This window comes from Trifolium pratense, linkage group LG2, assembly GCF_020283565.1.
Source record: "Trifolium pratense cultivar HEN17-A07 linkage group LG2, ARS_RC_1.1, whole genome shotgun sequence".
NCBI lineage: Eukaryota > Viridiplantae > Streptophyta > Magnoliopsida > Fabales > Fabaceae > Trifolium > Trifolium pratense.
Genome location: NC_060060.1, coordinates 20,477,841 through 20,549,003, shown reverse-complemented (window position 1 = coordinate 20,549,003; position 71,163 = coordinate 20,477,841). Strand labels below are relative to the sequence as shown.

The window sequence follows — 71,163 nt, the reverse complement described above, 5'->3', positions numbered from 1 at the left end:
ATGCTTAAAGAGTGTTTCGGATGCACTCGTTAACAAAACCCTTGTTTTATTTGATAATTTAATAGTAGATATTGGTAGTAAGGGGAAAAAAATGATGTTTTGACTGGAATTTTTTTGTCTTGCTAATGAGTATCTCTGTTGTCAGTATTACAATGTTATGTTAGTTTTTTTTTTTGTCGGGACTTGAACCCTGAACCTCCCGCTCCTTAACTTTTAGCTCAATTAGCTTAACCGGTTGAGCTACCCATTCCACCCGTTTTTATGTAATGGTTATGAAAATGCGTGAAGTTAACACATTAAAAATTTAACTTTTTGAACGAACATTTCTTTAAATAGAATGTTTAAAGAGTGCCCCAGGGACACTCATTAGCATTTTTTACGAGATTTTTTACTTTGTTATTTATCTTAATTATTGGTGTCTTTTAATTGTCATAAATATAAAGTAGAGAATAATAAAATTGAGGTATAATTGAAAAAATATCGTTATTGTGAACTTAGTTCATTTTGTAGGAACATCACATTATATATTTTGGCGTCAAAATTTGAACTTCGGACACTCTCTTATTCACTTTTAAAGTGAAATTTCTAGTCATTAGACTACTTAAATATAATCAACTAAAATTTATTTTGATTGGCCTAAAATACAAGTAAATGTTGCCAATTTATATAATTTTTTTTTGGGTTTTTAATTTATATAATATTTATTGCTATTGTTTTTAAATTACACTTCATTAATGTATATTATAATTTTGTAGAAAATTGAATATTAATTCAAGTTTTTGTATTTGGCCAACAAATAAAGTGGCACCAAGAAGATTCAAACATGATATTTTGATGGGAACATACTACCAAAGTTTAAAGGTTTTTCCACCAGACAATACATGTGGGTTTCAATTTTAAATAGCTTATTCAAAATGACTTATACAAATAAATAAAAAAATGGGTTATGCTAACCGGTGCCTTGGGGCACTGGTTACTGAAACTAAAAAAAAAAAAATTTAAATTGAAAATAATACTTTTTAAACTTTCGAAATGTTGATTGTACAAAGTTTAATGTCATATTACTATATTTACTTTCTTAAACGGTGCCCAATATTTTTCTAAAAAAATATATCCTATTTTTCATGCAAGTAATGTTAGTAGGCGTGTGATCCTTTGGTGACGGTGCTTTCGGCTATTGTGGGTGCCCAGAAAAGGAAAATATTTGAAAAGTAGCAATGAAAATGATAGGACTTTCAATTAGGGTTTCGTTGGGATTAGGGTTTTTATTATCAACCACTTGATGTTTTGCTTGCTTTTGCCACTTTCAATGAGTGTGACAGTACTAGTACTTGATTAACATTAACATGGCAAATGCAGTTTCACACAATAATAGTCTTCGTGTCGTCAATTGCACGAGCTACCATTGTCCTTTATGCTGCTCATTATTTCATTTTTTTAGGGGTACATTATTTAACTTATCTGTCCATAAAAATAGATTGTGATTATTTTTAAGAAAATAATAAGTTGTGTTAATTTTTTTTTTTTTGAATGGCAAAATCTTAAACGGTCTTTGAGCTCGTGCCAAACACAGAGTAAAAATATAATGATAAATGTTTAATAAATAATATTTTTTTCGGTGTCTTAATAAATAAAATTTTAATTATATAAAACTGAATATAAATTTGTATAAATATAAAACACAAAGTGTGTGCCTTTTGACATATAAATTAGTAGTTATAAATTAGTGAAGGAGTAATGTGATAATAATAATGATGTATATTTTTTTTATGGAAGAAAATTTATGGTGAAAAGGATGATATGTCTCATTTTAAAGTAGAAAAGACATGGTTGTACAATCACATATATACGCACCACAATTCAGAAAATCCTCCATGATGTTGAAAAGTAGTATGATAGAGACTAAATTATTGTTTGGTGATGGTTGAAGGTCAAGAAAAAAGAATTTAGCTACGATTTCAATAGTGGTCTAATCATTTATTATGTTTGGAGATTAGGACTACGTGATTTGTTTGGGGATGAGGGGAGTAACATGAGCTGGAGTCCCCCATTAATGCATGTTCTAAAACTTAATGTGGAGGCTCACTCTATGAGTGATCGCCATTGGGGGTTAGGGTTAATCCTACGAAGGGTGGACAGGAGTTGCGTTGGAGCTTCGACTCGGGTGATCGAAAGGGAATGAGGGAAGCTATACGTATGGTGAAGGTCTTGGTATCAATGAAACTATGGACATGGCAATCAAGTTTCAGTTGTAGAAAGTTAATTTCGAGATGGATGCTCATGTCATAATAACGATGATACAATACAAATTAAGTAGACAATTCCCTATATTCAATTGGGGACAAATTGTTGTGTTCCTGGAAAAAAAATCCTAGCTCTTCCATTTTCTGGGTAAGAAGAAACCTGGCCATAAAAGAGCATATGAGTTAGCAAAGTGGACTGCATTAGACCCCCAAAAATTTCCTTTTTGTGCAGTAAACTATATACAAAACGAAAACTTATACATGATCAAACATTAATTTACTTGTGTACCTCTTTTTTTTTTTTTTTGTCAAAGGTCCTTATTATGGGCTATGTATGGGCAATGACCCATTCAAAAGAACATGTCAAGCAGCAGCCCCTTGCCAACACAAAATAGTTCAATACTTTTTTTTTGTGATAATAAACTAGTAGATCAATAATACAGCACCGGAACTAGGGGTGGCTGAGGTGTACCACGGCCCACCCTCATCCCAAAAAAATAATATTTTTATAAGTATAAAGTATTAGTTTAAGTGTATTATTAATGATTTTAATTTATTCGGTATATATATTAGTACAAATATTAATGAAAATAGTTTAAAGTTTATTATTGATGATTGTAAGTCACTCGGTACGCATATTAGTTCAAGTGCAAGTAAAAATATTAGTTCATATACTATATATAAACTAGCTAGCAAGCATAAGCTCAAGAAAAAATGTTACCAATTTTTTATTTTTCAATACAAACTTATAAATTATAAGCCATAAATTTTTTAGTGGTCCATCCAATAAATTTTTCCCGGTTCCGCCACTATTAATACTCCTATTGACTTTAAGACCAAAAGATAATCACCAAGCAAAATTGACCTAATTAAATAATCTAAACCCACATTTAAAAAAAATAAATAAAAAATCTAAAACCCAAATAATTGGCCAACCCAAAGCCACAATTTTCTCCAATCTGAACTCTGAATCTTAATAATTCCACGTTGTCATCATCAATGCATGTCGACTGCCTCTCTCTCTCCAACTCCAAGCAACTTCAAAAGCACCTTCCCTTTCCATTTTAATTAAATCCCACAACACGCGTCACTTCCTCAGAACCCTCCTTTTCACTAGATCCAAAATATCCACGTGTACCAATCTCAAAATCGCAAATACTAAACCACCACCAAATCATATCCCAACACGTGTCCCTCCCTTTCCCTTCCTATATATATCCGAAACCTACGTTCACAGAACCAAACAAAGAAAAAAGCAAACACTCGTAGTACGTTTCGAAACACAAAAATCCAAACACTTTTATTATTTTTTTGTCGTTTTTCTCACTTTCCATGATCCGAACAGAAAACGGGTCGGGTCGTCGGATATTGAATTTTCCGGCGGTTCATCCATGTGTGAACATTGCTTCTTCTACCCTTTTATCTTCTCTCATCAATCTCTCTAACGAGATTTCAAAATTTCAACACAAATTCTTCTCTTCAAACAAACGAAATGCAAAAAACGCTATTCGTTTGATTCATCTTCTTCAACCGTTTCTTCATGAGATTCGAGAGAATCATTCAAATCTTCCGGCTCCGGTGACCATTTGTTTTTCTGAGCTTCATGTCATCTTCCAGAAGCTTTTTTTCTTGATGGAAGATTTGACCCGTGAAGGTGTTCAGTTGTTTATGTTAATGGAGTCGGGACGGGTTGCAAATATGTTTCGGGTTTTGTTCAGATCCATTGCAACTGAACTTGATGTTTTTGCTTTTGATTCTGTTTATGTGTGTGTGGAAGGTAAAGAGGATGTTTTGTTGTTGATGAAGCAAGCGAGGGAGGGAAGGTTTGATTTTGAGGTTGATGATGAAGAGACAGTGATGTGTGTTATGAATGTCTTGAACCTGTTTGAGAAAAGGATTGTTCCAAATAAGTTTGATTTGAAGAAGGTTCTTGATTATATTGGGGTTTGTGAGTGGAGTGAGATTAATAAAGAGGTGAAGTTTTTGGATAGTGAAATTGGGTTTGAGTGGTTGAATGATGAAAAGAGAAAGGTGGAGTTTTTAAGTAGTTTGATGGGGTTGATGAGTTATTGTAGATGTGTGATGGTGGAAGTATTGGATTGTGAAGAAGAGGGAAAAAGTAGTAAGAAATTTGATTCAAGAAAGGAAAGTCAGATGATTTTGAGTTGTTTGAACTCAGATGATTTTCGATGTCCGATCTCTTTGGAAATGATGAGTGATCCTGTGACTATCGAAACAGGTCATACTTATGATCGTTCTTCGATTCTCAAATGGTTTAGAAGTGGAAATACAACATGTCCAAAGACAGGTAAAAGTGTTAGCAGCATTGAAATGGTACCGAATTTAGTGCTGAGGAAGTTGATTCAGCAATACTGCAATGTCAACGGAATTCCTAGTGGCGATTCGGGTCGTCGGAGTCGTGATATTACTAGGACGGCTGAGCCCGGAAGTGAGGCAGCAGGGGGAGCAATGAAACTCTTGGCTGATTTTCTTTGTGAAAGTCTTGACAATGGAAATGTGGAGCAGAAGAACCATGCTGCATTTGAGATAAGGGTTCTTACCAAAACAAGCATTTTTAGTAGGTCTTGTTTGGTAGAAGCTGGTTCAGTTCCTCTTTTGTTGTTGTTGTTGGCATCAAGCGATTCATCAGCACAAGAGAATTCTATTGCAGCCCTTTTGAACCTCTCAAAATACACCAAAAGTAGAAGTGAAATGGTTGAAAATTGGGGGTTAGAAATGATTGTTGGTGTCTTAAACAAAGGGATAAAGATTGAAGCAAAGCAACATGCTGCAGCAGTGTTGTTTTACCTTGCTTCAAATCCTGATCATGGAAACTTAATAGGTGAAGAGCCTGAAGCAATTCCCTCATTGATCAGACTCATCAAAGACGGCACCGACCGAAGCGTAAAAAACAGTTTGGTTGCAATCTTTGGCCTCCTCAAACACCATGAAAATCACAAAAGGATACTTGCTGCTCAAGCAATCCCTTTGTTGGTTAACATCTTGAAAGCATCTCAAAAAGAACACCTTGTCACAGACACACTAGCAATTCTAGCAACACTTGCAGAGAAAAGTGACGGAACATCGGAAATCCTACGTTTCGGAGCTTTGCATGTAGCAGTTGAAGTTATGAGTTCTTCTTCCACAACTTCAAGATTAGGGAAAGAGCATTGTGTGTCATTGTTGCTTTCTCTATCAATAAATGGAGGAGAAAATGTGGTTGCTCATTTAGTGAAGAGTTCTTCACTTATGGAATCATTATATTCACAACTGAGTGAAGGAACTTGTAGAGCAAGCAAGAAAGCAAGTTCTCTCATAAGGGTCCTCCATGATTTTTATGAAAGGAGTTCCTCTAACTACAAAGCATCAGTTATTCCACGAGAACAGTTTATTCATGTATGGTAAATTTATTAAACCCCCAGCATTTTTTTTCAACCTGGGTGGGTATTCTTTGATTAGTTTTAGTGTTACTGTGAATTGTAGATGTATAGTATATTGTATAAATGTGTTTGATCTTTTGATATTTGTACTTGATATTAGCTCATGTTTTAAAGAGCTAATATTATTATTATCAGCTTCTGGTTTTAATTATGAAGCTTGTACAAATTATTGTAATTCAATTTTAATTTGTATTAATCAAATAAGATTGTATGGTCACTATTGAGTTGAATATAAATCAAAGGTTGATATTCTTATTCTTGTTCTCTTCTTTTCTCGTATACATGGCATGGCAAAAGCTTTGAATACAAAGATATTATATAAATCTTTTTTAATATTCTTTCTCCTCCCAAAACCGAAGTAGGAAACAAAAAATGACCAGATATGTGCACTCTACCAGATAACAACCAATCATGCATAGCACTTCATCCCTCCCCAAAATATCTCTTTTGCTCTTAAGTTATATCTTTAGTGATTGAATGTTATGTACAATTTGTCTTTTCAATATGATTTACTATGAATTTGTTTTGTAAAGATGTTAAATCATTTAACTATGTCAGCGTACTTTTACCAATCGAAGGTAAAGAAATGGAGATGCTCACCTGCTCCCTCAGCAAAACCTTCACCATAGTTTCTGCCAAGAAAGAGAAAACTATCCTGTAACATCGAGATTTCCCCCACTTCTATAAATCTCAAAATTAAACAGTTCAAAACACAATTTTCTTCTTTTTATTCTAAATTCTCTCGATAAATAAAAAAGCAACTTGGTTAGTTGAGCTTCTGAAAAGAAGTTGAAGTCGAATAGACATGACAGCCAAATTATGGTAGCTAGCATAGGATAAGTTTTTTTAGAACAGATTGTTAGTTCAATTGTAGCTAATTAATTATGATAGCAATATCATAAAAATGATTATTTTCAGGTAGATTTTTCACTTAAGATTAACTAATTGATTCTAGTTTCATGATTAGTACTGTACTAAGGTGTAGATTGAATTGCAGGAGCTGAAATACTATTTTGAGTACAGATACTGCAGACGGATAAGTGAAACCAGACCATAAATTCACAAGAAAACAAAATGGTTTTAGTTTATATGTATAAAAATAGTTTTCCATTTAGAACTGCATCTTGCTTGACTTCACCGGTTATCTTCAAAACCAAACAAAACAGAAAGTCATCAACAGATCAAAGTTCTGAATATTCACATGACAAAAATTACCACCGGATTCCCATTAATAAAGAAGGCGGGGTTTTTATCAAAGTTATAACTACTTGAATGTCGAAGCAATACAGACTGAAAATGGTCCTATATGATTGTGCAGCCATCTTGTATTTTAAGGCAGCCACATACAAAGTATAAACATAATATCCAGCACAAAAGGAAAAGGATGGAACATACAACAATGAACAATTCATGATTTGGACTTCACAGCAAGCCCTGTCTCTACCTTCTTTATTTCAAAGATAAGCATCCTCCACATCTTGAGTACGAACATTTCAGCCTCGTCATCTAAAATGATCTGAAGACGCTCTAGCATTTGAGATGCTTTCACATGTTCTTGTGTACTTGAAACAATATAGTCTATCAATGTATTTTCTTCTTCCCCCAAAAAATCTTTGATTTTCTTTGAAATCCACGGTCTCAGTCTGTCATGTAATTGATGCTGAAAAAAATAACATAATATGATCAAAAGGTTAAAAAATAAAACTGCATTCTTTACTCTGTAGTGCCACTGTAGCATGCTATTGACTACACTGCCAAGACCAAATTATTACTCAATTCAAAATTCACAGATAAAAAAACAAGTACCTTGTCATACACTGCCCAGTCTATTTCATATGAGAACAATTCCTCCTTGGTCTTTGGTATCATATCAATTAACTGTTTTGCTTTTGCATCCAAAAGTCGTCTGTTATCATGAGTCTTGTGTTTCTCCGACACATGATCTCGATCCCTGTCACGTTCAGAATTTTTATCCCTGTGTTCATCTCTGTGATGATTGCCGTCTTCACTCCTATCCCTGTCCCGGTGGTTAGACTTCTCATCTGAATGCCTACTTCTATCTCGTTCTCCATCCAGCCGCTCTTCCTTGAAATTGGAATTAGATATACGCTTTGCAAACTCTGCAGCTGCAGCCAAATTGGGCGGTGTTGGCCCAGAAGCAGTAGGTTCAACAGCCTGCAATTCCTCTGTTGAGTAATCAATTGGAACCAAAGGCCTCAACTTTTTATCCTTGTGCGCTTCGTCGTCTTCATCTTCATGGAAAACAGAAGGGACAGTTGTTCTTTTTCCAGAGCCAACCAGACCAAATCCCAATTTCTTCATAGGAGCATTTCCACTTGACTGTGTATCAGTTGTGGCTACAGATGCCACGGCTGATTCATCTTTGATAGTATATAGTACATTACCATCACCTGTAACATAAAGCATGAACCCCATTAATAATGAGAAAGAGAGACAAAGAAAGGGGAAAACACAAATTTGGAGTAATTACCAATATGACCATGACTATAATCAGCTACAGTGTCTTGTTCAGCAACCTCGTTCTTTATTTCATTAGCAATCTCTTTGGTAGCCGTAGTTTCATCACTGCCATTTACAATATGCTCTGTCAACAGCTTCAATGCATCTCTCTGCCTCATAAGTTGTTTATCCTCCTCAGTCCTCTTCTTGGCCTCAGCAATTTCATCCTCTTCTTTTTGTCTATCAGCCAGGTCATCTTCCTTTTCTCGCAGCCTCTTCTTTCTCTTCTCCTCCATCGCATTTCTACGCCATCTCTTCCTAGAATCCCCATCATCCTCCTCTTCATCATAAAGTATTTCCTTTCTCCTTTTGCGTTCCCTGTCCTTCTCCTTCTCCTTTTCATACTGACGTTCTTTCTCTTTCTCTCTTTCTCTATACTCCCATTCCTTCAAATGTGCTTCAAACTGACGCTCAACCTCCTCAATCCTCCGTTTTTGTTCCCTCTCTTTTCGAATACGTTCCCGCTCAGCTTCTCTTTCATATCTTTCAAGTTCTCTTTCCTTTTCTCGTTTCAGTTCCCTTTCTCGGTCTCTCTCCCTGCTTTTCCTGTCGTGCCTTCTGTCAGGGGTTTCGGGTCTATCGTGTTCACCAGTTGGTTTGTTATCACTGTTTGACTCTCTTTCATTTTTATCTTCAGCTGGTTCTATAAAATTTGAAAACCAAAATAGAAGAATATCAATTTCAAAAATAATAAAGGAGAAACAGTAACCTGATGATAGAATATTGCCCTGCTGTGAACCACTGAACAGATAATAGATGTAGCAACCAAAGTGTTTTTCCCTTACCAATCTTCTTTGTATCCACATCTGAGTCTCCTCTTGTTTTAGTAGGTTGTTCGGAAGTTGAATCAACAGAACCATCACCAATTGGCGGTGGAGGTGGTGGAGGCAAAGGTCTTGTCTTCAACCTCTCCTCAATCATCATCTTGATCTTATCTAAAGCATCCCGGTCAACTTCCCTATCTTCATCTGTAACAATCCCAAAAGTTGCCACGTCATGGGATTTCTTGTTTCCCGAATCATTACCCTCCTCCTTATTTGAGTTCTCCACATCAGGCTTTGCATCCTCATTTACATCAGAAGGTTTTGCAACTTTATCATCCTTTTCAATTTCTGTTGCCCGAGTTTCCTTTTCTTTTGAGTCCTCAGTTTTTTTTTGTACATACTGCTCCAGATAGTTTCTCATCGCTTCATCTACATTGATCTGTCAGCAAAATATTGAAGTTAAAAAACTAAAGGCTTCATATAGAACAAAATTCTTGACAGCGTCTTAATGTTTTTTACCATCTTAGATTATCTTATAGAATTAATTTAAGGGTCATGCTAAACAGTGCCCCCGGGGCACTAGTTAAGCATACTAGTGCCCCGGGGGCACAGTTTAGCATTCTCCTCAATTTAATTATCTTAGAATATCTAAGACCATCTCTTAAGATTGGTTTCAATATTTCTTTGTGACTATCATGATTTGTTTCCCTACTTAATTAGGTTTTGGAATCTTGTATTAGTATAAAAATATAGGTTAGTTTTATAGTCTTTCCGTATAATAAAACTAGTCACTAGTCATTAATCTTTGTTCTTTCTTTTCGCTCGAGATAAATCCCTAGAAGGCATGCAAACTTATATGCAAAACACGCAGAAACGCCAGTAAGAAAATAATGAATTTAATCCAAATGTGAAAAAATAATGATGACTGCTAGTTTATACCAAAATTTAATGCTCGAATGACTTGGATTTATGACAAATGAAGATTTATATATCTTCCATATACAAATTCTCACCTCTTTGAAAATGAGGGGGAGAGAGAGGGATGGGGAATTGGGCCGGACAGTGTGAAACATATACTATAATGTCAAATGGATGTCAACAAAAAAGGACACGAACACAGATGAGGAGTAACCTTTTTGTTTCCACATCAGTGGCAAACTTAATTATCAAGAAATTCAATCACACTAATTTTCAAATTCATTAGAATAACTCAGACCTTGACTACAATTATAGTTGTTTCCAAAAGAAAAACATCTTGTTCAAACAATTAACCTCGCAATATGATAAAAAGGTAGTAGACTTATATGTCTCTATATCATTAAATACAAAGAAAAACTAGTCGGAGATCAAGACATACCATTAGTTCTTGTCCATCAATATTCAATTTGGTAAGGAGACGTAAAGCACGGAGAACACCTTCGGCAGTCTCAAACTCATAAAACCCAAAACTTTTAGGAGTCCCACTTGATAAATCCTGAGGCCTTTTCCAGCTCTTGATATTCCCGCATAACTTAAAAGAAAATAAGAACACTATAAATACCGAAACATCCAAAGATACCAATTGCCTAGCTGTTATGATAAGAGGCTAAAAATACAATAAAGAACAGAACCCAGCTCCCTCCCCAGAGAATATATCAAACTTAGAAATTTACTTTAAGGAGAGAAAGCATGAACTCATTTTCCACAGTTGGTGAAATCTTGCCAATGTAAACAGTGGTATGTTGCTTCTCAGCCGGAGTAACACTAGGAGGAACCACAGGTCTGACAACAGGAGGAATAATAGGGCGAAGTGGTGGGATCCCTGCAACAGGCGGGCGTGATACTGGAAGTACATTGATTGCTCCAGGCAGGCGTGGAGGATATACAGGACGAACCATAGTTCCATAAGGAGGTGCATAACGAGGAATTCCTGTACATGGCAGAAAACATCTATGCAAATATATTAGAGCAGATCATGAGTATACACAGTAAGCAAAATATATATATACGACACTAAAGATGTATACAGAAAAAGTGTGATGAACAATGGAATGCTGTTACCACACATCAAAAGCATAATAGAGATGGCAGCACAGCTAATAATCACCAGCTGAAATGACAACCTGAAGAAAACAATAAAAAAATACTATCGAGTTTGAAATTCACGGATGTCCAGAAAGTGCTTACCTTTGTCTGACAACTTGTAATATAGCAGGCTTCTCAAACCATCCACCAATGGAAAAGGGTAAACTTTCAAAATCTCATGTATACATTACATAGTTTACTAAGAAGGAAATTCTAGTTGAATTAAATGTTCTGTTTTATATATAGGAGCCCATGTTGCAGCATAAAAAATGGAATTAAACTGCAATTGAGAAAAAAGAGAATTGAAAAGATTGCAATACCTCATGACCAAAAGGCCAACGTGCATTCAGTTGCAAACATGGTCGGCTTCTTGAATTCATAAAGCCATTCAAGGGAAAGTAGTACCCTTATAACTAGCAGAAAGTGGCCTACTAAAATGAGCATGACACAACCATACATTATGTAGATCGACAATAGAACAATCTGTCTTTATTTATTTGAATTAACTTTCGATTATCAAGATCACTCTGTGTAAGCTTTGTTTCCAAATCATAATTTTAGTAAAAGACAATCAATAAACTAGGCAAATATATGCATACCAAAAAATGAGTTGTAGAAGGGTGGGGTGTGTCTTTAACCAATATGAAGCCCTCCAACCTTTTGGCATCGAATTCAATAAGACACTGTAGGAGAATTGAGAAACAATCCCGTCATCGATACCCCTTGTCTAACCATCAATAACTATTTTTCTAAATCTCTCCTAACTTATCCAAATTGAAACCCCTCACCGTTTCAAATACAAAACAAACTAGCTAACAATTGGCGCGCAACTAAACACACTAAACAACAAATCTTCACAAAATTCACAGCACCAATATAAATATATCATCAACAATATCATCAATAATCAAAGGAAAAACATTAATTTAAATCCAACTCATAATAATAGCATTCAAACACACACCCACACAAAAACAATGAAATAAAATATGATTAAACGAATGACCCACCCGCAGGGTTTAGAGTTCCTTGAGGATGCATGGCGTAACCGTTTGGGATCGGAGCATAAGGACGCATTGCAGGATTACTCCCCGGAATTTGATACGACATCATCGGTTGCATCTGCGGCATCGGAACAGGCACCGGCACCGTTGATCCACCTACTCCAGGAGGTTGATTAGGGTTTTGGTAACCACCAGCGGGATTTGGCAAAGGAGTGAACTGCGGAACTTGAGCACCAAGCGGCCGGAACGACGGCGCCGATGGAGGAAGAACACCGGGAATTTGCGGCGGAGCATATAATACGGCAGGCGGAGGAGGCAGTGACGGTACAGTAGCTAACGGTGGATTGGAATTAGGGTTTGTAGGAAGAGGCGTTGATGACGGTGTTGAAGATTGCGATTGGGATTGAGATTGGGATTGCGGTTGTGATAATTGGGGAATTGGATCGGGTTGATTAGGGGTGGAATTGGGAGGTGGTGGTTCGGAATTGGGCTGAGGATTGGGTTCTAGGGTTGCGGGAGAAGGGGATGAATCCGCCATTGAAGAGGAATGAGTGAGTTTTGCGGAAGGTTCAGAAATTTGAGAGTGAAAGATGAATTGGTTCGTTTTTTGTTTTTGTGTACCCTAGATTGAGTTTGATTGGGTGTGTAAATTTAAATGCGTACGTACTGTACAGGGTTCGCAATTAGTACTTGATACTTGAATGTTTATGTTTAGATTTGCACGTAGATTATCCATTTTTGTTGACAAAGTTTAACCGAGAGATGAGTAAATTTGATGGGACACGATTCACAAAACATCGAATTAGTCTTCAATGAAGGATTTGTGTTTGCTAAAATATTTGTACATTAATTTGTTTTACGATTTAATGAAGTACTTCAACCTTTCAATCTAATTTCAGCAACGACGATGTTTTTAACCAGCACGCAACCGTTAGGACCAAAAATCATTATGGTCTTAATCACTTGAACAATACTCGAGAAATCTATCTTGAATTCAATTTGACCAAGCTATAATTTTATTACATAATTTAATCCTTCGAATACCTCCCGTCACTCTGCTACATAGGGCTACACTACAATGCTCAACATTTTTAGCAAATTGACGGATCCAAGTATCGTTACTATCTCGAAAAACACCCCTACACCCAACTCTCCTACCATCTTTGCACACCTCGTTCTTATCTGTATTCAGCTTCACCCAACCTTCCGAAGAAGGCTTCCACCTCACCAAATTCCCCATTCTCGACATATATCAGAAAAACGTGTATTTCTTTTCCAAGCTTGATAATAATCATGAGTGAATTCACATAACATGTGTGAGCCAGTTGTGAATGTCTATGATAATTTATCTTCATAAAACTTTTTATTTTTCCTGTTCACACAATAACTCCAAGTAACATCATGATTCCAAATAACATCATGATTCCAAACAAATATAGCACCGATGTTGTAATTTATCCTCGATTTTAGATCCCTATTAAAAAATAACTCGCTAGCCTCCAACATAACCATATTTACCTTTTATCGATAAGTAAAAACAAGAACTTTACTTTTGTTAGTCAAACTAGTCTTTTATGTTAAAATTTAGCAATTTTCTATTGATTATACCTATGCAACATTAATGTAGTCATTTCCTCTTTTTTTAGGGTTTTACTGGTCATCATCTTCTTCGTTTAATTCTTCTTCATCTTAGAATATTTCTTTTCATTTCTTAATTATTAATTAATTCGCTAAACCCAAATGCAAAAAAAAAAAAAAAAAAAAATGTTTTTCCTTTATGCTGACACCGGACGATGGCATTGAATTGAGTGGTACTGGTACATCCTGTAGTAAAATGAAATAAAAATAGTTATGAGACCAAAGTAAAACCACAAAATAATGACAAAATGTGTAATTTAACATTGATAATATTTATTATCATAGGGTAATAGGATCACTATATAAAGTGATCATACTTTTTTAGTCTCGTAAGTAGTAATACAACTATTCCCCTTCCATATCCAAATATTCAACTTTAGAGCATCCACAATGGAGCTACTCATTTTTTAGTACTTAAGTGGACCCCACATGTACACATCACTCATTTATAATTTTTTTAATAATAGTACACAATAAGTACTAAATCCCTCCAACCCAAAACCTCTTCAAAAGTTCTAAATTGGTCCCACTAGTAGCACATCTATCCAATAACTCAACATCATTTTAAATGGGTCCCACAAAAATTATTTAGGTACTATGTCTTATTGTAGAACTAGTACCTATTAGGTACAATTTTGTTTTTGCTCCAATGGGAGTACCTATTAAGTACTAGTACTTAAAAATATAAATACCACCATTGGAGATGGTCTTAAAACTTTCTCTGTACCACCCATTCATTGTATTGGGTTGTTTTCAAGCGCAACTCCTCTGACAGTTGTTGGTTCCATCATGATTTGGTTTCATGTTGGTATTTATGGGTTTCATCTGGTTCAATAGATTGTTGGATTCATATGTGTTATTTTATTGTTTGTAATTTTTTGTTCTGGTTGACTTATACTTTGAGTTAGGTACTATGCCCCGCAATTTTTTTTTTGTATTTTTTTCTTTTTAGTATACTATTATGAGCATACATGCAATTGATTCTTGTTTTATATGGATGTCAATTGTCAACATAGTTATTCAACATTTTTGTATATGCATGCAATTGATTTTTGTTTCAACTACAACTTATCTAAAATATCAAAATAATATCTCATTCGCCAAACATTTTAAAAAAGAACAATTTATACAACATCTTAAAAATTTGTCTTGAACTATTATGTTCAATATTTATTTTGTAGATCGAACACGAACACAATATGAATATATATAGTGTATAAGTTATCCGACTTAAAAAAGGCGGTGATGCTTTTATAATATAAAAAGGCCACACTTTCATTTTTTAAGTGTTTTTTCATTTTACCACCAATATTCACCGGACTGCTTAATCTGGTTCAGAGGCTAGTTCTGCATCAAGTGATTACAGACCTCTTTCGATCGCAGTTATCGAATAGTAATTCTTCATAATAAGTCCAATGTCAATCACCACTTGACTAAATAACGATTGATTTTTTTAAGTGTATTTTTATTGCAATTATATCTTTTATTCTATCGATTCTAAGGTTAATAAATCTTTTAATTTATTTTTTATTTGTTGGGAGACTAACATGTTTCTCAACAACGATATCATATACTTTCGTTGGATACGGTATGAATTATTTTTTATTTTTTCATTTAATTATTTTCATGTAAAATTTAAATTTTTAATTAATTTTTCTTTCAAAGTGCCACAAAGGTTTCCTGATTTTAATCTAAAAATATTTTTCTAAGAACATTTCCAATAAAAATATCTGAGTCAGTTTCATAGTAGAAGGATGATCCGTCTTTTTTTTCTCTATTGAAGAAACTTGATATGACAAAGTGAGTATTTTAATTTTTTTTTTTTGAAGATGATATAGCACTTAAGGGGCCACTTACAGTTCTATATGAAACTCAAATAGGAGGTTCCACAAAAAAAACCATTATTTGTGTGGCTTTTAAAATTTGCAAGATCCAATAAAAATTAATTTATGATCAAACGAGTGATCGGTAGACAATTTAAAAAGAATTGAGAAAAAAAATATGCACGGATAAAATAATTTTACACTGTCATGTGACTTTAACTTAATTGACAAGACATTAATTGTATTATATATGCAAAGGATCGAAGTTCAAACTTTTGTCATCTCACTTATCCATTTTAAGAGTGAAATTTTTAGCAACTAAACTACTTGACAAAAAAAATTACATCGTCAACTAATACCAATCATATTTTTCGCATGTCACCCTACTTCACTGGAAAAAATGACAGTGTTTTATTGAATTGCATCTCCATTAAATTCAAGAATTTACACCGGTGAATATGAATTAAATTCTTTAAAAAAAAAGAAGGCTTATTACAAGAGAAAACTTACCAAGTATGATTGATCGTGTAAGATTATATTTTACGGTTACAACCGGTCACAATTTATCAATATAATAAAAAATTTCAAATTTCACTCTTAAGAGTAAGATGAATTACTTTAAGGTGAATTTTCTAGTTACTAGATTATTTTTTTTTAAAAAAAAAAAATCAAATTTTGCATATCCGTTAAACTCTTCTTATTAAAATCTCAATTTTCTTTTTGCATGTATATTATATGAGTCAGGATCCGTTGACACCAACTAGTTTGACACCAAATGTTACACCTCTCAATAACGTTTTAACCGATATAAATTTTATAAAATCCACCGTTGGATTGAAAGTTTACATCATATAGATCATTTGTGTAAAATTTCAAATAAATCCAAAATCATTTGATATGTTATTGAGATACATCAAAATTAACGGTTTTTGTATTTTTTTAAATACCGTTAATCTTTATGTGTCTCAATAGCATATCAAATGATTTTGGATTTGTCTGAAATTTTACACAAATGATCTATATGATGTAAACTTTCAATCCAACGGTGGATTTTATAAAATTTATATCGGTTAAAACGTTATTGAGAGGTGTAACATTTGGTGTCAAACTAGTTGGTGTCAACGGATCCTGACTCATATTATATATCTGTATAAATAAACCCCCAACGAAATAACACCACGACAAAAATAACGCATCGCAGACGCGACCCTTGGGTAGTTTCAAGAAAAATAAGTACCTCCAAATCTGACAATACATTTTCCCCACTTAATATTTCCCTTATGTTCATACCACTTCCCTCTTCATTTCTCTATATGACCACCGTGTGACAAATACGACCAACCGTGTGACAAATAGTAGGTTTTAGATTAAGCAGATGACAAACAAGGCGTTAAAGAGGGCTTCACGGTTTCGGCCTCGGACGCAATGATAAAATGATGAGTGGAGTGCATTGTTTGGTCTCAAATGCCTATCGTGAAATCTCTTTGCTATTCACATGAAAATACATGAGAAATACCACAAGAATTACGAGTGACCTGCACGCAAAACTCACTAGCAAATCAACTAAAGAGCACAAAACCTTCACGAGTTTCAACCCTTGTTGAAACTCTGTTGACTGTTATGCCATTGAGCCTCGCACCTACAAAGTCACAATTCAAAATTTGGCTCACTAGAACAGAACCTTTGAGACTTTTCTTCTGCATTAGTAAGTAGTAAGAACATCATCTATTTTATATGAGTCATGTCGCTCAAAAATTTATCAACAAACTAATAAAAGCACAATTTGGTCACTGGTAAGTAGTAATACCATCATTCATCTTATATATTCATATACTACATATTTTCTCCTAAATATACCCATCATTTGACTATATAGCAAGAATTTAGAAACCAGTAGCTTTTGTACCAAAAGCAAAAAACAAGCAACTACATGGGTTCTGACGTGTGAGAGCCATCCACTGAGATATTACATATCGTAAAGATTATCTGGGACCTGCTAGTAGACTAGTAGATATCTACAGGTTCAAAGTCAGTAGTAGTGTGGGTCTTATACTCAACTCCTCTTCTTAGGAGTTTCGTGCAGTAGTGGTTTGCTTCCAAATGTCTTGAGCTGATAATTTTCAAAGGCAGCAGAAACAGCTTCCACCTTTGATTATGCACAAAAAAAAATAAAAAAAAATCAGTACATGGCATAAAGTGCAAATATTCAAACATTTCCAAATTGTGAAAATACTTTTTTCGCCTCTTGTTTCTTTGTTACTAACCAGTTCAGGCTTCTTGCTGTATACTCTCACTATCATGTCTTCGTAGAATTTTGGCAACAAATGACTGACTCGCTGGTCTTCGATGAGAAATTTTACTTTATCATCATAGTCCTGCCATAATAATAGTACACAGTTGAGTCCTCTGCCATGTAAACTTTATGCAATAAACCCAATAGTTCTGGGAAATATTATTTGAATAATTATAAACAGTAGTAACCATACAAGGTGTATTTGACTAATTTGGAATATGGTGATTTCGTGACAGTTATTTCAAGGAAGGCAAAATTGTCCATAATTGGAGTCGAAAATACACAAAATTCCATAGGCATTTTAAAATTTGGATTCAACAAGGACAAGTAGTCAGCACTTGCAATAATATCCTAATCACTTATTGGCCAAAACAAACTACTTATTTCTTCCAAATTTTTACCACTCTCATCAGCTTTTTGCACAATATGATACTTTATAGTAACACAACATCTGCGGTTCGTTTTCATGTTCATACACTAACTTGCAATATAACTTCTCGAACCGTCACAATTTCAAGCAACAATTCTTAGTTAAGAAATATAATTGGTAGTCATGGATAAAGTAATTAACAAACAAAGGAAACAACTGAAACTATAAGTAAATTCAGTACCTTGAAAAAATTAATCCTGGATCAGGAAATGCATGCAAAAAAGAATAAAGATCGAGTGTCAGGCTACTGTTGGCAGTTAAAAAATGATTAGGAACAGTTAAGTTCTACAGCATGTACCTTTTAAGAGGGTTTTCCTTTCCACGTGTTAAATCAATTTTAACATTGCTCACAGCAACATCATCTTCTTTCAAATTGGTGCCACTTTTCTGTTTGGAAAAAAAATGGCAATGAGATAGAGTAAGCACCACAATCTATCCCCAGAAAAGAAGATAAGAAAATATGTACATATACTGAAGGAAAATGGACATTTAATCTTATCACTATAATTTTTTCAACCTGGGAACAGACAATGTCTTGGGGTGTGATGTTTTTGAATTTCTCTAGTTTGTCGTTTGGAACAGAAAATTCATTGCAGAACTACAAAAAAGGAGTAAATGGTTGAGTCAATTTGTCAGCATACGCTATTTGTATTATGGTTACTATCATCACAAAATATTAAAGTCTCTCCACCTATCAGAATAGCTAAGGACCTATCCTCAAAAATTTATCAGGTACTTTACGGCGGTACCTGGTACAGATCCCTTCTGTGAATACGTAGAATCAAGTCTCTGGATTCCTTCAGCTCTTGCTCGGAAGAAGATTCAATTCTTTTAACAATTGAGTCATCTAACTGAAATGTAAGAGTGTCAGCTCCAAATTGACAAATAAAAATCCCCAACATCAATAGCTTGCAATATACTCAAGACCTTCCAAAACTCAGATGGTTGATGAATTGAGGATGCAATATGAAGATATGGATCTGCTTTCACCAGTGCATCGAGAACCATCAACTCTATTGCCTGACAAAGGAAACAACAGTAAAAATTAGTGGTTTCTCTCTGAACACAAATATAATTTGTTTTGGCAATGCTAAATTTGGTGAAACCACTCACCTTTACTTTTGCATGTGTATAGACTGTTCGATGCAAATCAGCACGGGTTGCAAATAACTTGTGAATTGTCAGATCTGATCAACATGTCAAACAACAATAATATACTATAATTTACAGTCTTCCGCACTAACAATGATAGCAAAGTTTTTAGTAAGCACTAACAATCATTAGCACGATAACAGATTTCATCATCAATAACTTGCATGGTCTCCATCAATCTGAAAAGTCAAAAAAAATTTAAAATCCAGTTATAATTAATTTCCAACCTCATATTGAAAAAATAGTCAAGGAATGAGCATGTGTTATATTTCAATAAGAAGTCAAATATTGCTGCACTGGTGTACAATTGTGTTGTCAACTCACAAACTGTAGAACATCCAATCCAACAAAATAAAGCCACCTATATGATAAAAATAAACACCTCTCAGGCTGAAAGTTGCACCCTAGGCCACAAGCACGTGAATCCCGAACAATGTAGTCAAACCTGCAAATTCTTGAATTTGTTATGGTTCTACGATCAAGAGATTGCGTATCAATAACAGATGTACATCAGGAGCAATAAAAGTGAAAAGTATCAACTTACTTGTCAACATCAATTCCATTGCGACCATTTGCAACAATATCATATAAGAACTTCTTTTCCTATTTTGTAGGGGGAAATTTTGAGGCAAAACAGTATAATAATATTGTTAAAGAAAGTGATATGGCATAAATTAAGTTATTAAAAGAAAATAAAATTTTGGACAATAAGATGACAGACACTTTGTGGAGGATGGTCAGAGCTAGAAGTGATCATTTCCTGCAAAAAGGAAATGAAATTTATCAAAGTTCTGTCTACAAACTGAAATCAGGAACTCAGTCACCAGTTCATTTTATTAAGAAATATAAAAATAAAAATATTTAGGAATGGAATATGGATATGTATCAGAAATAAAAGTAGCAGCCAAACTAAAAAAACACAGAAAAATCGAAGATTCAATTGATCATTTGAGTCTAACCTTCACTTTTAGGAGGAGTTGAGGATCCAAATCAATATGGTGTTCATCAACAATGTGATCTATCATTTTCTTAGACATTTCCTCATGAGACCTGAGAGTATAAATAAATAAATAAATAAATAAATAAGCTCAAGTCAAAACAACGGATTCTCCAGAATGAAATGATTGGAGTTTAGCACAAAATTCTAATCAATTTCAAAAATCATAACAGCGTAATATATTGTTGTGAGTCTTATAGTTTTATCTATCTAGGAAGTAAAATATGAAACACAATAGGCAAGATTTGACATTCTAATTGTTATCAGACTTCATTTGAAAGTTTCAGAAAAAACATTAATGAATAATTAATGAAGAAGACAATATTTGGGCACAGCACACCAGTAAATTTTGTATTCCATCATGAAAGTTATCTTTCTTCAGTTTAATTACTAATGAATAATTAATGAAGAAGAGCGAAGCATCCAATATTATATCATGTGGTGCACCAATGTGACATTCTAAGAAGTGTAAAGTTTGAAACTATACTCAGTTTTGTTATTAAATACATTTTAAGGAAAATAATGAGAAACATAAATATTTGTTTCATTTTAAACTAAAATGAAGCAAGTATAATCAAAAGCATAAAATCAACATGTACTTTTTTTATACAAATGACCAAAATTACCATGTGGCGCCATTAAGAACCAGGGGAAGGAACCCGTGCTCAAAAGTGTGGCTGAATGGCCCATGACCAACATCATGCAGTAATCCTAGACACAGATGATTAATTATAAAGTAGTGGAATTAGAACAGTTAAAGCATAGAACTAATTTGGTAGAAGATGTCAGTTACCAGCAAGTTTTACTGCCAACACATCAATTTTTTCAATACCAAGCTCAGCTCCCTGAAAGGATGGCATGACCGCATGTGTGCTTAGCTCTATAATATCCCAACTGATAAGAAGTATTTAGAAATTAGATAAGGCAATTTAAAAAAAGGATATACCTGGAATTTTTTAATGATATCAGTAGCTTTGCCAGCCAGACAATAAACACCCAGTGAATGCTCAAAACGAGAGTGCACAGCCCCAGGGAAAACCATATGAGTTAGGCCTGATCACATAAGTGAGAAGGTAACGGGAATTAAAAATGAGTTTGATTATATTATTTCAAAAAATCTAACAAATATCTCTACTTTTCACCTTGCTTATTTGGATATAAACCGACAGAATTTAACATCAACTCACATTCCAAATAGACAGTTATAACAAGTTAATATTCAAAAAAAGAATAAAAGAAGCCTGCTTGACTGACATTCAACTAGGGAAAAGTAATATCGTTACAATATCTATCTTAATGTTTATTACTTTATGCTTGTCGCAGGCATACAGAAAAAGTTGACGTTGGACAAAAAGAAAAGCTTAGTTTTACAAATTAAATTAAGAGACCCGAAACTCATTACAAATCTTTTGTAAGAAGCCTGCTTTAGCAAGAGGCTGATTCTACAATTCGAATCTGTGACCATCAAGCCACAAGAGTCAAGAAAACTCGAATCCATGTCCTTTTGATTACATGCAAGATCAGCTTAATTGACAACACGGCCAGTTATTTTTACAATCTTATATTCCCTAATTAGGTTTGATTTCTAATCAGCGAGTATTAATTGTTTACTCACCAAGCTGCTTCAAATCTCGAAGTCTGCATAATAAACAAAGTCACATAAAGAGGGGGAAAATGTTAGTGTTCATTAATTGCAATTATTCGCTTCTACTTTTTGCATTGAAACTATTTTTGATAAGGCATACTTGCCTTTGAAATTGTTCTGTGTCAACAAACTTCAAGAAGATCTGCAACAAACAAGAGATTTCCAAGTTACATAAAAAACAACAAATGGACAGCTACAAAAGAAAGTACATGCTTATTTGATAAAAATACCATACAAATGGACCGCTACAAGCCAAATAAAATATATTACATGTTTCTAATAATCACATTACATTATGTTATAAATAAAAGAATCATATAACGGTGTTTTATATTCATAAAACACATCCCTAAGTCCTAACTGATTGAAGGAGTATATATATTAAATTCAAAACCGAATCGGACAGTTCAACAGTTGAACCATGAACAGGCATAATCTATGTTTCAGTTATTTGAGAAAATCTATCACAATTTCATTTCAGTTCGAGCGGTTCAAAACAGTTACATGACTCAGAGATCTAGCAGATTTGAAGTCCAATTCCGTTTTAATAACATTGATCAGAATAGAATGTTTATGTATTCTACACTACTTTTTCTTCTAAATTCTCTCACTAACACTAGTAAATAACACTAGTAAATGATTTGAAACTAACGCTAGTAAATGATTTGATCGAATTGACCTATGCAGTTACATACACAATAATTTCCGCGTAAATCATATTCAACTATACTAAGTCGATAAAAAACAATCCAAATCAGATCTACATTTTCCATCACTGATTATAACAGTAACAAAAAGCAAAAACCACGAACACTAAGCAGAATCTACTTCAATCTACAATCGATCAACAATCTAAAAATTTCATGCAACAATTTACTACTGTAGATCCTATACATACACGATAACATAAAAGGAATAAAAGTATAAATGCATAAAACGGAAAAAAACGGTTACAGGTTCGAGAAAGATGTTGCTGTGAACGTTATCACGGATGTGCTTGAGTAATCTCCGTTCGCTAGAGAGGGAATCGTTCGGTGAAACAGGAACCGCCATGGATGAATCGGTCATGATCGAGTGAAGTAGAAGAGTGGTGAAGAATGGAGAGAAATTTGGTAACCGTTAGGTAGGGTTTGAATGAGAAAGGAAGAGAAACTGAAAAGAAGTTGAAAACAGAGAGAAATGAAAAGGTGGAGTAGGAGAGTTGGTTTTTATAGTGTTTCGGAGTTGGGAAACTTTTTGAAGTGACTAGTGGTGGAAAGTGGAATGATACCGCGAAAATGGAATTCTTTCACACGAATATTAGGCGCGTGCACATGCGATTGATAAGTTGGAGATGTGTGTGTGTGCCGTGTGGTCTTGGTTGTTTGGATTACGTTACGCTATAGAAGTGGTTTAGTTGTCCTAAAGAATAGAATAGAATAACATAAAAGGGTGAATTATTCACTTATGGTTAAGTGGATGTAAATCGAAATATTTGTATATTTGTTGAGGTGAATAATTTTGATTGATTTATAAATGATATTTATTAATTTTTTTATATTAAATATTAATTTTAATGAATGTTGATAATATTTTTTAAGATAAAAAATGACAACTCTTTTAGTCTTTATGGTTAAAACAATGACTTGATTGAAGTTGGTTCAATACAAGTTACATTTTTATCTTTTGTTTTTTAGTCAAATCGGTATTAATTAAGTCATTATTTTAGTCGTAAAAATAAAAATAAAAATGATCATTAACTTATACTTTCAAACAACAATATAATTGGTCGTCAAAATTTTAAATATTTTTAAAAAATTGGTCCATGATGGACCACTTATAGCCGTCAAAATTTTAAATATTTTTAAAAAATTGGTCATGAAGGACCACTTATAGCACTGGTCCATGTTAGAATTTTTTTGCTTATATGTAGATGTTAAGTTTGAATTTGGGATCTCCTATTTATTTTAAGAGGGGAACTTTTAGCTAAGATTATTCGACAAAAATAAAAATAAAAGACTACTACTTGGTCTTATTTTTTCTCTTTTTAAATACTAATAGGCGTTAAAGAATCAAATATATTAGTTCTTTTTTCGAAAATGGTGTAGTCAATTTGTAAAAAATTTAAAGATCAATTATTTAATACAAAAATATATTTTTTATAACAAGTGTATATAGAACACAAGACATTTCCTGGCATAACCTTTTTTTTATTAGTACGAAGGAAGTGGTTTTACTCACTCAACTTAAGCGAAGAAGTATTTTTTTTATCTTGCATTAGCTTTTAATCTCGTCTTAGTGTGAAGTTGTTGTTTTGATTTCTCGTCTTAGTGTAGTGTTTGTCTCATCTTAGTACGGTGTTTGTTTATTCAGATTTGTAGATTTGTTTCGATCCAAATTTAGTGCAGATTCAATAATTTTAGCATCATCAACGTTGCAGATCCGGATACATGATTATTTTGAAAATTTAAATATTGTCATATCAATTGTAGGCTTTGTCATAGACATTAGACCGTTTTATGCTATTAACTCGGATGTTGTGAGTCCGTTTAGAGATTCATCCTTATTAGTTTTTTGCGAAATTGAATATGTAATGATTTCGATTGATGTATTCCTATGAATTTGAATAAATAAATATTATTGTTTTGAGTAAAAAAAAAAAAAGTAAAGTAAGTAAAGATAAATTTGAAACATAAGTATAGTAGTTTTACTTATTGGTATCATATAGTGAATATATTAAAATTATAATGACCAACCATATTTATGAAGTACTGATCGTGATACCAAATATACACATACTCAATATGGAAGAGTATAAAAAAACTTTGGAATGAAGTGGAGTTGCAACTTGCAACCTCTTATTTATGTAATAGATTGCATGAGATTGCTTATTGCGGTGCAGTAGGTATGAGAGCGGGTACGTAGTAGCAGGGTTGAATTGGAGCAAGCCAGTTGCAGGTACTCAAATGCAATGTTTGTGGATGCAACGATATTTACAGATCATGGATGCTTTGGTGTCAATATGAGTTTGAGATGAGACAAAGGTGAATTTATAGTGGCAAAAACATTTTAGTTTCATTGAGTTCCACAACTTCACGAAGCCGAAGCCTGGGGCCTAAAATAAGCGATAAATTGACTTGATTGCAAGCAAGTGGTAGAAGACATCTTCGATGCATCCAATCCTCAATCCAAATTTGGAGCAATTTACATCTATTTATAATGCTTATTTACAATTATTACCAAAATTTGAGATAACTTCCCAAATTTATGATCATATTTCATCCAACAAAGGGGGTCTTTCTTGCTAATCCCCAAATTTATGATCATATTTTATCTTGTATTTAACATGTTATTATTAATGAAATGAGTTGATTTGGTTTATGTAATAAGACAAAAAAAATTGAAATTCAAACAAGTATCACTAAAATTATGTAAGACACTAAGACCTACATGATTTAGTAGAGTTCATTTGAGTTTCAACGAATTAGAGGAATTCGAGAGTGTATTGATAAGTTTATATTTCTTAACAAATGTACCTTTTTTCGGAAAAAAAATGTCATTAACCTAAATTTCATTAGATTCAATATATGTATAATATATTTATTTCAGTAGATACATAAAAATGACAAAGCTATTATAAACTCATACACATAAGTGGAGGAGCCGGGGTTTCAGGGCCGGCCATTGGGCCAAGCTGCCAAAGCTAGGGCTTTAGGCCCAACAAACATTTTTTTTTATCAAAGAAAAATAGGCCTCCAAAAAAAAAATCCCTATTCCTAAATATGTTCTGCTGCACGCGTGAAAAAAAGGAATACGTTTTTTATTTTCTGCCGGCCGCGTGAATCGTTTCTTCTTCCCACAATAACTCCACCAACGTCTCTTGCATCAATTTCTCACAAAATTCCTCCTATCATTTAATTCTCCCTTCAAACTTTCTACTTTAAAAGAATGATTCCAAGTTTCAACTTTCACCATACTTCTTCAATCCTCAAAAGCAAAAAACTTTCCAATTTCCACTGCGATTTGCCGATTTTGTGTAGCAATTTTAGTAACTGTGAATTTGTGATATTGTGAAACCATCTATCACACTACTGCTGCAGCAACTCTTGTTGGAGGCCTTTTCAATTTCTATTGCAGCAATTCTAGCAAGTGGCTTTGAGGCTTTTTGGGTTCTTTATTATTATTATCTATCTCCAATAAGTGATTGCAGCAATTCTTGCCGACTCAGATTTTGTATTGCAGCAAGCCAGCAATTCTAGCAAGTGGCTTTCTGGGTTCTTTATTATTATCCATCTCCAATAAGTGATTTGTTGTTTCTGTCGGCAAACAGGTTCATTCTTTCTTTTTATTCTCTTTTATTTTATTTAATCTATTAGTTTAGTGATTGTTTCAAAAACTCCTGAAGAATCATTTAAATCCGACTATTTTTTGTACATATTAGATCATGCAATTACATCATTTCAAAGTAGATTTGAACAATTTAAAATATATCAAGATATTTTTGGTTTTCTATTTAGTATTGAGAAATTAAGGTCATTGGAAATTGAAAATTTAAAAGAATGTTGTCTTAACCTTGAATGTTCATTAAAACATAACGACAACTCTGATATTGATGGATTAGACTTATTTTCAGAATTGAAAATATTAAGAGAAATCATACATGTTGAAAATGATACACCAATTGATATACTTAACTATATAATAAGAATGAACTCCTTCACAAATGCATTTGTTGCTTATAGAATAATGTTAACGATTCATGTAACTGTTGCTTCCGCATAAAGAAGTTTGTCAAAATTAAAATTAATAAAATCTTATCTAAGATCAACAATGTCTCAACAAAGATTAAATGGATTGGCTTTATTAGCGATAGAAAAAGAAATGTTAACTGAAATTGATTATAATAGTTTAATAAATGATTTTGCATCTCAAAAAGCTCGAAAAGTAAATTTTTAAAAAATATTATAATTATTTTTTTTTTAGAGTATAAAAGGTCCCAATTCAAAGTTTGCTTTAAGCCTCATATAGTGTTGGGCCGGCCCTGCGGGGTTTGAACCCCGGTCGATCATGGCGTCCGACCTAAGGATTTCGGCATGTATTTGAATACTGAAATATAGTTGAATGAATTTATGATGAGTGAAATCACTCATATTCTTCAAGCAAGAGTATGATGGCTTCTGGTATATGTAGGAACTCATGGTTGTTTGAAGATTGTGGGTTATAGCAGATGTATGAAGTAAAAATAGATGAGCTCAAGATTCTCCTTTTGCTACGATTTTTGTTCATATTTATAATCACAAACTAGGTTAAGGTCCTTGTTAGAGAGGAAGATGCCAAAACAAACTTGTGGTTACTGGTTAGGTGCAACAACAACATGGACCCCTCTTCGAATTTACCATTTTTGTTTCTAACTCTAAGTTGTAATTAGTTTAACAAGTTGTACTGAAAATGAATTTAGAGCCTCTGATTGGATTTGTTTCAGTCACAGGCTTACCAAACAGCTTAAATGAAGAATTTTGTTGCAACATCCTAATTCTTTCAACATATGTAATTTATAATTGGTTATATGTTTTCTGCTAATGTTTCCTGGTTTAGACAAGAAATATTATCCAATAACTTTAAGTTCACCGGAATAAAAAGTTTGAAACTCTTTTTTGACTATTGAAAAATAGATACCTGTTTAAGAACATTTCTATGTGTCTATTATCTAAATATTAGCATCTGAAGTGAACTGTGAACACATGTTTATAGGACAATGCCAAGACTGTTAAATGCTCAACAGTCTAAAAAATATTTAGCAAGTAAAGTATAATAAAACACAATAGGTAAGAGTTGAAATTCTAATTATTTTCAGCCTTTATTGCAGGTTTTTAAAACAAAAAGGTACGTCCGTAGTTTGGTATTGAGGTGAGTTTGACAAAATCACGGCAAACCACCGTGATTTTGTAAAATCTACACTTTGTAGTTTCAACAAAATCCAACCCACGGTGATACCAAATATGTGTATAAGTAATAACCAACACCAGAGACAATATTTTGTATTCCATCATGAAAGTTAGTTTTCTTCAAGAGTGAAGAACACAATAGTAGGTGCACCAATGTAACATTCTAACAAGAGGAAAGTGTTAAACTATCCTCAGTTTTTATTATTATTTTAAGTCATTCAAAACTAAAAATGAAACAAGTATGAGATTAAAAGCAGAAAATCATTATGGACTTATTTTATCCAGAATTACCATGTGGAACCATTAACAACACCAGAATATGCCTTGAAATAATGGCATGACCCCATGATTGCTTGCTTAGCACTAACAATCTCACAACTGATAAGGAGTAAATAGAGAAGACAATTTAAAAAGTGTATACCTGGTAATTTTTTTAATAACATCAAGAAGCTGGTTCCACAAGTCTAATCTGTGACCTTTTGATTACATGCAAGATAAGCAACCATTCCCATTAATATGCAAGCATTGACAACACATATTCTATTCAACTGAGTATTAATTGTCTACTCACCAATCTGCATAATAAACAAAGTCATGTATAAAGAATGAAAAGTAAAAAGGGAAGTGTAATTCAATTCCCATTTTCATTGATCATCACACAGGATAAGGCAAAAAAAGTACTAATCTCAGTGGTATTCAAGTAAAACAATGTTATATATGAATACGAATTATTCAATTCTAACCAAACAATACATTATATGAATCGAATATTAAAAATAAAATAAACTATGAAAAACTCAAAGTGGCTCGTGACATTTAAGTTAATGACATTTACTATGATTGATTTCTCACAACAGTTATTCCAAACACAATTCACACACGTAACTTTAAAATAGTTCATCACCATTTGAACAAAAGTATCAAGGATTCTTAATCTTTATTCTTAACTTTCGAGCAATCTGTGCTGCTTTAGGGTGGCTAGGCCTCTTGTTACTATGGTATTGTTCTACCTCAACCCAGTTCATAACTTTAAGTAAAAGAGCCTGAGGAACTTTACGAACATCAACATTTGTCGCTTCCTTTGTTTTCTTCAAACCCACTTCCAATGCCTTCTCAATGAACTCCATAAACCAATTCCCAGCTTCTGTTTCAATCTGCTTTCCCAACTTAATTGTGTTGCTTAAGCTGCAAGATACTGGTTTCTTATTCTCATCATTTTCAACAATAGGTTCCAAGGTAGAACCTTTCTTCTCCAAATTCTCCTTTTGATTTGTACTTGATGATCTCAGCATCTTTCCCATTTTTGCTTTATTGACACACCTTCTTTTTGACGTGTTTGCTTCGATAGAGTTTCCTGATTGGTCCATGGAATTTTGCATAACCTCATGTAAAACCTGGTCTTCTTCAACTTGTTTATCTGATTTTGAAGCCAATTCTGAAGCTGAAGTAGCTGCTTGCACTGACGTCATTGCACTAACTGCTTGTACAATATCATTATGAAATTCCAAAAACCGTTCAAAACCTGTGGCAGGTGCATCGGCTCGAGCTGATTTTGCTAAATTTGAAAACATCCTGAAAGGAAGCACCAAAAATAAAGTTAATTAGTTGCTAGTTTCCTCTAGTAGCTAAAACAAATATAAAAAGTCAAGGCTAGACCAAAAATAAAATTGAAAAAGGAATATTTACTTTAGCGATCGAACTACTGTCTCGGTAGCTGAAGCATCTCTTAATGCTTGAAGGGCAAGCTTTTGAGCCACTTCTCTTTGCTGCACAGCTTCCTGTCATACAACATAAAATTACATGTTATATGAATATTGTATAAAAAGAACAGAATTTTAATAAATAGTTCAGCCACCATGATATGGCCGTGATATCATGCCACCAAAATTTAGGTGATGCCATCTGCATTTGACATACATAGCAAGAAAGTAGAAACAAGTTCAAAGTATAGCTTTTGCAAAAAATGTACCTTCCCCAAGGAGCTTAATTTTGCTGGTAAATTCATGGGGAGACTAAGATTGTTGCAATCATCAAAAGCCGAATTAGTAGTAGACTGAGATTTATGTTGAGAGGTGATACTTGAGTCCTCTTTGTGAGCATCTCCTCGGGTAACACTGGCAGAACTTGCCACTCTTGCGTGTCTTAGCCGTGGTGGCGGAGTACCGCCTTTCTTTTCCTGCTATTTTGCACAATTAATCAAACAAACAAACTCAGAAACTTGATGCACAGTAAACACACAATATGTAATTAAAAGATGTCATATTAGAATCCTAGATACCATGCAGAATTGCACTCAAAGTCAAATACAGCTAATATACAACCTCAATTACAATCAATTAGCGGCACAAGCATAACAAATCACAATTGTAGTCAGAGTACATTTGATACAACCTCAACTACACTCATTTTGAGGCCGGAAAAGCATCGATTACAATTGTTTAGTCACACAAACATATCAAATCACAAGACACAACCATCGAACACACAAGCACACACGAACACGTTAGCAATAGAAATAATTTGAGAAAATTAATTACTTTAAATGTAACCACACATGTCAATGCTACATGGCTGATACAACCTCGATTACAATCGATTAGTCGCACCAACATAACACATAACAAATGCAATCAAAGTCAAATACATTGGATACAACCTCGATTACACTCATTTCAAGGCCAAAGACATAATTAAAAACTTGCCTAAATACTAAACATTAGTAATTAATTAATAATCACCACAAACTAAATAAAATTGAAGAAGGAACAATGTACCTACATTTGACATGAAGGGACTCATAGGAATCCTATTCTCTCTTTCAGAAACACTTCTACTTCTTGTAATCTTTGTATTAGAAGAACCAACAACACAACTTTTCCTAAGCAATGCAGGACTTTCACCTTTTGCATCATTCATTTTACCAAAAAGCCCTCCACTCACAGAACACCTAATAGGAGTTCCATCTTTTCCAATTCCAACATTGCTCCTTCCTCTAATTGGTGTACACTGATCAAAATCCAAATTAACCGGTTTAAAAACCATAGGCGAACGCGGAAAAACATCACCACCACCACCATCATCATCATTCTTCTTCATCTTCCTCCCTGTACCCCAAGAGCCTCTAACCGAACTGGGCTGGGCTTGGGCTTGGGTTTTACTATCTCTTAGGCCCAATAGAGGCTCAGGTGTACCAATGAAAGGGTGTCTACCAGGTAACGGTTTAGCACCTTTAAGAACCGGAACAGGGGAACCGGGTTCTAATCTATCAACATAGATAAATTGACCTAATTGCATTTTATTACTCAGAACATAATCATGTTGATCGGAAGGAAGAGTAACGTAAATCGAATGCGAAGAATCGGAAACTTTGATATAAAAGCCTTGTTTTGGGAAGAGACTTTTTTCATCGAGATCGGCGGGGACGATGTCGGTGACTTGTAAGAGTGAATTACGATGCTCGCTTGTTGGTCTAACGCCGGTGTTTATTCCGTTTAGAAGCTTTAGGAGAATTCCAGGTGCGAGTGTTGCCATTTTTGGAGATGAATTGAAGATTAATTTTGGGAATTTTTTTGTTGCTATTTTAGGGTTTCAAGAATTGTGTGTGAAGAAGAAAGAATAAGCTTGGTGAAGAAGATGAAGAGTGAGCGAGTGAGTGAGTTTGTTGGTAACGGTAAGTAGGGTTAATATTGTAATATTAGTTTTTTTAAATTGGTTGATTTATTGACGAACGTTGGGAGCAACGGTCATATTAAGATGGGGCGTAATGTCACTGTGTCACACTGTGTGTGTAGTAAGTAAATAAAAATAAGGAAAATTCTTGATTAGAAAATAAAAGAGTTAAGTTCATTTGTTGCCTCATTTGTTTCATCTCCTAACAAGTCTTGATGTAGATACAGAGAAATTCTTAGGTGAGTACTCACCTAAGCATTAATGATTAGACACGACCAATTAAATCATTACAACTCATTAATATATTAAATAATTAAAAATAATTAATAAAGTATTTATGAAACCAAATCTAAAAAAATAGGAAGAAAAAAAAGTCATGTCCCAGTTTTTATTTTTTTTGCGGCAGATTGTTATCAACTTATATTCTTTCCCAATTTGTATGTGCTGTTATCACCACCAACACTAAGAAAAATAAGAAGAGGAAATAATGTATGTGAAGTTAATAATTTTTTTGTTTCAAACACTGATATTTTGTTTAAGAAAAGCTCTAATTTTTTATTTTTGAGTCATATATTTTTTTGAAATTGAAGGGCTATTCAAACTATAATTGTTGGATTTGATAAAAAGAAATATATTTAATTAATATTTAATCATTTCGAGTAAGAATTTAGGTGAAAAAATAATAAGCTATAAAAAATTTAATTAACTTGTCAAAATACGTGTATGTACGAACCTGGTAAAAAATTACAAGTTCGTGAGAAAATAATATTACCAAATACAGTATGTTTTATCATATAAACCTATAAGTCATAGGCTGTAAAATTAAAATTTAGCACCGTGAAATAGAGTTTGTATATGAATTTGTATCAAACTACAATCGTAACTTAAAATCAACATAAAAATTAGTAAAACGCAGTATACGTAGCAAATAGTGGAACAATAATATACTAAATATAATAAATTAAAATATTCTTCACCTAGTTAAACATAAATATATAGGAATAGTTCTACCCAAAAAAAATAAATATATAGGAATAGTGAAAAATAAAATTGTCTTCATCTTGTTTGTCTTGAGTACTGCCACTTGTTTTGGTGGTGAGCGCACAATACATGAAAATTAGAGGGAATACAATGGTTAATAACAATCTAGTGCTTGAGATTTTTTATTTCCCTATTTTTAAGATTTGGTCCACATTTAGTTTCATTAATATTTTATTATTTATTTTTAATTATTTAATATATTAATGAGTTGTAATGATTTAATTGGTCGTGCCTAATTATTAATGCTTAGGTGATGACTCACCTAAGAATTTCTCCTATTGAGAATTGATTATATCATGAATTGTTATTATTGTGCCTCAATTAAAAAAAAAAAATCACACTTTCGCTCAATAGAAATGTCGAAATTGTTAGGTTGTACGCCATGATATGAGTTCGAACATCGATCTTTCCAATTTTCATTTTGTGTGTGTGAATTTTTAATGATTTTTCATTTTGTCTATATGTTAAGAAAAATATTCATCCTCCATCTCCGTGAGCATAATTCAGCTGAAAGAAATATTGCATTATATATGCAGAAATTGCAATTCAAACTTGAGATTTGCCAATAAATTTCTGGTATTAAAATTAAACACATACAAATATGATAAAAAAAATAAAAAGTGAAAAAAATTACTAATCGTTTGAGTTGATTTATACAAAACAACTTATACAAATAAAAAAAAAATTATGTATTATTATAAGTTTATTTTATTTAATTTATATATATGTGCCTAGGTATATTTCATTTTTCGTCGTGGCTATGTAAATTTTACTCCTACCAACTCATCTAAACTTTTTATAAAAAATAAATAAGTTCACTCTCACAATTTAAAATTAAGATTTAACTTATTTTTTTAGACGAATTACACACTATCTGCATTTATCACCATTACAATATCTGCATTAGTAAATCAAAAACTTTAGTTAGTGAGTTCAAACATATGGTAAATATTAACTTGCCAACTAATTTTTTTTGTGGCGAATGAATCCCTCTAATATGGATATTTTCTATGGCGTTCAAATGTAAACTCGATAACTTTTTGGTAAGACAAAAAAAAAAAAAACTTTTTGGTTAGAGTACAAAGCTAAACCCTTTAGCAAAATTGGGTATAGTTTTTTTTTTTTTTTTTTTTTTTTACTTAAAAGAAGTTTAATAATTCACCCGTAAAATGAAAAAGGTCTTAAAATGAGTGACCTATTTCTTTTATCAATACAACTACTTATGTCACTCTCAATTCAATACTCCAATATATTTTTACTTTGCATTTATAGCTTCTTCTTTTTTTTACTTAAAAGAAGTTTAATAATTCACCCGTAAAATGAAAAAGGTCTTAAAATGAGTGACCTATTTCTTTTATCAATACAACTACTTATGTCACTCTCAATTCAATACTTGCATTTATAGCAAATGTGAATACACCAATATTTCATCGGTGTCATATATAAGAAAGAAAGAAAAAAAACTACTTATCTCACACTTTAAGAAAAATAGTTAAATTCATTTAATTCTATGTGAGTAATAGGAAAAAGAAATTGTGTTTTCTAAAATACCCCTCACGGGAACTTGTTCCACGTATATTGAAAGAGTTGTTCAAAGATAAAATTTAAGTTAACTGAAGGGTAGTTTAGGTATGGTAGCACTAAATATAATAGAATTTTAGTTGAATTTTGCTTATAGTATTTGAGACCACAAAAATGACTTTTTTCAGACCTGAGGCTATGATCCAATTTTAGGCTTGTAACAAACCCCAAACTTTACATTCTACAGCTTGGAGAGACTAGTTCGATACCAAATATGTTCTTGCCATCACAAAAGCACCTTGAACATCTCTTACACACATACGAATTCTAGATTATATTTGTTGTTGAAAGATAAACTCTAAACCCAACAGTTATGGAAGTAAACCCTATATTTGAGAGAGTTCATTTCCATATCTCCCAACACAACTCTTAGCAAACACATACTCGAGTTATACACACCGCATCAATCATATACGGTCACCCGAATAGTAGAACAAAAAGCACGGTGATCATGAAGTTCGGGATGCACCAATTTACCATGCAAAAATAATTTATAAGAGGACATAAGTTTGGACTGTAGGAAAATTATAACTAATAGGACATGATAAACAATTTAACTGAAGATTCGTGCAAAATATAATCACTTGATAAACTGCTAAAACTGGTATACATTTTACATGAATTTTTTTCCAGATTGAAGGGTTAACTATAGGGAAAAGAACCGAAAGTTCAAACAGGAAAACACCTTGTAAATGTAAACAGAACGACTGCACCTGAGAGTCTCAGTAAATAAATAAAAAATAATCAAGTTACATTATTGATCACGGCATCCACTAGAAACAAGTATTGAAACAAAAGATGCACCTAACAGTATCTGGATGGATGGCCTAAAAGCAAAGATATCATCCGCATGTTATAAAGGTGTTGCAAAACCTGTAACAACATCAAGTAAATGTTAGGGTCATTGTGTATTAAAGAAAGTTTGATAGGTATTTCAACAAGTGATTTGGTACAGTAATTTTGATCATTCGGTTCTGTAATCAATAGTACTGCCAAATGGGTAGGATTGCCAATCACAGGGATACTAGAAAATTAGCACAGCCAACTCAAACATGACAAAGCTATATATATGCTAATGAACAGAGAAGCAAAATAACAAAGACATTCACATCCATTTTTTACAATATTATAACGGAGGACTTCAAAATGCAAGAATCCTATAAAATTAAATTGTAAGTTAAGGATGTACTATGATGATTGGATGCATGCATAAAATAAAAAGATTGTCGGGAAACAAATTTTGCAATCATCTAACCTAAAGAAGAAAAAAAAAGATAAGAATTGACATAATAACTATTAAACTCTATGCCAGATTACCCCAGCTCAGTTGAACGAAGCATAGCCAATCAATAATCCTAATAAAATCATCTTCTTAAGCATTTTATTAAGCATTTGTTTAAAAAACAACAAAGAGTTCCTAGCAGTCAACCTTGTCTTTGTTTTGGCCTAATTGTAAATTTAGGAATGAATCTACAACAAGATAGGAAAATGAAGTTGTAAATTTTTTGTCATCACTCAATACGCAATTAGCCTTTCTGTTATCTAGCATTGCACTTCTATGCCTAGCCCTGACAGGTCACGAACGAAACATGATCCTCTCCTCCATTTTTACATCCCAACTCTACCCAAAAATCTCTCTCTCTCTTGATCTTCTCTCTTGAATTCACATAAAGTTCATGAGGTAATGTTCTGTGCATTCACATAAAGTTCATTCTCTCTGATCTTTGGGTTTTTCACAATCACTATAAAATAGTATAATTTTTTTTATTGATATATCAATTATCATATCAATAACCATTAAATAAATTTGAATTTTACTCATTATTTCATGTTCGAATTAATTACACCATCATATCTTTTACCTCCCTTTTTATCTTAAAAGGATCTTGATTTTGACAACCTAAGGCGAAATTTTTAAAGGAGCTTAGAGAAGAAGTTATAAGAACTTTTTATATTTACAGTTTTCACAAACGCAAGAAACAATCCCAGACCATTAGTCAAACATCACCATTATGCCAAAGTGTTGATTTGGATCATCCCCCCCCATACACAGACAATATAGCACCACTCACCACAATTTTGCTTTTTCATTTAGGAAGTTAGAGTCTCTCAATTCTCATCTGGTTTTCCTCATGCCATTAAAATCTATGCATAATATTTGCATATACTACATTAGATTGAGTCACTATTAAGTCTTTTAGGCTAAACTTTCTACTTCATGTCACTACATTTGCCTATTCCTGTCAGGGACACAACAAGATGATGGTATTTCAAATGTTCCTTGGTCTTCTCATACATAAATTATTGTTAAACTACCCTACTAAGGAAATAAAAGTTGAAAGTAAAAACTTGCCTGCCTATGTATTTGAAACATTGTTTTTAGGTCACATCTTCTGTAATTGAATCAAATGGACACTTTACATTAGTAATTAGGAACAAAAGTACCAACTACATTTGCCAATGATATTGGGTGAATAGTGGTGAAATTGTTACAAAGAAATTGACCAGAAAATAAATGTGAGAAGAAAATACAATCGTAAAGTGTCAAATATCATTAGCAATTAACTTTTCCCTGACATGAGAAACTAGAAGCCTTGTGACAAAATATAAGATTGCAAATGAATATTGTACTAGAAGAAAAAGCAATAATGATTATGCTCGAATGATCACTATAACATTGCAAAGTACCATTGAACCTATTTTTTAATACATGTTTTCCATGATGTTATTGTTAATCCACACATTAATGGATACAATCATGGAAACAATCAATAATCTGCCAGCGATAGGACATAACATTGAACCAATAGCAAATTACTATCCTATTCACTAACAATCAGAGTTTTTACAGTCATATTAAAGCAAATATAAAATTTAAAATGATACAAAACATGACACGCGGTACTATCGCTCCCATTTTTAATTATCTCAGACAATGCGGTTTTCAAATGAAATGACAGAGTATTTTTTAAAAACATAAAAAGTAACCCTGATTTAGTTGTCAAGTATCACTGTCTCTCCAACTCAAAACCTAAAGTATATGACCCAAACATTTTGTCGAATCCGTCTCATTAATCCAGCTGTTATATATCGACAGAACACTAGAAATAGGATGACGGATTTGACAAACCGTGATAGACCAGAGACCTATTTGGATTCACTTATTTGAGTTTATCTGCTGCTGGTGTAAGTTTTGTGAGGCTGTTTAGGAAAACTTATGAAAACAACTTGTGACATGCTGATAAGTTGTTTTCAGCTTATTTTCATAAGTTCTCCAAGATAGCTTATGAAAAAAGCTTATAGCTTATACAAACAATAACTTTGTTTTATCTTTTTCTATAGAAATAGCTTATACGTAAGTGTTTATCATGATAAGTGCTTATGCTATAAGCTGCAAATAAGATATTTATCCAAACACGGACCTAGTAATAAAATGTTAAGTGCTACTTATTATTTCATAAATTTTAGGACTAACTAGTAGTAGAGTAAGTAATACTTGAGTGACTAGTATGTTTGGTTCTAGTGGTGTAGAATTGATTTTTTGACATATTTGGTTTCTCTAAAGTACAATTGATTCTACCTCCACAAATGATTTTACTTGAAGCTAAAAATTGTAGCTTTTGGTTCTAAAATTGATTTTTACAATCAAATTTTCTGCTCAACTCACTTTTACATGAATGTGTCCAAACATAAATCACTACTTTCAACTCAATTTTAGTCAGAATTAATTTTATAGATTCAATTCACTCAAAATCATTTTTCTCACCGCAAAACCAAACATACACTAAATTGAAAGTTTAATGAAAACTTAAATTGCATATCAATCTAGCCAGAATGTGAAGGAAGAAAGGAATAAAGAAAAGAATACCTTCTGAAAGACAACCCCAGCTGTTATTATGCAAAGATAAGAGAGAAGTGAACAATGCAGAAGCAGTAACACTATGCAATGGCGTCAACGATACTTGTGCACCAGCCAACTGCACCGGTAACCTAAAAATCAACCATAACAATTATTCAATTCAGATGCATTTATTATAATTAAAATAAATGAAAAATATTCCACTGTCATGAACATTACCAGGAGTAGGAGAGTGAGCGTTTTTGAGGTGAAGTTTGAAAAGAAGAGGCGTTGAATTTATTGGCATTTGAAGAAGAAGATCGACGAGAAAATAGGGTTTTGGAAGAAGATGAAGCTAATCGCAGAGATTTTCTGGCACAGTTCGTCGCCATTTCGTGTTCTCGGTCAGACTGGTACAAGGAATGAAGGAAGGATCATCGTAGGGGTTTTGCCTTATGGGCTGCTGGGTCTAATCCATGGATCTTTCAACCCACAACAACAAATGGGCTGGGCTTTCTTTTTTTTTTAAAAAAAAAATGGCTCTTATGGCACTCTTTATTTTTTATTTTGGAAGTTAGGTTCCAAACTTGCTTAGTTTCACTATAAGACTTGTCTATATGTGAGTGTTTTGTGGAAGATTTGTTAGGTTTATAAACGATGGAGAGAAGTAATAATTATGGACGATGAACTTGGAGAATTGAGTGAGAAAGTTACATGAAATGTTGACAACTTCAAACTTAACAACGATTTTTCTTTTGTCCGCAATGACAACCTCAAAATTAGTATGTGTTCGGCTACAAATTGAACTTCATTTTCTTGCATCCCAAAAATAGTTTGACATGGTATTTCAAAAGCTACAAATTGGAGCTTACTGATTGATTCAAAATATACCTCAATTGACACTTTGTCTTACTCATCTCCACCACGTATTTCTTGTTGGTGGTCATTTATTCAATGCGACAATTTTTTTGGCGCAATTTAATTTGACTATTGGGAAGTGAAAATTTAATGTTCTTGTATGTTTGAAAGAAGAAAGTGGCAAGACTTTTTTGGGACATAAACTAAATAACGTGACAATGATTCATTCAATCCAACTATCTAGGAAGTGAAAATTTAATCAACTTCTATATGTTTAAACTACCAAATTGTATTTACTTTAATTTATTTTATGAAAGAATTTTACAAACGAAAAATTTTACGAAAAATAAAGTACACTTCTCTACTTCTTGCTATCTTAGGGAAAAAATGCAATTGAAAATAAAATGAACCCTTTAACTTTTTTACTTACTAAATATTTGCTTGATGTTAACTACTATATATCCATCAACTAATAAATTGAGGATTAAATTTCGCTGGAACACCAAAACACATAAAAAGCATCAAGAGGTTCAACAAGTACTCAATACAGCTGATCAATAGACTTCAAGCTAAATTGAAGATATCACAAGATTTCATAAATCATAATTCTGAATCACATGTATGTTTGGAGAATAAATCATCTCCATTTCTCAATTGCTATAGTTATGAAAGTATAAATATATGACCTACTTATTTCAGCTTTAAAAAAATAATTTTTTTCTTAATATCACAAGTTTTTTTTATATTCATTTTTTCTAAATATTACAAGTTTTTTTTCTTTATAAAACCATTTTTCAAAATATTACAAGTTTTTTTATATTCATTTTTTCTAAACATAGTCAAAATCACAATTTTTTCAAAAAGTTTTATTTCAAAATTTAACTACAGATTCGTGCAGAATAAAATCACTTGAAAACTAGTATACATTTTACATGAAAAATTTCCCAAATTGAAGGGTTAGCCATCAGGAAAAGACTGAAAGTTCAAACAGAGAAACAGCTTGTAAATGTAAACAGGTTGATTGCACCTGAGAGTCTCAGTAAATTAAGAAAAAAAAAATTACATTATTAATCACAGCACACGCTAGAAACAAATATTGAAACAAAACCTGCACCTAACGGTATCTGGATGGCCTAAAAGCAAAAAGATATCATTGCATGTTATAGAGGTGTTGCAAAACCTGTCACAACATAAAAGCAAATGTTAGGGTTATAGTGTATTAAAGAAAACTTCTTAGGCATCCGACAAGTGTTTTGGTAGCACTAATTTTTATCATTTGGTTCTGCAATCATTAGTACATTAGTCCTGCCAATTGGGTAGGGAGGGGTGCTAATCCCAGGGGTACAATAAAATTAGTATACCCATCACAAACATGACAAAGCCATGTGTACTTTTTAATATTTTTTTGGTTTTTTCAGTTTTGTTTGGTTTGAACAAAGCCGCATATATACTAATCAATAGAGAAGCATAATAATAAAGGCATTGAAATGAGATTCCTGTTTTTACAATATCACAATAAAGGACTTCAAAATGCAACAATCCTATTAACTTGTATTGATAATTTAAGTTAAGAAAGTACTGTTTGGATGCATAAAACAATAAGATTACAAGGAAACAGCTTTTGCTATTATCTAAAGAAGGGGAAAAAAAATAGATAAGGCATAGCTATTAAACAAAACAAACAACCAACCAGAAACAAAGTTACTTGTCAATAAAACCTATCCACATCTAATCAAACTCCATGCCAGACTAACCCAGCTCAGTGAAATGTAGCATAACCAATCAACAATCCTAGTGAAATCCTTTTCTTAAGTGTTTTATTAAGCATTTGTTTCAAAAAATAGAAGAATTATGTGCAATCCACACTACAGTGCTGTTATCACTTGCCAAAGGTTGTCTTCATTTTGGCCTAGATGTAAATTAAGGAACCTACAAAGTGATACATAAGTCTCTCTTCTGCCAAGTCCTAATTTAGTTAGGAAAATGCTAAAAAGTGTCCTCAGGGCACTTGTTAAGGAAAGAAACTTAGAAATTTATACTTGAAAAGTGGAGTATTCAACTTTTACGAAGTTTAAAAATTGTCATTTCCAATTAAAATTTTCTATTTTTTGCATTCTTAACTAGTGCCCTTAGGGCACTTGTTAGCATGACCCATTTAGTTATTTTAAACAAAAATTACTATAAAACATATTACAAGATTCTTTTCTCGACCCATTTGAATACTTAAAGGTAACATTTTCTGTTTTTTATTTTCTACAGTGTAGACTGGTGTTGGCACCACTGTTATTTATTAGAATAGAGAGTACAGTGGTAGTAGTACTGGTATCCTATGAGTTTTACCCCTTCACCCGAACCCGTTTTCACTTCAGATCAGAAGGATCAGCAGGGATCACAAAGTAAAATAAAAAAAAAAAAACTGTAATTGGAGAGCTTCCCTTAGTTTTGGACCTATACTTCATTTGACCTACTTGCATCCTTCACCCACCCACCCACCTACCCAGCCTCCCATCATCTGCCTTAAGCCCTTAACTCACGAAACTGCAAAAATATGAATGGGAACTGTTCTGTGTCATCACATGAAGTACATTCTCTCCGATCTTTCGGTTATCTGTGAATTGTATTAGTCCCTTTTGTTGTATTTGTCTTTTAATAACCACTTTGAAATATAAAATAGATACGGTGATATTAATTATCAATAACAGTTCCTTTTTATTATTTCATGTTAAAATTGATTACATTATCATATTTCTATTTAAAAACAAATTATTGTATTTTTAGCAGGATCTTATACTCATGCAATCATCACACAGCTTATGATCTTTTAGCTCCCGTTTGATCCTAAACAGGATCACAATTTTATAAACATTAGTTGACATAGTTTTCAAAAGTGCTTACAGGAGAGAAGTTACAAGAAACATCCCCCGCTTTTCATAAATGCACAAAAAGATTTCATACCCTTAGTCAAACATCACCAATATATTGAAGAGTTTATATGGATCTTTCCCTAGCATTGTCACCGACAATATAGCACTACTATCCATAGCTTTGTTTTTTCATTTAGCAAGTTAGAGTCACTCAATTTTCATCAGATTTTCCTTTTGTCGTTAATATCAATGCATTACTAACTCCGATTAAGGAATTATCAAGTCTTTTAAGCTCAAATTTTTACCTATTTATCACTACATTTTCCTGTACATATCAGGGAGGGTACGTGAAGATGGTATTTCAATTGTTCTTAGGTCTTCTCATACATGAAGTATCCTTAATATTATCCTATTAAGGAAATAAAAGTTGAAAGTAAAAACTTGCCTGCCTACGTATTTGAAACATTGTTTTTAGGTCGTTTTTAGGTCACATCCTCTGTAATTGAATCAAATGGACACTTAAACATTAGTAATTAGGAACCACATTTTCAACCGCAGTTGCAGATGAAATTGGATGAATAGTGGTGAAATGTTTACTAACAAATAGACCAGAAAATAAATGTGAGAAGGAAATACAATAATAAAGCGTCAAATATCATTAGCACTAATTTTTACCCTAACATGAGAAACTAGAAACCTTGTGACAAACTATCAATCAAATTACAAGTGAATATTATTGTACTTGAAGAAAAACCAATAACGAATCATTGCAAATTACTGCTACATTTACACCTATTCTTTAATACACGTTTCCAATATTGTTATTTTATGCTATTTCAAACAATAACAGATGCTTGGCATCCAAACAACCAATAATCTAGCAGGGGAGTGACATAATGCCAGACCAATAACAAGTAACAATCCTAATCACTAACAATCAAAGTTATTAAAGCAAAAATTAAATTTAGGAATGACAGAAAACATGATGCGTCAATATGTCCCCTTCGTATTTTATGTATCATCCAAAAACAGTGGTTTTGAACACAAAAGAACAGTACTACTAACAACTGAAATGAAAGGACAAAGCATTGTTCTCAAAACAAAAGAGTAATCCAACCCCCTGATTTTGTCCCTCAAGTATCACACTATCTCAATAACTTAATCCCTGGTATGTTTGGATTGGTGTTATCGGGGAGAATTGAGTGGAATGAAATAAAGGGTCTTTTTGGATAAATAGCTTATAGCACAAGTGCTTATCATGATAAGCACATATAGAAGCTTAGATAAACTGTTTTTATAGCAAAAGATAAAATAAAGATAAATGTTTCTATATATGCTACGAGCGGCTTTCATAAGCTATTTATGAAAATAAGCTGAAAAAAATTTATGAAAATTATCACAAGTTCTCCCAAACGATCTCACAAAACTTATGCTAGTAGATAAGCTCAAATAAGTCAATCCAATCCATTTCTTAAAATCTAACTAAACTATTCCATTTCATTCTACTCCATTTCACCCTATATACCACCACCAATCCAAATATACTGAGAACTAAGAAGTATATGTCTTAAACAAAACATGCTGTGAAATCTATCTTGTTATCCCTGCTGTTACATATTAACAAGACACCAGGACTAACGCGATGGATTTGACAAAACCCTACAGCCTATATATAAAATGTTAACTATTTTCATAAACTTTAGGGAATAATAACTATATAATAAACTAATAAAGTGATAGTTGAGTGACCAAATTGGAAGTTTAATCCAACCCTTAAATTGCAGGACTATATCTAGCCAAAATGTGAAGGAAAAAAGCAATAAAGAGAAGAATACCTTCAGAAAGACAACCCCAGTTGTTATTATGCAAAGATAAGAGAGAAGTGAACAATGCAGAAGCAGTGACACTGTGCAATGGTGTCAATGATACTTGTGCACCAGCCAACTGCACCGGTAACCTAAAAAGTAAGCAACCATAATAATCACTATTCCATTCAGATGCATCAAAAAAATAATAAAAAAAGATGAAGAAATTGAGTGAAGATTGTTATTACGAGGAGTATGAGAATGAGCGTTTGAGTGGTGAAGCTTGAAAAGCAGAGGCGTTGAATTTAGAAGAAGAAGGAGATCGACGAGATAGTAGGGTTTTGGCGGAAGATGAAGCTATTTGGAAAGATTTCCGAGCACAGTTCGACGCCATTTCGTGTTTCTCAGTCGTAAGGATTGGTACCAAGGAAAGGAGACACCCGATGAAAAAATACGGATCTTTCTAACCCAACAAAAATGGGCTTTTTGTTTTTTTTTTTACTAAAAATGGGCTTCTTTTTAAGTAAAACAAAAATGGATTTTTCTAGTCTCCTCCTATCATTCTCTTATCCCTGAAATTCCATTTTTATTTCTGGGAATAAGTTCGGAATATAGATTCTGAACTTTTTAATTTTTTTAAAAAATTCTATAATGGCATGTCCCATTAAAACACGTTAAAAAATGTTCAGAATTTACGTTTCGAACTTTATTCCTAAGGGAAAACGAAATTTCAAGAGGATAATAGAACAATCGGGAGGAAGAGAAAACTTCAACAAAAATGAACATTGCCCTTCATTGAGGAAAAATTTCAAATAGTTGAATAGTTGAAATGAAGACACCATATTCTTAAGGATACCGATTCAAACGTTTGATTCAACATGAGTTAGGAGAATGGATCCTCATAAAGATTTCTGTTTATATATCAATAGGAGAATGGATCCTCTCATGTCACATGAGGGTCCATTGAAATCTTCACCTTTCAATATTAAGGAGAGAATATTTTTTTACAAAAAGTGAGATTTGAGGGTGTGATGAGAACAATTGAAAAAACATGAAGAAAAATCGGTGGAGAGAATCCATTCTCATTAGTTAGACATCCTATTACTACTATTGAAGGTGGATTCAGACGAACCAAACTGATTTTTTTATGATTTTGTGAGAGACCAATATGCTTATAATACTTTTTAATGACTAAAATGGTTCTCTTAATGTAGTTAGATAGTGAATATTGTTGTTTATTGGTGCATATGAATAGAGGCCTTATTATATTTCTTTTACATGTAAGGATGAATTTATTTAGTCACAAAAAGCTGTAAGAGATCATTTGAGAGAATCTAAAGTTAATAAGTTGGAGAGGAATACCTAAGTTATGATATTTGGTTAGAGAAAGATGCAGAGGTTATGAATACTCAAAGAGAGACATGGAAATTAAATTTAATAAAATTGAGATGGATATAGCTATTAAAATATGCGAGTCTAATTATTAGACTAATAAACTTAAAAAAATTCAATCGAATTAAAAGGTTGATGTTCATAAAAGTATTATTATTTTTTCCTTAGGAATTATCGACTTGTCATGGCTCTATTTCGACCTGACCGGTGCACAAACTACTACTGTAATTTGGCAAGTCTAAACTAAACACAACTTTTGTATCAAATACAACCATGCCATTAATTTAACAAAACCTCTTATATATATTATATAGTTCCTACCAAAATTTCGATAGAACTTCCTCTAAGATATGGACCTCACAAAATAGTATGAGTAACAATATCATGATAACAAAGTAACACCAATCCATACAAGGTCTCATACAGACCAACAGAAACATATCTAACTTCTACAAGGCAAAACCCAATAATGCAACAAAGCCAATAGAAGATCACATGTTACATTTACAAGGACATAGAAATGAATAAAAATACTATTACTAGGTCCCTCTAAAAACAAAGAAATTCTTCGCAAAAAAGTCAAAGACTAAGGTCTAATTAATGGAGATACTTGATTTTTTTTATAAGAAGCTAATTAAAGAAAGAAAAAGCAAAAAGGAAAAAACAAGACTAAGGGAACTATTCGCGAAGGAAAAGTGTTCCAGCCGCGTCGCTTCTGAGAAGCTCTAGCATGCCATCTGAAGGACAAGCGTGAATTTGAGAGGCCGGATCTGAAGAAGCACCAAGTTTAACTAGAAAATTTACGCATTGGTTCCCCTATCTAAGAGTGTGACAAAGAGTATAATTACTGCCAAAAAGCAACTATTTAATATCTTAGATCAAAACAGCATAAACATGAAACTAAATCTTAGGACCGTTGATTCAATATGAGTCTCGACATCTAAAATTAATAGGTAATTTTGTGAGGGACGAAAATAAGACTTCACTCTAAATTATTCTATAAAAATTAAAGGATAATGTTTTTAATTTGAAAAAAATATAATAATAAAATTAAAGGCCACAACAGCAAAGGTATGTTTCATAATTTTCGCCCATGTTGAACCTAACCACATATATTATATAAAAGATATGCTTTTTGTCCATAAAAATAACTTATACAAGGTAGTCCACATCTTTTCAAAATAAAATTAGTTCAGTTCATAAGTCTCAACTCAACTAACAATATTGATATTGTTAAATTAAATGTTTTTATTCGAGTTTGAACCCAAAATTTCAGAATGTGTATAATTTGATTAATTTCAATTATATTTATCACTTTATTTACAATTCCAAAAATATGATTTTAGCCAACATTAAACTGGTTTTAGTAACTACTGACTAGATATTGTTGATTCAGAACAAGATTGACCTTTTTTTTATTATTCTATCTCCAGAGCAACATAATTTCTTTGATGAAGAGAAAAATTCATCTTATTTATCCAACAATTTTTCTAACAAAAATTAGTTACCGTTAAATAGTAGGAGTATATAATTATTTTTACCTACAACATATATAGTAAATGCAAAAGAGCTCCATTAGTTATAGGTTGCTTATATATTGAGATGTTTTCTTTATCAAAGTGCGTTGAAATTTTGCTTGCTATTTTACCTAACTTAACGGTACTAAACATTTTTTTTTTGACACAATTAACGGTCATAACATATGAACGGTCAATTTGAAATTACTGAATCATCATCGTAATCTTACTTATTCCTTTTAATCAAACACATAATGATTATCTGTCATGCACCGACTTTATATCCACTTTGTTAACCTAAATTATGATCATATGGTACCGTTGTGCTATCGCTTTCACCTTTGCTCATACAAATTGCATTGAAATGGTAATTAATTTCAAAGTCTAAACTACTACGCCTACAAGTCAAGATATGAGAGTGTCACGCTCAAATCATTAGCTTACTTTTTTTTTTTTTAGCGTAAATCGAATATCCACTACGCGTTATTGAAGAGACTAATCTCTCGAGTCATATGAGACTCAATTTGGTGAAAAATTCTAGCTAAATTTTTTAACATTGTTACATGCTTAAGTCATAGATCGAATCTATAACTTTGGTTAAGTTTGAGGAAATTCGCGTCATCTAATCATTAGCTTACTGTAAATACATAAGAATTGAAATGGAAAACATAAATTTTATTTGTAATACTCCAACTATATATTGGTAAATTATACTCCCTCCGTCCCAAAATATAAGGGAAAATTGGTCAACCAAAATTGATGTATTTAGTCCAAATTCTTAACCAAATACATCAACTTTATTTGACCAATTTTCCCTTATAATTTGGGACGGAGGGAGTATATTATATTAGTTAGTATTGGTCTAACGGTTCTTTAAAATACATTATTACTCATTGTCGGATAATCAATAAGCTATAAGTAGTAAAACCAAATTATGAGATCACCTTCTACCAGCATCGATTAATAATAATTGGATAATTTTCTTTTATGTGTAAAATAATTGGATTCTATGACAACTTGTGATAAACAAAAGCTATGTTAGGTTAGGTAGTTAACGTTCCTTTTAATCTTTACATTATATTGCTATAAGAATCACTAAAAATACACTGTTTTTCAACACACTTACTCTTTTTGGTTGAAATTTCACTAAATTTACTTATTCCACATAAAAATGTAAGTATTGTAGTTTGTAGTTTTTATGAATGGAAAACTTGTCCAATACCAATAGATTGTATCCTTAGATTGGATTTGATGTTTTTTACCATATGATTGTCTACTGGCGCTACTTTTGGTATTTGGGTCAAGTACCCCTTTGTACTTAATTCTGACTTTTGGATATAGTAACATTTGTACTTTTATCCCATTTATAAATTTTGTTGTTAAAAAAAATGTAAGTATTGTGATATATGTGTTTTCAAAAAATACATGTTAGAGAATAGAGTGTATACATGTTAGTTCCAAAAAGAAAAATTTAAAGATGGCTGCTTCCACCTTTTGGACTATACCAAGCAGTGATAGAGGCAGAAATTTTACATTGTGGGGTCGATAGAGTTAACTCAGTTTTTTTTTTTCTTCATAGTATGACACTTGAACAAAAATAAAAATTGCTTATATATGAAACCGAGACGTATATGTAAATGAGGAAAGAATGCTAACTAGTGGCTCCGTGACACTAGTTAATTAAAAAATGCTAACTAGTGGTTGCGTTACACTAATTAAAGAAGTAAAGATGGTAAAAATATCTTAAAAATTTGTGTAGTTAAATTTTTGAAGTATAAAATGTTTTCTAATATAAAATTTACTTTTTTAATTTCTTAACTAGTGCTCCAGAAACACTAATTAATATAACCTTTTAAAATTTAATCATTTAGAATTAGTATATGTTATATAGATGGTAGTAGTAAGTTGACCATTTCAAGTATGTTGGGTGAAGTATTGACTATATAGTATATACATTGCAATTTTAAAAATATTTGTGCGCACAAGCCCCCAAAGTGGTGGCTGTGCCTCCGTCCCTGATACCAAGGTAATTAAAATTGACGAAAAATTAAATCACCGTAGTCATCGGCTTAAGGTGTAATGGCGTAACTCCTAAAATGAGGTCAACAGCTAATATTTCTCCGATTTTTTCAATTTAATTTTGTGATAGGTCGATTTTCAATTTCTCCAAACCAACCACGAGTTTGATTCCCGACCCAACGAGTTGGTCCATGGTTTTCTCCATTGAATATAAACCGACCGGTCATGTTTTTATTACTTTTTTGTTGTTGTTACAATGAGGGTCTAAGCCCAGGAAAAAAACTAAGAAGCAAATACACTAGGGGTTATATCATGTCACAAATGTTGTATGCTTTCATTTAATGTTGTCCATTGTTCACATGTTATCCTTGATAGATCTTTGTGGACATAAGTTCATGGCCCCAAGTTTTTGTGAGAAAATCATTCATATAAATTGTTGAAACACTGTATACCATCGTTATAGATGTTTTTGTTTGAAGCATACCAAACAAACACATGGGACATTTGGAATCCTATAAGTTTAATAATTCCAAATTATTTGGATGTCATCAATATTATTGTAAATCAGTCAATTTTTTAATTATTATACCAATTATTTTATATATATGATTTAAAATTTTGTGGCAGGTCTCAAAATATATTATAATACAATTACCAACTTATATGATTATCATATTTTTCAATCTTCAAGTTCCCAAAAAGGGCAATGAGAAAACAAAGACATTTTTCTAAGTGGGATGATCAAGTGATATGTTCTAACATTAAAGACTTTTTTTTGTGTGTTAACTCTAACCCTTGAGTATAGTGATATGAAAATTCACCTTTACTCGTAAAAAATGGAGTGTTCGAAATTTAAACTCTAAATTATATATATAATGCGATGTTTTTACCAACTGAACTAAATTTCCAGAGACTATCATGTTTACATTCATGATTCAAGTAAAAGTTACTATCATAGTTTAAATCTTTTCATACACATAAAAACCAAACATGTACGTATCCTTGGCCATGTCTAATCTAATAAATACTTTGTACTCGTGATACTATTTAGGAGGGTGTATTGGATTGAGATTTCATGGGATTTTAAAAGACTTTTTTATGACAAAAAAATCTTGAGGTATTCAATCAAGACTTTTACAAAAGTTAAATAAATCTTGTGGTATTCAATTAAGACAAACATGATTTTTTTTTCAGGGCAATAAAATCCGTTGGTATTCAATTGAGATTTGGTACTACTTTTAAAATGTCTACTGGTATTTAAAAGTCTACCGATTTTGATGGATTCTTCTATGGAATGGATTTTGAGAGACTTTTTAGTTGAAAATACACTTGATAGACTTTTTCAACAATCTCACAAAAAGCCTTGAGACTTTTTTGAAATCTCCAAGACTTTTTATTTTCATCATCACTGTATCAAATTTTTTTTTTCTTTATTTTTTCATAGTTCATCATCACTGCACTCCTTCTTCTTTTCTTTGTTCACTTGTTCAAGAATCTCACCAAAAGACTTGAGACTTTTTCAAACTCTCCAAGATTTTTTACTTTCATCATCATTATATCAGTTCTTCTTCTTCTTCTTCTTCTTCTTCTTCTTCTTCTTCTTCTTCTTCTTCTTCTTCTTCTTCTTCTATCAAATATGTTTTTTTGCAAAAAAATATTTTAACAAATTCTACATCTTTTTTACAAACTTTTGATTCAATACAACTTTTTACGGCAAATTTTTTTTCGTTACCTTCATCTGCTTCTTTTCCCATCAATGGTGATAATGGTTTTTATTTGTGATTAGAAACATATACGTGAAAAAAATGTAAGGCTTTTTTTTTGTTTAAAAATTTGGATTCCCAAAAAAATATAATTTCTTTTATTAAAATTTATTGATTCTTTTAAAATTTGCCTAATATACAAAAGTTTCTTAATATATAAAGTATTATGAAATCTTGATTGTAAAAAGTTTTTTGAAAAAAATCTCTCAAAATCCATTCAAATCATGTGTTAAAAATCTTGATTGTAAAAAAGTCTCTGTAAAAAAGTCTTTAAAATATCACAAAATCAATATAGTCCAACAAAATCTCATAAAATCATCAAGACTTTTTTTGCCAAAATTGTCTCATGAAATCCCAATCTAATACACCCCCCTTAAAGTATTGACAGTTCAACTTCAATACCAAAATTAACATTCAAGGTTATATTTTTCAAAAAATAAAATAAAATCCAAGGTTATAGCTAGAATCATGACATGTATGTGTAATGCTATTAATACACTTGTCCACTTAAATAGTGAGCTTGAGTCATTCCTAAACTAAAAATTTTAAAATAAAATCAACAACAGGTACTGTAAGAATATTCTTAAAGGAGGAAAATAATTAAGAAAAGAGAGTTGATTAGACAAATTGTTGAATAAAAACAAAATGAGCAATTTCTCCTCTATTTTTGAGTAAAAACTTAGAACTGAAGCCAGTGCATCATATAGACTTTACCCTTATTATTATTTATATACTTTATTTTAATACTATTATTTTTACTTATATTTGGACATTGGCTAACAATATCTGTCCCGTGAACTTTGTCACACCAATACAAAGTGATGTTTTGGGTGGTTTAAGGACCACCTCATCTTTTAAGTTCACATGGCTTTGTATATTTGTGGAAAATCCAATTCCATGTCCCTCTAATTGTTCTCCCTCTTTCTCAAATTTATCATCATTCAGAATCTGTGTATCATGTCTTTCATTTTTTTGTCTCTTCATCATTTTTTTCTATCACATTCTAACCAAACACTAATAATTGAATCAAAACAAAAAATAACATAGTAACAAAGTTAAATCATCATGGGAAAAACTAAACTATAACTAGTAAGATCAAATTAAAAAAAAAAAGTATTTAATTTAATTTAATTTAATTCAACTTGATTCTTTGCATTTGATTCCCATCATTATGGAACCAAGCAATCCATAATCCATAAACACTTACAATTAATTAATAATAATATATAAAATATAATAATATACCTTCTTCCAGATTCCAAATGTAATACCATGCCTTAACTTTTCTATCAAACTAAAAATTGAAAAATAAAAAATTACATTACTTAAATTAAAATTTAAACTCAAAACAAGTAGTTCTTTAAACTGCTGAAATTTTTTTAGCAGAAAAAAAGAACTAGTTTTGATTTTTTTTCCCTATTGAATCCTTCATCTTCACAATCTTCTCACTTAATCAGCAACTGTCCAAGACATATCATTCTCAAAAATCCAGTGACAAACCTCAATTTGACCCGGACCCGACCCAAGAGACATAAAAGCTCCATGACTTGCACTCCAATCAGAAGTATCCAAGTGGCAAACCGCGATGCCTTGATTAATCTTATCTTTAGTTTTTGGGTCAAGTAAATCGGCCTGATAAACCCGAACCTTAGGTACCGAGTGACAATAATAAAGCAAGTAAGGAAACAAACTCTGATGACATGAAACAGACCGGGTAACTTTCCCACCGTTTATTCCAATAACCCGACCCACCATAACACTCTTCTTCGACCCATTTAAATTCTGAGTAGTCCGAACCACAACATTTCGACCCAAAACCGAAGTTGCAAAATCAACCATATCTTCAATAGACCCCACACATCGCTTTGTCTCACCGCGGCTCGGAAGTCTCTCACATTCACCCAATGAATCTCTCATCATCTTCTCCATTGAACCATTATCCGAAGCTTTGAATAACCGTTTCATTTCATCGATTTTCGAAGTAGAAAACGGTAATTTTGCAAGAATACTCCGCGGTAAAAATGACCTTTTCGGTAACTTATCACTAATATCAGGCATTGGCATAACAGTTCCTTCTTTCAACATCTTTTCTCTAAAGAACTTACCCGGTTCAACCCATTTTTTTACCAAATTACCCTCCACCGCCGTGATTTTTTTCTCTTTCAAAGAAGCACTTAAACTTGAACTCACGTTTGTATACTTTGCAAAAGAAACACCTTCTTTTGAATACTCTTTGAATGTATTGTTAACACCATAGCCTTTAAAATCAACTTTTGTTTCACCTGTTGATGATTTAGCATAGCTTGTGAATGTATCAGTTCCTTCATTGAACGATTTTCCATAATTATTGAAACCGATTTTCGCAGCATTTGAAGTTTTTGCATAGCTTGTAAAAGAATCAGCACCAACGTTAGCCTTTTCACGGTAAGTTGAAAATGTTTGAATTGCGCCGTTACCTCCGTTAGCATAGTTAGAAAAAGTATTAGTCGGGTTATTCATATCTACCCCGTAACCTTTAAAACTGTCATTACCAGCATTAGAGGTTTCGGCGTAGTTTGAAAAACCCGATCCAACAACATTGGAAGTTGTTCCATAATTGGTGAATTCTTCAGTGGGACCATTACCGTTTTTACCGTAGGAAGAAAACGATTGTTCTCCGGCATTGCCGTTTTCGGTGTAAGAGTTGAATGATTGTGTTCTTCCGTTGGCGTTATCGGAGTAAGAAGAGAAAACTAAGTTAGGAACATTGGTTTCGTCGGTGTATTGTTTGAACTCGCCGGCGCCGCCCGTTGCTCCGGCGCCGTAAGTGTGAAAGCTTTGATCAACGACGTTTCCATCTGTTGCATAGCTGGTGAAACTTTCTTCATGGCCGGCGGAGTTACGGCTGTAGCGACGGAAATCGTTCACCGGAATGTTTGCTCCGTCGGAATAGTTTTTGAACGAGTCAACTCCACCGGGTCGACCCGTTCCGTAGTTTGTGAAGTTCTTGTCACCGTACACGGCAAAGCTTCCATCCTTGTCATGTTTTTCAAGACTCTGAGAAACTTCCGGGATGCAGAGGAGATTTGCGGCGGAGCAAAATTCCGGCAGCCGTGTTGAGAGTGTGTTACCGGCGGCGAGTTTAGCAAAAGTTGCAGCTTCCACTGTGCTCAACGGTGACGCTTTGGAGAACAAAAACGACGGTTTTGGTAAACCGTTGCGGATCTCTTTGTCCCAATAACGATTCACATATGCTTTTGGTGTGAATGGGTTTTTTTCTCCGGCCACCGCATCTCCGGCGGAATCAACCTGCATTGATGAATATTGATGAATTATGAATACCCATTTTAGATTTTACAATTACAAACATGAAATAATAGAAAAAATTGATACTTTGAATAATAATGAAAATTAAAAATTGATGCTTTAAGATGTTCTTACTTTGATTGATGAGAAGAGGAAAAAGAGACAGATAAGGATGAGTTGTTTGTTCATATTAATGTTGTTGATGTTTGAAAGAGTGAGAAAGGTTGAAAAGGGGTTTGAGAATGTTGTTGGAGAGTTAGTTTATATAAAGAGGAGTGAGAAGAATGTGTGTATGTGATTGTAGATTGGGGTTTCAATCTTCATTCATTCATCCTCTTTCATGTGTGAATGTTGAAAATTTCCTGCATCACAAAAAATTAATTTGTGATTAGAAGATAAATTAAATTATTGATTGATTGATTAATTAATAGTGGTTTAAAGAACAAATACAATTATACAACAACAAATCATGTAAAACAAAGATTAAGTGAAGTAGAAAATGGAGTGTAAATAGTAGAAACAAACAAACAAGTACTACTAGTAGTAGTACAATAATAATAAGTGAAAAATATTTGGTGGGAATTGAATTGAATTTTGAGAGAGAGGATAGAAATTGAAGAGAGAATTGATTTTTGACTAACCTTGTTGATGTGTTGGACAGTTTGCATGAACAATACGCATGGGGATAAGAGCGTATTTATAGAGCTTTCAATTTAATTTCACGCGTTTTCTAGTTCTAGTTTCTCAATGCAATCACTCGGTGAAAAATTATGATTGTACTCAACTCATGTATTCTCTGTCTTTTTTTATATACTAGTACTATATTTTTTTATGAAATGTTTTTTAGTGAAATTTATTTTGATTTTTTATAGGATGCTTTTTTCAGTGACATATAAACTGTCACATAAGACTATCTACGATGGTCTCAACACCATTTTACATTCAACACCCACTTTTTCACTCCACATCATTTTCTCTTTCTTCCACCTAATCATTCAACACACATTCAACTTTTACCCTCTCCAATGGTTTTTCTATTCAACACCATACCCCACCACTTTCTCTACCCCACCACTTTCTATTTCATATTCTTATTTAAATTTAAATTTTTGTTTTTATGATTAAATAAAATTATAATTATCGATTAAAATTAAATTAAAATAATACACTTAACAAAATTTATTTAAATATTTTTTTATTTTCTTAATTTAAAATGCAATACATCACACAAATAACGTAATTAGTACGATACAAATTAACTTAAAATGCAATACAACACACAAGTTACGTAATTAATACGATGCAAATTAACTTAAAATACGAAACAACACACAAATACGAAACAAATCATCTTTAATCCTGAAACATTCCAAATTTTGTCCATATGTGCTTCACTAGATCTGCTTGCAATTCGTGATGAGCTTTTTGATCATGGAACTCAGATCTAGCACGCACATGATTTGCAAAAGCGGGTAATACCTCAGTTGAATATGATCGCGGTGCACTAGATCCACTTTCCTCAGACTGCTCAAAATCGGTCCAACGTTGAGCATATGAATCTCGTTCATCCTCAACAATCATATTATGTAATATGATGCAAGACCTCATGATGATACTCAGATCGGCTATGTCCCACAAGCGAGCTGGTTCACGGATGATTTTAAAACGAGCTTGAAGCACTCCAAATGCACGTTCGATGTCCTTCCGACATCCCTCCTGATATTTTGCAAATAACTTATCGGGTTCACTTTGAGGAAGTCTAATAGATTTGACGAAAGTTGGATAAGAAGGGTAGATACCATCGGCTAGATAGTATGTCATATCATAGGGACGTTGATTCACATAGAAATTCACACTTGGAGTCTTTCCCTGTTCCACATCATCAAAAACAGGTGAACGGTCTAGAACGTTTATGTCGTTCAACGTCCCCGGACATCCAAAAAAGGCATGCCAGATCCATAGATCATGAGATGCAACTGCTTCAAGAATAACTGTGGTGGTTCCCTTATCCCCCCTAGTAAATTGACCTTCCCATGCTTTAGGACAATTTTTCCACTCCCAGTGCATGCAGTCAATACTCCCAATCATCCCTGGGAACCCCCGTAGTTCACTTACATGTAGTATTTTTTGCAGGTCATCTTGGGTTGGTGCTCTGAGATACTCTTGCTCATACAATCGTATGATTCCTTTACAAAATCTACGTAAGCACTCTAATGCAGTAGTACCTCCTATTTTGATGTACTCATCGACCGCATCTGCTGTCATACCGTATGCTAACATTCGCATTGCTGTGGTACATTTTGCTAAAGGTGATATACCTTCTTTCTTGGCAGCATCAGCTCGCTGGGTGAAGTAGTTATCACTACTTGAAAGGTCCCCAACGATTCGAAGGAAAAGATGTTTTTGCATGCGGTACCGACGACGAAACATTGCATCGTCATATGTAGGCTCATTGGCAAAGTAGTCGTCAATTAGTCTTTGGTTTGCAGCTGGATGATCTCTATTGACATATTTTCTACTACGAGGTGCACCATCTTCCAATATTTTTTTCCGACGCATCCCTACCTATAGGACGAGCACTAGATCCTACAGAGTTTGAGCCACATGCATCACTCTCGTGAGATCTCTTAGATCCACTACTTCCAGATCCTACTTGACTACTATAACGTGGTTGATCACGGAGAGCATTCCATTCTTCCATTAAAGTGAACCGAACATTCTTCCCACATGCATATATTTCCTGCGCTTTTGCCAAAACATCATTCTCGGACCAACCACTTCCTTGGAGACGCTTAGCGCCATCATAAGCGCCAATCCATTTACCCAGTATTTTGTTCATATAATTAAAACGGTTTCGGCATGCAACTCCATCACGCGGAGGATCGAATGAGCAATGCTCATTACAATAGTCAGCAATTTGACCCCAATATGTTTCACCTTTCTGGTTTTTCCCGACAACACTGCTTGTTCCAAATTTGATCCACCCACTAATTAGCACCAAATTTTGTTCAGTGTTCCATGATGGTTGATGGTTTTTCTTGCTCACAGGAGTTGAATCTTCATTAACAATAGTTAATTGTGTTGAAAATTCGGGAAAGTTAGTTGTACCACCACTCGAAAAATTTTCATTAACCATCGGCATGTAACCATTAAATGGGGGAGTTTGAGATGGATTTCTCAGCATAGTTCCATAATATGGATGAAAGTTTGGAACAAAGGATGATTGGTTGAAATTTGGTGTTAAACCAAAATTAGGTGTGTTTTGAGGATGTTGATTGAAAAATTGATTTGAATTTTGATAATTGTTGGGATTTTGATAATTGTTGGGGTTTTGATAATTGTTGGAGTTTTGATAATTGTTGGGATTTTGAGAATTGTTGGGATTTTGAGAATTGTTGGGATAATTAGAAGAATTGTTGGGATCCATTTCACTAAAAAAAGATTAAAACTTCAAAAGAAACACTAATTAGAAAGATAATAATAGATTAAGATAGTGAAAAACTTGGTTTTTTTTTTTCTGTGTCCAAATGAAATGAACCAAGTCTCTATTTATAGAGAAAAAAAAATCACGAATTTTGGTAAAAAAATAAAAAAATAAAAAATTAATTTGCAATGAGATAATTGAGTTTAAAGGATAAAAATCATAAAAATCCACCGGACCAATCAGAAGCAGCCACGTGGCTGCCTTTTATCTCAAGAATCTTCTCTCTCCGCGTTGAAGGATCATTCACGCGCGCTGTCTGCGCGTGTTCCGCACGCGCCTGCCTAGGCAAATGAAAGCGCGACAGCTGTCCAAGATTGCAGAGTTCAACTGAGTTGAATATATTCATCTCCTCTTTCATCCAGCTCAGATTCAACATGGTAGAAGCAATGGTTTCAACACCAATCTTACAGTTGAATATACATTCAACATGTCCATTGTAGATAGTCTAATGCAGTCACGGTTCAAATATGAAAAATAAATAAATTAGAAAACAAGTTAACAAAAGGATTAAATTTCCCCAATTTATGGTTGTAAGAGATTAAAAATGATGTCTCGTGAGTCTCGTAAGTTTAGTTCGACATTGCGTTATATATTTGTAAAGAGTTTGAACTTTGATTATTTTACTTATCTATCTTAAATGATGGAAATTCTAACCACTAAATTTTTTGATAAAAAACTAAAAATAGTATTTTTTTTGTTAGGGACTAATTTTTCATTCATATTTTAGTAAGAAACCATGATGGATTTTCCCTCAATATTTTCTTTACTTTATAACTAACAAAACTATTCTTATAAATATGAAAATGGAAAGTACTAGTATTTATCAACATATATATATATATAGGATGAAAGGGAGTATTTCTTTTTTAGAAAATTGTAGTGTAGTACAAGTTTGGATAAGAGATTGAATATAATAAACGATTATATTTTCTTTTCTTTTTTGAATGAGTAAACAATTATATATTGTCTTAATGTTTGGTGAGTTATTATTATAGATATCAATGACTAAATTTCATACTTCCTCCGACCCAAACTATAAGAGAAAAAAATAAAAATCACACTTATTAAGAAAAAATAAAACATAATAATTTGAAATAAGTTTTTGTGGGTTTTCCTTGGAATAAGTTGCATGAGAAGATGTAAAAACAATTTTTATTGATTGTTGTTTATCGAGAAAAGTGGATAGAGAAAAAAATTAAATGCAATTTTCATTTAATTTTATGAGATTAAGGAAAAAATATTCTTGAAAATGGTTTTTCCCTTATAATTTGAGACAAAAAAAAAAAAAAGAGTTTTTTCCTTATAATTTAGAGTGGAGGGAGTATTTTCTAACTTTCAAAAACTTACAATTTTGACCCAATTAACTTTTAAAATAGTATTTTTGACCCTCAACTGTTATAAATTTGCGGTTTTGACCTTCTTACCAAGTAACACATATGTGACAAGTGGCCATTATTTATGAGAAGTTGAGAACTATTGAGAACCATTATTTATGGAGAAGAGAAACTATGTGCCAAATTTGTTGCTCCCTTTTTGGTTTTGCTAGTGTCCCAATGTGAAGCGTAACCCATTATTTCAAATCACTTAGCTTGGACTTTCCATGCCCAAGTTTACATATAATTATCGCATTTGGGTATGAGTTGATCTTTGCACCTTTACTTGTATGAATTGAAAGTTGAACCTGATTGTTTTGTTTGGCTTCTAAATGAGTATAGACCTATCAGGTACGAACTCTGACACAGACATCGTGACGCTACCTTTCATGAGAAATTCTTCCACCAATCCTTACGAAAAACTCTGGAATATATTTAAACCAAAAATAAAATGAAAGAAGGTGAAAATGGAAATGCTAATAACATCAATAGAAATAGAATGCTCAAAGAACATGTTGCTAAATTCTGGGGATCTATTTTCACAAAGGTTAAGAGAAAGAGACAGAATGATAGAAATTGTGGAGCTGAAACCCACAAAATGTTCATACTTAATGTCCAATGTTGACAACACGTACGTGGGACTATATGATTTAATGACACATTTTGTTTTATTCCTTATAGATTATACAATTTAACGCGTTAAGCCACTTATGATTTTGTTTAATTAACTACTAGTACTATATATTAGTATAACCTTTTCATGATCAATCTGTAACAAATGTACAAGCACAGTGACAATTAAGGCTCGTGACTTGAAAATGGCACAAATTGCAATTGATACTATGGGAAAAGGTTAGTTTATATATAGATTTTACTTGTTTGCATGTGTGGTTTATAGCTAAAGACGTGTTTGGGTCTATTAGTTGGAAATATATATAGTATGTTTTGGTTGAATTATGTCGGTTACGATTGTGACCAAAATTTCATGCTCATAAAGTTTAAATTAACTCGAGATGCTAACAATAAATTGATCTTAGTGATAGGTAATTTGAATGTCTTCTAATTCTAAGTAGTTGTTACAAGTCTCAATGCTCGTAAATTTGTGTTTATATTTATTATCGACTGTTTCTTTTATCTAAGACATAATTTAAACAATTTCATTTTTGAATGTAAAATGTAGACTATTTTCTTTTAGTACATGATGACGTGTGTCATTACATGGAAATAAAGACCAATTGCAAGTGTTTTAGAAGGTTTTTGAGCCTTATAATTGGGGAATAATGCATGTGTTTAGGATTACTTGCAAAGGAAGAGAGAAACTGTAAGTTTGTGTAGAAGCCCTGAATTTCGCCCCAATTCCGCATGGATTTCGCGTGGTGCGAAATTTGGAGAGTTTTTGGAAGCCTCTGTCTTTACGCATAGATATTTCGTCTGATGTGAAATTGGGGCGTGAAATTTTGCATGCCCTCGCCTGGTGTGTAGTTCATTGCTGCAGTCAAGATTCACCCTGTCGCCACGTGTTAAAAAAAATTCGCCTGGTGCAAAATTAGTCATGCCTGGGGCAAAAATTGGTGGTTACAAACTTTGTTTTGATCTGTTATAAAAGGGAAGCTGAGATTTTGGAGAAGGGTTCGGATTTTCAACCGAAGAACGGTTCTATTGATGAAGTGTGGAGATTTGTTGTGAATTCCCTTAATCTTTGAGAGAAGATTGATCAATTTTCCAACCAATTCTCACCATGGAAGGATCTTCAATGGAGTTTGTGATGAAGATTGTTCTATCCACCATGGAGAACTAAATCCTTTTGAGGTTGGATCTAGATTAAGAGCACATGGTGAGATTGAATTTCAAAGTCAACAAATTCAATCGCAGCGTGAAGCACATAACCCTAGGGTTATGGACCGTCAAGCTATTGACATTAAACGAAGTGTTGATATCTTAACTTTTTCACAACTAGGTTCGAAGTTCGATTGCACTGTTTGAGTTACAATAATCCATGCGAAAACGATCTTTTTTAATACTTGTCGACAAATTGTATACTTGCAATTTCACGATCAATACACCTCACAATTTAAACAAGAATTATTTCTCATCCTTCTCAAAAAACAAAATTTAAACAAAAGTATATAAATCACGAAAGCAAATCATTCTCCTCACAATCATCTTCTTCACAACCATCCTCTCAACTTTCTCATTAAACAACATTAATATTTTTTCGACAACATGACAACAAAACGAGCCCTACTCTTGGGCATGAAATATAATGAACCGAATACGATTGACACAAATATGGATTGCGGCCGATTCGAAGAATGTATAATTAAATCGGGAGAGGAAGAATCTAGCTTCAAAGTGAATGGCCAATGACCTATAAGGGTGGAAAATTGATTCGCTACAAGGTAACACTCATCTTCAAAGACCTTTGAGGTCATTTTTCGTCAAGCTAGTGACGTTAAAAGAGCGCGTGACCTTCGGGTCACAGACCGTCAAGCCTCAATATGTTAGCGCATAACCCTAGGGTTATGAACCGTCAAGCTATTGAAGTTAAACGAGCGTTTGCTGGATTTTTGAAGATGGAATCTAGTAAAAAGGACTTTATACTAAAAATGAATGGTTGCCGTGCAGAGGTAATTGATATTGTTAAGTTGAAATGTGTATGAATTAATGCAGGATTTGATTCGTGGTTTCCCAAATCAAGAGCACATGGTGGGATTGAATTTCAAAGTCAACAAATTCAATCCCAACATGAAGCGCATAACCCTAGGGTTATGGACCGTCAAGCTATTGACGTTAAACGAGCGCTTGCTGAATTTTTGAAGATGAAATCTAGTAAAAATGACTTTATACTAAAACTGAATGGTTGCCATGCAGAGGTAATTGATATTGTTAAGTTGAAATGTGTATGAATTAATGCAGGATTTGATTTGTGGTTTCCCAAATCAAGAGCACATGGTGGGATTGAATTTCAAAGTCAACAAATTCAATCCCAACGTGAAGCGCATAACCCTAGGGTTATGGACCGTCAAACTATTGACGTTAAACGAAGTGTTGATATTTTAAGACTCATTTTCCCCCAATCATGTTACTTTTTTCACAACTAAGTCTGAAGTTCGATTGCACTGTTTGAGTTACGATAATCCATGCGTAAACGATCTTTATTACTACTTGTTGACGAATTGTATACTTGCAATTGCAAGATTAGTACACCTCACAATTTAAACAAAAATTATTTCTCATCATTCTCAAAAAACACAATTTAAACAAAAGTATATAAATCACAAAAGCAAATCTTTCTCCTCCTTCTCCTCACAATCATCTTCTTCACAATCATCCTCTCAACTTTCTCATTAAACAACATTAATATTTTTTCGACAACATGACAACAAAACGAGCCCTACTCTTGGGCATGAAATATAATGAACCGAACACGATTGACACACATATGGATTGCGGCCGATTCGAAGGTATAATTAAATCGGGAGAGGAAGAATGTAGCTTCAAAGTGAATAGCCAATGACCTATAAGTGTGGAAAGTTGATTCGCCACAAGGTAACACTCATCTTTAAAGATCTTTGAGGTAATTCTTCGTCAAGCTAGTGACTTTAAAAGAGCGTGTGACCTTCGGGTCACGGATCGTCAAGTCTCAAGACGTTAAACAAGCGCATAACCCTAGGGTCATGGACCGTCAAAGTATTGACGTTAAATGAGCACTTGCTGGATTTTTGAAGATGTAATCTAGTAAAAAGGACTTTATACTAAAAATGAATGGTTACCATGCAGAGGTAATTGATATTGTTAAGTTGAAATGTGTATGAATTAATGCAGGATTTTATTCGTGGTTCCCCAAATCAAGAGCACATGGTGGGATTGAATTTCAAAGTCAACAAATTCAATCCCAACGTTAACATCGAGTTTGGAACAAACGAAAAAGAAATACAAAAATTTGTAAGTATTATTATTTTCGTTAATAAATACAATTTTACACACAATACGTATAATGATTGACTTTTTTTTTGTTACAAAAGATCCATTACTTTAATGATTGACTTGCGATTAATAGGTTAATTTATTCGATCTATCTTGTAATATTTGATCCAAGACATAATTTAAATAATTTTATTTTTGAACATAATATACAGACTATTTTTTTTTTGCACACCCCACAGTTTAAACAATAATTATTTCTCATCCTTCTAAAAAAACATAATTCAAACAAAATTGACACACCACAAAAACTACGACATTCCAATTCCAATAAAGATCTATGTTCCTGTCTCGCTCTCTTGTTCTCAATCTCAGACTCTTTATTATGTCAGAATTGATTTCGGTGCGGCGCAGCTCTCTGGTTTAATTAACATCTGGAATGCACCACAAATTTGTGTATCGGAAATCCAACAACAGTTGGCGTAGCTCTTTGGTTTGATTTTGGATGGATTAATGTTGCTATTCAAGTGTAAGTATATCTTTTTAATAAAATAGTAAAGATCTCAAATTCATATTATAATCGTTGTTGTTAATTTTTATCTTACAGTAAACATAGGGGAATGCGCATGGGAATGTAGGATGAGCCAATGAGCATGAAATTGGTTTTTGCATCCAAATGAGACACTTTTCAAACGTTGAAGATAATGTGGTACAGTTTGGAATTACTACTAAACGTGGAAATGAATTTGATTTTACCAGACAAAGGGAGATGTTGGTACGAGGTGGAGAAAATTTTTTAAACAGGGCTTACAAATTAAAAAACATATATAGCTTGAAGGAGAAACGATACAAATTGCAATGGCAAATTGAAATGTGACTCTGTTTGTGACTGTTTTCTCACTATTTTGCATATATATATTTTATGAACTTACTACTTGGTGTTATGAACATTTGGAATAATAATTATGAAATATTAATTAAATTTTGTTACAAGTAGTGGTTACAAGTCTCAATGTTCGTAAATCTGTGTTTACGATTATTACCAACTGCTTCATTTTTCATGTAAGACATAATTTAAACAATTTCATTTTTAAACGTAAAATACAGGCTATTTTCTTTTGGCACACCTCACAATATAAACAAGACTTATTTCTCCTCTTCTCAAAATTTAAACAAAAGAGACACACCACAAAAATAAACCTTTCTCCTCTTTCTTCATACAATTATCTCCTTCATAATCATCCTCTCAACCTTATCATTCATCAACATTACTATTTTTGGACAACATGACAACAAAATGAGCCTTACTCGTGCGCATGAAAAATAATGAACCGAAGATGATTGACAAACATATCGATTGTGTCCGGTTCGAAGAATGTATAACTAAATATTGTGGATTTTTTAAACAATAGGAATCATCTTCTAGCCAGTATATACAATAATCTTCTAGCCAACTGTCACACTTGATTTTCTTGCAACTTGTTGTACTGCACATTTTTTTTCTTTCTTCTTTTGGGTGTATCTTATGGTTGATGTTCTCATTTCTTTTTATTTTTCTCCTTATCTGCTTGCATTTTCTCAGCAATGTGCATAGTTTTTATTTATTTTCTTCTGTATTTTTACCTCTTTTCTCTTTGGTATATTTGTGCTAAGGGTGCAAAAGCAAAATTAAAATTTTTCCGCTTCGCCTCTACTAGGGTGTTCTGACATGAGAATAAAAAGAGCTCTACTCGTGGATCTTAAATATGATGAACCCAAGATGGAAATTTTTTTTTCTACCCCAACAATTATTTCTTTACCCCAACATATTTTCCAATATGTCCATTATACCCTTATCAAATTTTAGTATATTTTAATATTTTTTACTTTGCCGTTTTATAACTTTTTCGGTAGACTGATCATACCCCCGAAACACTGTTCCGATCATACCTTTTTTTTTTTTTTCGGGATGTTAATTTTACCGGAACATTTATTTTAAAGTGTTCCGGTTTAGAAAAAAATATGGATTGTTACCTGAACACTTTTTAAAAAGTGTTCCGGTTTGTATCATATGCAGAATTTTTATATTACATACCGGAACAAAGTGTTCTGGTAATGGTATTATACAAGTGTTCCGGAATAAGAATAAGTCCATCACCTGGATAAGAAAAGCACTCAACCAGCGTGTATAGCTACCAAGCCTATAATACCAGAACAATTTTCAAAACACTTTTTAAAAAGCCTTCCGATATGTAAAGTGATTGAGAAATAACTTTTTAAAAAGGCTTCTGGTGTTAGTTGATATCTCATCAACAATGATATATAAATAACTTGTAATATGATTCAGAAACAGAAGAAAATGACTGATTGATATTAAATAGGAGTTTAAAAAATAACAATGACAGGACTCAAATCCATAGGCCTCCAATTATGGTTTCTGTAGAAGGAAGGGGAGGAACAAAGGAAGTATGAAAAATATGGTGTGGATGAGTCTGTCGTACATGATTGTAAGCAGGAGGCAATGACTGGTAGTTTTCTTTCTTATTTTCTGCACTTACATTATATATTCCTTTGTTTCAAGGAGTCCAAATCCATCCAAGAACTTGGCTACCCCTCCCTAAAAAGTTAGCTATCAAGTGGGAAGAACCAAACCACTTAAACACTCCATCAAGCATCTCATACCATAATACCATAATACCCAAGTCCACATATCAAACAACAGAAGAAATTTAAAAATCCAAGGTTCTCATTCTTCAAAACAATGCCAAATGATATCTAAATGCAATGACATCAAAGTAATGAGTCCATTCCGTTCGACCTACCACAAAGTCATCGGCACCCTGTATGATGTTTTCTCCTTGTACATGAGAAAAGGAAAAGAAAAAAAAACATAGTTAAGTGACAATGACCGTATTTTAGTATATAGATTCTGGAACAGTCCAAGTTTAAGATAATCATCTTGATTAATTACTTGAATTGCATAAAACAACAAGAGCAACGAAAAATATTGAAATTCTCAACTCTTTACCCAATAATTACGTACTAATGCAAATTTGTAAATGATATAAAACTTACGAGGCATAATAAATACTTGGAACTGCCTTTTTCTTCTGCTTGTTATCGGTGACTTCTGATTCTGGATTTTCTGATGCTAAAAATGGGATTATTTGGTTTGATTGAGGACAAGTGAATATTGAAAAAGGAAAAATAAAATAAATGAGAAGGCTTGGTAACCATACCTGAAGAAAGTGAAACCTTTTCATCCAGAACACTTATCCAGGTGACATAATACCATAACACTTAAAAAGTCTTATATCTATACAGGAACACTTCTATAATACCAGAACACTTTTAAAGTGTTCCGGTATGTAATATAAAAGTTCTGCAAATAATACAAATCGGAACTCTTTTTAAAAAGTGTTCCGGTAACAATCCATATTTTTTTTAAACCGGAATACTTTGAAAAAATGTTACGGTAAAATTAACATACCGGAAAACTTATTAAAAAGTGTACCGGTAATATTAACATACCGGAACACTTTTTAAAAAGTGTACCGGTAAAGTTAACTTACCGGTAACGATAAATACTTACCGGAACAGTTTTTTGGGAGGATGAAAATTATACCGGAACAGTATAATACTACAAAAAAAATAATTTTAAAATATATTAATTTTTAATAAGGGTATATTGGGTATTTTTAAAAATATGTTGAGGTAGAATGAAGATTGTTGGGGTAGAAAAAAAAAATTCCCCCAAGATGATAGTTATTCATAAATTAAGTAACAATCGTTAACACATATCATATTGGTGAACAAGAATAATGCTAGCAACACACTCTTTAACAAACACACTCCAACACACTCTCTTTTATTTGTTGAAATTCACATGAGTCCCATAAAAAAATGTGGACCCATATAACTTTTATGGGACCCGTATAAATTTTAACCAATAGAAGAGAGTGTGTTAGAGTGTGTTTGTTATTGGAGTATGTTGCTAGCACTCCTCTCGTGAACAATTTACTAACAATTAGTATCACAACAGATTTGGTTATTATATATGTAGCCTATGAGATTGTTAGTTGGATTGAATTGATTGTCTCCGGCAGTTGGCAGAACAAACCACATAGAACATTAAAAAATAGAAGCCCTTAAAAATAGGCTTTGAAAATTTTACAAAATTATTATTTGATTGAAAATTTATATCCTTTACATCATCTATAATTCTTTTTTAAAAAAAATTGGAAACATTTGATATGTTATTGAGACCAATCAAAATTAACGGTATTCAATAAAATTCCATAAACCGTTGATTTTGATGGGTCTCAATAACATATCAAATGATTTTTTATCTTTTTTTTTTTTTTTTAAATATGGATAATCTATACGATATAAACTTTCAATCCAACAACCAATTTTATAAAATCTGTATTCGTTACAATAATATTGACAACTTATGCACTATAGAAAATCTTCCCCCTTAGAATTGCCCCTTAAAAATAAGGTAGGTGGGATGAGCAAATTCTCTATTGCTCATGTGTTTAAATTGTCCCTTTATAAAATCTGAATAAGGTAGGTGGGATGAGCAAATTCTCTATGCTCATGTGTTTAAATTGTCCCTTTATAAAATCTGTGTTTTCACTTTCATCGTCTTATGTCTCTTTGCTTTTTATCTTTAACACTAAAACAAATTAAATTTTCAATTCTGTCCAATTTATTTTTCTCCAATTGGAAGAAACTCTGTTGAATCCAGAATGTTTGTACAAGATGCACTTTTCATGTGATTGTTTAAAAAGACAATAATAAAATTGAGAACATTATAAATCTCTTCTTTTCATAGCACTCTTTTTTTATTAACAAAAAATTCTTGTAAGAACTTTGTCATACAAAGTTTAAACTTACAGCCTTTGACTATGTTTTCATCATTAGTGTAACATAGCCAAATGCATGTGTCTCTCTTAGAATTTTGAGGAAAATGAATTTATAATTAAAGGATATTAATCCTTCACAACTTAACTTATAATTAAACTAAGACAACTTAACAAACTTGGTTAATCCTTTCAAAAAAAAAAAAAAACAAACTTGGTTAATTAATTAGAATGAAATTTTATAGTATGATGATTAGGTAACTAAAAATCATTACATTATTGTGGACGAAATTTATGTGCAGTTAGGCTTCAGTAACCGGCTAATTAAAATTGAATGGTCACAAATATCATAAATGCATATAAAAAGGGCGACGGTGTGTAGTCTATTTTTAATAGTTGCACCAATTCTCTTTTATTAGCATGTATAAATACAGAAAAATATTTACATGCTTAGGCTAAATTTTTGTTTTAGAGAGAAATAATGCTAATTTGTCATGATGACTACATAAATACCACTATCACACCATTCACAACCTAGCTCACTTATGAAGGGAAAACCATCAATGTCTTACAATAGTGCTGCTGCTGCTGCTGCTGCTGCTGCTGCACATGGAAAATTAAATAAATTTCCTAAGTTAGATATAAAAATAAATGCAGCAGCTGTGATGGTCATAGTCATGATGATGGATTTGAGGTAAATATATAGCACACATATAAAATTGGTTCAACCTATAGACTCCAAACAAATGGTCCTTGTAATTTAATTATATGTTTGAAAATTGAAATCCATCATTATTGCTATATACATGTTTACTATAGTACCTTATCAATGTTCTGTTTCCATTTGGAATCTTAGGAATTAAGTCTGACAGGTAGTTATCATTTATCAACCTATTCATATATAATGGACAGTGAACACATCATTGATATTGCAATGTCGATACCGATAACAATTTGAGAAAACGAACTAATTGAATGTAATTATGTATCGTTGCAAGTTGCAACACATATTGGACATGCTTTTAATCAGAAGTGTATGTGCTATACATAGATTAGGTTGTATAAATTGAAGCCACCTCATTAATTCTGATCATAGGTCAATTTTAATAACTACAAATGCATATTTGGTTTTAGGCTCATTCTAGCATGGGAAAGGGTGGTAGGTCTCCCATGGTGGGAAACAAATGTTAACCTTTAGATCACAAAGGTATACAATAGGCTATAATAAAGTGTCCACACCATATTTTATCCTCTTTCATCAAAATCATTTTTTAATTTATATATTATTATTAAATTAATTACAAGTTGTTATTAAAAAAAAATTATATGCCAAAATTTTATTTTAATTAATATAAGGTGGAAAAAAAAATCTGAAAAGCCTCATTGTACTTAAATAATCTGAAAAAAAATAATTAGATCTGTTTTTATACTATTATTAAATTAATTTTTATTTACTGAAATTTTATATTCAATTTATTTTTATTTTGGTTGTATAATTTTTTTTCTCTTTTAAATATTGTTGTTTAGCAAACTTTTTGGCTAAAAAACATACATTTATATTATACATACAAGTTTCTTACGCGCGCTATCTTTTGTCATCCGTTACCTACGAGTTTCTCACGTGACCTATTTTAACTCATCCGCTACCTACGAGTTTATCGCGCGCCTTATTTGTACTCATCCGTTACGTACGAGTTTCTCGCGCGCCCTATTTTTACGCATCCACTACGTACGAGTTTTTCGCGCGCCCTATTTTTACCCATCCGCTACCTACGAGTATCTCGCGCACTCTATTTTTACCCATCTGCTACTTTCGAGTTTCTCGCGCGCCCACAACATTTTTTTTGTACATTATAAAAACAACATTTTAATTCATAATAAAACTATATTTTTTAATATTAAATAGTGTATAATTAAACATAATAATATTTATTTAAAAAAATAACAATAAGTAATAATCCGTTGTATGTAAGATAAAAATAAAATCTTCTAAAAGAAAAACAAAATAAGAGAGGGGTGGGGGGGCTTGCGTTGGAAAATGTGGTACGCAATAATATTAGGGTAAAAATTTGAATTGGTATCAAATATCAATTGGTTAGCTCTAGCATTTTTACATTTATTTATTTTAAATTTTTTTAAACGATAATAAATTATAAAAGGTAAAATTGGATTTTAGATAAAATATCAAGGGTAAATACGGTAGAAACAATAATAAGCTATAAGTTCATAAGCTAATTTAAATAACGTTGAAAAATAAGCTATAAAGTCGTAATATAAGCTATATAAGTTGTAAACTCTTGGTGAAATATTAGAGTATATGTATTAGTATTCAAGTCTAACTAAAATGTACTTAGAATTAGTTAGTTATTGTATCTGCTGATATGGCACTAGTCTTTAGGAGTTAGTTTCAACCAGTGATGAGCTGGCACTGAGTTGTTAGGATTGGCTGAGGTAGCACTGCCAGCTGGCAAGATTGTAAAACTCTATTAATATAGTCCTTATCAGTGTAATGTGTAAGCTTTGAAGAACGTTTAATAACAATGAAAAGTTTCACAGAAAAAGCTCTATATATTTCTAATATGAAATGACCGTTATCACACTAAACTTTCTTAGTTGTTTGAGTTTATAAGCTATAAGCTAAAAGTTAGTTTATAGCCAAACAAATTTTAAATTGAATTTTTGGTCTTGACAAACAGATCCTGAGTAAAATTGACACAAGAATACAGTGTACTTGCAAATTATACAACTAAAATGAAAATAAATTGAAAATAAAATTCCAGTAAATAAAAATAATTTAATAATAGTATAAAAATGATATATTAAATTAATAAAACGAGATATTTAATGCAATGAGACTTCATCTTATTTGTGTTTCATCTCTCAACACCTTCTCTATTTCTAAGTTCGATTTGTAGTTTTTTTTCAACATTTGTTATTGTACATGTACACTTTAACGTGAAATATATATTATATTAAAATAAAATTTTGGCGTATAAAAATAATTTAATAATAAAATATAATTAATTTAATAATAATATATAAATTAAAAAATAATTTTGATGAAAGAGGATAAAATATGGTGTGGATACTTTATTATAGCCTATTGTATACCTTTGTCATCTAAAGGTTAACATTTGTTTCCCACCATGGGAGACCTACCACCCTTTCCCATGCTAGAATGAGCCTTGGTTTTATCTATCTTTAGTTTGATTTTTTGTACAATTTTACCTATTGGCAGAAGAAAAATGCTCCACCTTTTCATCTTATATGGTTTATATTATTCTCCTAGTTTTCACTTTCAACCTTCTTTCATGAGCTAGTAGTATTTTCATGAAAGCATATTCATAAAAGAGCTAGCTAGATTAGCAATAAGGCTCTTTAATTTGTCAAACAAAAAGCAATGACTTAAGTTGCCATACTTGGATTCTGTTTACTTCACTTCATCAAAAGTTATTTCTTTAAATGTATTACTCTCAAATATGCTTGGACTTGGAGTTTGTATGCATGTAACAGTAAATAATAAATTTAGCCTCAAAACTGAAATATCACATAATTTCGTCTTCTTGAATTATCCTAAAATGATTATCGCGATCAAATATTTTTAATGTTATAAAGATTATTTTAAAATTTCGTTGTTTCTATGACTAACTCAGCCCTACAATTTTGGAGGTTAAATTTGTGATTCACTCTTAGTGTACTATGAGACACAATGATAGATGATTTGGCGCCAATAAGTATCATCCTTCCAAACAAAAGGATTGTCGTCAACCTATATAGCAGCGACACTTGAGATTAAAGACCTGTCCAAATGTGTGACACAAACACAATACTTGTGAACATGCAATTGCTTCTATTTTGCCAAATTATTATCAATGTTTATGTGTCGGTATATCTTCTGCGATATCCGCAAGTGCTTACACAACTTTACAAGAACATGCAATTTTCTTACTAAGTAGTAGCTAGTACTAC

General features: G+C 32.5%; 7 protein-coding genes across 11 annotated transcripts; 1 reads left to right on the top strand and 6 right to left on the bottom strand.

Moving 5' to 3' along the window:
• Positions 1-3,477: 3,477 nt before the first annotated feature.
• Positions 3,478-6,108, top strand: LOC123908709 (U-box domain-containing protein 19). Its single transcript, XM_045959428.1, has one exon. It carries the CDS (start codon positions 3,576-3,578, stop codon positions 5,646-5,648), a length of 2,073 nt encoding a protein of 690 aa, XP_045815384.1. The 5' UTR covers positions 3,478-3,575; the 3' UTR covers positions 5,649-6,108.
• Positions 6,109-6,829: 721 nt separating this feature from the next.
• Positions 6,830-12,748, bottom strand: LOC123908708 (RNA-binding protein 25). 3 transcript variants are annotated; one of them, XM_045959427.1, is made up of 8 exons: positions 12,042-12,182; positions 11,631-11,714; positions 10,620-11,462; positions 10,325-10,477; positions 8,989-9,406; positions 8,175-8,846; positions 7,490-8,094; positions 6,830-7,343 (listed from the first exon to the last, which is right to left on the bottom strand). In XM_045959427.1, exons 3-8 carry the CDS (start codon positions 10,842-10,844, stop codon positions 7,092-7,094), a joined length of 2,325 nt encoding a protein of 774 aa, XP_045815383.1. In that variant the 5' UTR covers positions 10,845-11,462; positions 11,631-11,714; positions 12,042-12,182; the 3' UTR covers positions 6,830-7,091. The 3 variants fall into 3 exon arrangements, with proteins under 3 accessions (XP_045815383.1, XP_045815380.1, XP_045815382.1); XM_045959424.1 differs by lacking the exon at positions 11,631-11,714 and having other exon boundaries at positions 10,620-10,876; positions 12,042-12,748; XM_045959426.1 differs by having other exon boundaries at positions 10,620-11,714.
• Positions 12,749-17,156: 4,408 nt separating this feature from the next.
• On the bottom strand, positions 17,157-23,257 carry LOC123909077 (deoxynucleoside triphosphate triphosphohydrolase SAMHD1 homolog). Of its 2 annotated transcripts, XM_045959852.1 has the most exons (19): positions 22,968-23,256; positions 22,118-22,155; positions 21,984-22,006; positions 21,315-21,421; positions 21,162-21,213; positions 20,995-21,079; positions 20,331-20,421; positions 20,093-20,131; positions 19,916-19,974; positions 19,754-19,816; positions 19,495-19,550; positions 19,333-19,406; positions 19,147-19,239; positions 18,969-19,070; positions 18,737-18,817; positions 18,518-18,606; positions 18,401-18,416; positions 17,761-17,871; positions 17,157-17,642 (listed from the first exon to the last, which is right to left on the bottom strand). In XM_045959852.1, exons 1-19 carry the CDS (start codon positions 23,079-23,081, stop codon positions 17,550-17,552), a joined length of 1,386 nt encoding a protein of 461 aa, XP_045815808.1. In that variant the 5' UTR covers positions 23,082-23,256; the 3' UTR covers positions 17,157-17,549. The 2 variants fall into 2 exon arrangements, 1 of the variants encoding a protein (XP_045815808.1); XR_006809814.1 differs by lacking the exon at positions 18,401-18,416 and having other exon boundaries at positions 22,968-23,257.
• Positions 23,258-28,534: 5,277 nt separating this feature from the next.
• Positions 28,535-31,679, bottom strand: LOC123911114. 2 transcript variants are annotated; one of them, XM_045962466.1, is made up of 4 exons: positions 30,716-31,677; positions 29,907-30,116; positions 29,624-29,715; positions 28,535-29,509 (listed from the first exon to the last, which is right to left on the bottom strand). In XM_045962466.1, the coding sequence occupies exons 1-4, from the start codon at positions 31,466-31,468 to the stop codon at positions 28,858-28,860; spliced, it is 1,707 nt and encodes a 568-aa protein (XP_045818422.1). In that variant the 5' UTR covers positions 31,469-31,677; the 3' UTR covers positions 28,535-28,857. The 2 variants fall into 2 exon arrangements, with proteins under 2 accessions (XP_045818422.1, XP_045818423.1); XM_045962467.1 differs by having other exon boundaries at positions 28,568-29,509; positions 29,907-30,113; positions 30,716-31,679.
• Positions 31,680-34,896: 3,217 nt separating this feature from the next.
• On the bottom strand, positions 34,897-38,500 carry LOC123910260. Its single transcript, XM_045961348.1, has 3 exons — positions 38,307-38,500; positions 38,097-38,218; positions 34,897-35,101 (listed from the first exon to the last, which is right to left on the bottom strand). The coding sequence occupies exons 1-3, from the start codon at positions 38,456-38,458 to the stop codon at positions 35,082-35,084; spliced, it is 294 nt and encodes a 97-aa protein (XP_045817304.1). The 5' UTR covers positions 38,459-38,500; the 3' UTR covers positions 34,897-35,081.
• A 12,991-nt stretch (positions 38,501-51,491) lies between these two features.
• On the bottom strand, positions 51,492-54,346 carry LOC123908636 (polygalacturonase 1 beta-like protein 3). Its single transcript, XM_045959330.1, has 3 exons — positions 54,211-54,346; positions 53,705-53,931; positions 51,492-53,572 (listed from the first exon to the last, which is right to left on the bottom strand). The coding sequence occupies exons 2-3, from the start codon at positions 53,756-53,758 to the stop codon at positions 51,734-51,736; spliced, it is 1,893 nt and encodes a 630-aa protein (XP_045815286.1). The 5' UTR covers positions 53,759-53,931; positions 54,211-54,346; the 3' UTR covers positions 51,492-51,733.
• A 519-nt stretch (positions 54,347-54,865) lies between these two features.
• Positions 54,866-56,886, bottom strand: LOC123908996 (putative nuclease HARBI1). The gene is made up of 2 exons (XM_045959763.1): positions 56,183-56,886; positions 54,866-56,103 (listed from the first exon to the last, which is right to left on the bottom strand). Exons 1-2 carry the CDS (start codon positions 56,751-56,753, stop codon positions 54,923-54,925), a joined length of 1,752 nt encoding a protein of 583 aa, XP_045815719.1. The 5' UTR covers positions 56,754-56,886; the 3' UTR covers positions 54,866-54,922.
• Between the last annotated feature and the right edge of the window lie 14,277 nt (positions 56,887-71,163).

What these genes read in the sequence shown, in the direction of transcription:
- LOC123908709 (XM_045959428.1), top strand. Translation starts at nt 3,576, where the DNA reads ATGATCCGAACAGAAAACGGGTCGGGTCGTCGGATATTGAATTTTCCG.
- LOC123908708 (XM_045959424.1), bottom strand. Translation starts at nt 12,573, where the DNA reads ATGGCGGATTCATCCCCTTCTCCCGCAACCCTAGAACCCAATCCTCAG. An exon ending in TTGATGGACAAGAACTAATG is followed by an intron (nt 9,407 to 10,324) that starts GTATGTCTTGAT and finishes TTTTGCTGACAG; the next exon opens with ATCAATGTAGATGAAGCGAT. An exon ending in TTATAGTCATGGTCATATTG is followed by an intron (nt 8,095 to 8,174) that starts GTAATTACTCCA and finishes TTTATGTTACAG; the next exon opens with GTGATGGTAATGTACTATAT.
- LOC123909077 (XM_045959852.1), bottom strand. Translation starts at nt 23,081, where the DNA reads ATGACCGATTCATCCATGGCGGTTCCTGTTTCACCGAACGATTCCCTC. An exon ending in ATACACATGCAAAAGTAAAG is followed by an intron (nt 19,240 to 19,332) that starts GTGAGTGGTTTC and finishes TTCCTTTGTCAG; the next exon opens with GCAATAGAGTTGATGGTTCT. An exon ending in AACCATCTGAGTTTTGGAAG is followed by an intron (nt 19,071 to 19,146) that starts GTCTTGAGTATA and finishes CTTACATTTCAG; the next exon opens with TTAGATGACTCAATTGTTAA.
- LOC123911114 (XM_045962466.1), bottom strand. Translation starts at nt 31,468, where the DNA reads ATGGCAACACTCGCACCTGGAATTCTCCTAAAGCTTCTAAACGGAATA. An exon ending in TGAGTCCCTTCATGTCAAAT is followed by an intron (nt 30,117 to 30,715) that starts GTAGGTACATTG and finishes TGTGCAAAATAG; the next exon opens with CAGGAAAAGAAAGGCGGTAC. An exon ending in AATTAAGCTCCTTGGGGAAG is followed by an intron (nt 29,716 to 29,906) that starts GTACATTTTTTG and finishes GTTGTATGACAG; the next exon opens with GAAGCTGTGCAGCAAAGAGA.
- LOC123910260 (XM_045961348.1), bottom strand. Translation starts at nt 38,458, where the DNA reads ATGGCGACGAACTGTGCCAGAAAATCTCTGCGATTAGCTTCATCTTCT. An exon ending in CGCTCACTCTCCTACTCCTG is followed by an intron (nt 38,219 to 38,306) that starts GTAATGTTCATG and finishes GTTGATTTTTAG; the next exon opens with GTTACCGGTGCAGTTGGCTG. An exon ending in CTGGGGTTGTCTTTCAGAAG is followed by an intron (nt 35,102 to 38,096) that starts GTATTCTTTTCT and finishes ATGTTGTTACAG; the next exon opens with GTTTTGCAACACCTTTATAA.
- LOC123908636 (XM_045959330.1), bottom strand. Translation starts at nt 53,758, where the DNA reads ATGAACAAACAACTCATCCTTATCTGTCTCTTTTTCCTCTTCTCATCA. An exon ending in TCCTCTTCTCATCAATCAAA is followed by an intron (nt 53,573 to 53,704) that starts GTAAGAACATCT and finishes TCATCAATGCAG; the next exon opens with GTTGATTCCGCCGGAGATGC.
- LOC123908996 (XM_045959763.1), bottom strand. Translation starts at nt 56,753, where the DNA reads ATGCTGAGAAATCCATCTCAAACTCCCCCATTTAATGGTTACATGCCG. An exon ending in ATCTAAGAGATCTCACGAGA is followed by an intron (nt 56,104 to 56,182) that starts GTGATGCATGTG and finishes AAATATTGGAAG; the next exon opens with ATGGTGCACCTCGTAGTAGA.